Source organism: Caretta caretta, chromosome 10 (assembly GCF_965140235.1).
Source record: "Caretta caretta isolate rCarCar2 chromosome 10, rCarCar1.hap1, whole genome shotgun sequence".
Taxonomy (NCBI): Eukaryota; Metazoa; Chordata; order Testudines; family Cheloniidae; genus Caretta; species Caretta caretta.
In genome coordinates this window covers 29957806-30029894 of record NC_134215.1, presented here as the reverse complement: position 1 = coordinate 30029894, position 72089 = coordinate 29957806, and the positions used below count along the sequence as shown (strand labels likewise).

The following is a 72089-nucleotide window of genomic DNA, read 5'->3' as shown; positions in this document are numbered from 1 at the left end:
CTGCAAAAGGGTCAATGTATATTGAGGCTGATGTCTGAAAAGTGACACTACAGCACATTGCAACTGAAACACAGAGGGTTCAAGAGGAATGAGTGGTGACACCCACTGTCTGCTAAACTCAGGCATTCTTTATTCTATACTAATAAACTCATAACAGGAGCTGCCAAAGCACCATTCTGAACATACTGCAAATATTCTATGGTGAATTGATTTTCTGAAATTAGCTTTGCTCTAATACCGATGCTATGAACAGATGAATTAGACCATGAAGCACAGCCATTTTAGGAAAGAAAAAAAATCCTCCGAATGAGCATTATTTGTACTGTGGAATTAGCTTGTAAATTGAGGGATTTTGTTGCAGAATCACTGCAGTCAACAATCTTTAGTTTTAATATTTGGAGTCACTACTGAGGTATATGGGGCCAGATTGTTGCCTGGTATAAACTAGCTACACTGAAATCAATAGAGTTAAAACTGATTTACATTGCTTGATCATCTGGCCCATGCATGTGCTGAACAGGTCCCAAGGTTTGCATCTCCTCCTTCTCTATGTCAAATAACGGAAATGGAAAGGAAAATTCTTAAGACACATCTGGATTTTTCCTGTCTCTTCATTCTGATGATAGATGGCAGAACAACATGAATCCTATGTTTTGTGCCCTTCTGTGAGGATACTATACTTAATTTACCTTTTTTCTGTCATCTACAAAATAAAAGTAAGGAGACTATGAAAGTGCCCTGACAACTTTTCACTTCAAATCTCAATATCTGATGTGGCAGCTCCTAGGATTTGTTGGAAGAATCTTTAGCCTTAATGATGGTCTCACACTGCAAACTCTTAGAGTCATCTAAGCCCCCCTACTCACAGAGTTCAGGAGCAAACCCATCTTTAGGTCTGTCACAGTGAACTAAGGGTTGATTTAGATCTCTGGGTCTCAGTAGCATATTTCTTAAATACTTTCTGACAAATCAGACTATTCAGCTATGATGGGGCCCATATCCTCTGAATTCTGCTGTGTACTAGATAAACTTTAAATATCTGTAAATATGGGGATATTCTAGATTGTATACCTTATAGTTAATGTTGAGACCCGAGACAAATTTTAGATGCATATTTACTATCAGACATCTTGTAATTATTACTATTCCCAGCAAAGTTAATTGTAAGCATATTTCAGATCAAATTGTGTCCACAGTGTTCAAAGGTGAAGGCTACATTTATATATAACTTTCCCGAGAAATTGCCTAATCCTTACTTTCTGAGTGTTTTGTTGGTCTAGTGAATAATCATGGAAAGTGAATAAATTGTTCACTAAAATAGTGTATTAGTGCCTGCAACAAACATGACTATTCTGAATCTGTCTGGCTGCTGTGCTTTAGCCACAGATAACGGGAACTATTAAATGAAAAAAAAAAGGGTCAACAATTTGGCTTAAATTTCATGAAAACTATAATGGTGAGCCATGGATGACACCTGATAACAGGTCTCCGAACATTACTTAATCATCTTAAAGTTAGAAACATTTGGTTGTTGGTAATGTTGATTCACTCAGTGCTGAGAAGGAGTAGTTTGCACATGTTTCTGTCAGTATTTAAACAGGTTGAAAATATAAATGTGAAGAATTCCAAAATAGCTATACTAAAAGGACCAACCATTGAAATTAGGCTAAATTCACAAACGTCCAGGACATAAGTTTAAACATGTTATCACAAGCAATTGAGCCAATCAAAAACAGAAGCTTATTTTGCCAGTACTCTCTCATATACAAAAGAAAGTTTAGAGACTGAAGAATTTTGCGTAACACAATTTAGTAGCTGTCTGCCTAAGTAGGTACTTCTGGTGTAGATGGTTCTTTATCACAGTAGTAAAATACACCCCTCTGGCCGAAAGCTTGAGAGCTAAGTGTTACCAGGTTCAGACACACGTGCTGATCGTCGGAGCCCGGGGCGGATGGGACCCCAGTAACGAGCGAGTGTTGAGAGAATGCAGAATTAGTCAGCGCTATGCCCAGCTGATGCGGCAACTCATGGTGTTGGATGCCATCAGGTGGTCGAGGAACATCTACAAAGAACACATCACTGGACATCGGCAATACCAGGAGAGATGAGCTGGAGTGCCAATGAAAAGTGAAATCGGAAAGTAACTGAAATACTTCCTTGATGGATTGTATTTTCTAATGGACAACCTACCCTAAATTCTCAATTACTGAGGGACAATCTTCACTCATTGGTATATTTTGCTTTCCACAACCAACTCTCTGTACAACTTTTCATGAGTGATGCACCCGAATACTTGGATGCTAATATCTAAAATGTATTGTTAAATATATTCATCTACATTTGGGTTATTGCTGATTATGCGCGATATGTATCTTATGACTTTTAAAATAAACTTTGTATTTGTGGATAATCTATGAACTATACCCAGATGTACAGACACTCTTTTCCTAACCTGTGTACTATATAATTTTTTAACATTAGCTTTAATACAATTTTTAAATCTGACTGTTTATAGGCCTATGGAGAACTCCACGGGATCAAAGAGGCGACACACACACACGCACACTCTCTCTCTCTCTGCCCTGGTCTACACTGGGGGGGGGGAGGGGGGGGTGATCGATCTAAATTATGCGACTTTAGCTACAAGAATAACATAGCTGAAGTGGACATACTTAGATCGACTTACCGTGGTGTCTTCACCACGGTGAGTCAACTGCTGCTGCTCCCCCGTCGACTCCGTCTGCGCCTCTCGCGGCGCTGGAGTACAGGAATTGACAGGAGAGTGTTGGGGGGGGGTCGATTTTTTGTGTCTAGACTAGACACGATAAATCGATCCCTGCTGTATCGATTGCTGCCCGCCAATTCAGCGGGTAATGAAGACATACCCTAGGTTTAAAAAAGTAAAATAAGGCTATTGAGTTGGCTAGTGTGTGCATGTCACTGCCCTCTATGGAATGAAATCAGAGCTGTTTCACTCATGAATCCAACAGAATCTGTTTCACAATCCCAGGCCTTTCTGTGGTGCAGATTCCTCAGATGCTATAAAAGCAAAGCTGAAAAGAGGAAGAATAGGCAGACTGTCCAAGCAAGCTGCAAAAACATAGTGACCATATATCTTGGTTTCACTGGTACAGTTCTAGTTTTTCCTAAGACATCCAGGTGTGCCAGGCACTTCTTTCAGGTTCTTTCCATTTTTAATTTAATGGGTATTTTTCTTTTTTTAAATACCCATATAACATTTGCTTAAGATATACTTCTATAGTGAGCAGAGTTTGGTCGGCTTTTTCCAGGTACAAACAGTCCAATGCAATGAGTGCTCAGTGTGATCAACAGTGTTTGGAGCGAAGAGAAAAGCTGTTGATGTTGATGACAGTTGTGTAGTGTCTCATGATCAACTCATTCAGAACACTAAATTACTAGAAAAAAATCCTCAACTCAGAGATATGCACACCAATTTACTTTAAGTACTTATGAGCACCTCAGAATCTTTAATGCATTTATGCTTGTAACAGCTCTAGGAGGTAGGGTAGTACTATCACCATTGAGACGCCGAGTGATTTGACTAAGATCACGCAAGAAGTCTGTGGCAAAGCAGGGAATTGAACCCAGGTCTCCCAAATTCTTGAAAAGTGTCCTAATCCCTGGACCATCCTTCCTCTCTGCTAGGACAACAGCTGGGACTAGTGACACCAGCACACCTTAAAAAAACCCAACTTTTGTATGGCTATTTCCCAACTCTAAAAAACAACCCCACAGAGCACAGCAACCAGGAGGGCCAGCTTGCAGTAACAATAGCAACTGAATGCACCTAAAGGGCTTTTGTTCAATGGTTTTCGGCAGCCCCATTATAAAAGCCATTTTAGTGCCCCTACTCACAGAACTGTTTCTGATTTTGAAACCAGGATCACTTTTCAAAGATGACAGGTCTCAAAATCACAGCCCACCAGCTTCACCTCAAGTAGGAGAAAGGAGCTTATTTTGCTGAATGAGATGAGAATTTTTACATCATTTAATTTTCTTTTCCCAACAGTAGCAATAAACCAGGTGGGAGCTGCAGGTCCATCAGGGGGCAGCCCATTTCCAGAACATCGTGATTTGGTGGGGGTTGGTCCTGCTTTGAGCAGGGGATTGGACTAGATGACCTCCGGAGGTCCCTTCCAGCCCTGAGGTTGTACCAGTGGCACGGCAGGCCAGAGGTGGCTTGGCAGAGCGGGCAGCTAAGGTGTCTGCACAGCCGGCAAGCAGGGCTCTGGCTAGCCGGGCTCGCCCCAGCCCTGCACTCTTCACGGGCGAACGCAGTAAGAGGAGTCAGAGAAGGGGGAGGCTGCTGCTGCTGGGGGCCAGGACTGGGCAGCCCCACACAGGGGCGCTGGAAGAGTGTGTAGAGTGGGGGAGCTGAGAGCTATTGAACCAACCTGTAAACCCTGTATACAATGGACACCACTTCAAGTCAGGGGGTGCAGCAGCACCTATGGGCCCCGGATCACCCAGCCCAGGCACCGGGCGGCTCCTGGGGCCAGGACTGGGCTGCCCCAGATCACCAGGCCCGGGCGGCTCCGGGGCCAGGACTGGGTAGCCCTGGACTCCGGGGCCAGGCTGACCCAGCTGCCGCCCGCCCCTCACATGGACCCGCCCCAGGCAGCCCCTCCCCGCGGCCCCTGCCGCCCCCTCTCCGCAGCGAGCGGCCTCTCCCCATCCACTCCCGGGTCGCGGGCTGGTGCCGGGGCGCCCGGCTCCTACTCACCGCCCAGGGGAAGGCGCCGAGCTGCCTGCCGGCCAGGAAGCCGCGCTGGAAGCGGAGCCCCAGGTGCCGGGCTTCCTCCGCCGCGGGATCCATCGCTCCCTAGCCCGGCTCAGCCGGGTCCCGCCGTCCCCTCAGGGCAGGCCGCGTCCCCGGCCTCGGGTGATCGCCTCTTGCCGGGCAGACACCCCCCCCGCTCCCGTCCTGCGGGGGCGGGGAGCGACACGGGCTCCGCTGCGGCCCAGGCCTCGGACCAGGCAGGGGTGGCACCAGTCGCCGCCCCGCCCCCCCCCCCCCCCTCGCTTTGGGGACGATGCGGCCAGTTTCACCAGATCCCTGGGGCGTGGGTGTCCCCAAGGCACGGCCTGGAGCCTGGCTCTGTGTCCCCATTGCAGGGTGCGGGTGTTCCCATGTCAGGCCTGGCGCCTGCGTCCCTGCGTGGCTCTGTGTCCTCGTGTTCCCATGTCAGGCCTGGCGCCTGCGTCCCTGCGTGGCTCTGTGTCCTCGTGTTCCCATGTCAGGCCTGGCGCCTGCGTCCCTGCGTGGCTCTGTGTCCTCGTGTTCCCATGTCAGGCCTGGCGCCTGCGTCCCTGCGTGGCTCTGTGTCCTCGTGTTCCCATGTCAGGCCTGGCGCCTGCGTCCCTGCGTGGCTCTGTGTCCTCGAGTTCCCATGTCAGGCCTGGCGCCTGCGTCCCTGCGTGGCTCTGTGTCCTCGTGTTCCCATGTCAGGCCTGGCGCCTGCGTCCCTGCGTGGCTCTGTGTCCTCGTGTTCCCATGTCAGGCCTGGCGCCTGCGTCCCTGCGTGGCTCTGTGTCCTCGAGTTCCCATGTCAGGCCTGGCGCCTGCGTCCCTGCGTGGCTCTGTGTCCTCGTGTTCCCATGTCAGGCCTGGCGCCTGCGTCCCTGCGTGGCTCTGTGTCCTCGAGTTCCCATGTCAGGCCTGGCGCCTGCGTCCCTGCGTGGCTCTGTGTCCTCGTGTTCCCATGTCAGGCCTGGCGCCTGCGTCCCTGCGTGGCTCTGTGTCCTCGTCTTCCCATGTCAGGCCTGGCGCCTGCGTCCCTGCGTGGCTCTGTGTCCTCGTCTTCCCATGTCAGGCCTGGCGCCTGCGTCCCTGCGTGGCTCTGTGTCCTCGTCTTCCCATGTCACCCGCGTCCCTGCGTGGCTCTGTGTCCTCGTCTTCCCATGTCACCCGCGTCCCTGCGTGGCTCTGTGTCCTCATGTTCCCATGTCACGCGTGACGCCTGTGTCCCTGCGTGGCTCTGTGTCCTCGTGTTCCTTATGTCATGCCTGGTGTCTGCATCCCTGCATGGCTCTCTGTCCTCGTGTTCCCATATCACGTGTGATGCCTAGAGCCTGCATCCCTGTGTGGCTCTGTGTCCTTGTATTCCCATGTCATGTGTGGTGCCTGGAGCCTGCGTGCTTGCTTGGCTCTGTGTCCTCGTGTTCCCATGTCACGCTTGACGCCTGGAGCCTGCGTCCCTGCTTGGCTCTGTGTCCTTGTGTTCTCATATCATGTGTGACGCCTGGAGCCTCCGTCCCTGTGTGGCTATGTGTCTTCATGTTCCCCTGTCATGTGTGACGCCTGGAGCCTGCGTCCCTGCATGGCTCTGTGTCCTCGTGTTCCCATGTCACGCTTGACGCCTGGAGCCTCCGTCCCTGCTTGGCTCTGTGTCCTTGTGTTCTCATATCATGTGTGACGCCTGGAGCCTCCGTCCCTGTGTGGCTCTGTGTCTTCATGTTCCCCTGTCATGTGTGACGCCTGGAGCCTGCGTCTCTGCATGGCTCTGTGTCCTTGTGTTCCTGTCTGACGCCTGGAGCCTGCATCCCTGCGTGGCTCTGTCCTCGTGTTCCCATGTCACACATAATGCTTGGCACCTGCGTCCCTACGTAGCTCTGTGTCCTCCTGTTCCCATGTCATGCATGATGCCTGGGGCCTGGATCCCTGCGTGGCTCTGTGTCTTGTTCCCATGTCACATATCCCAGCGTGGCACCTGCATCCCTGCGTGACTCTGTGGCCTTCTGTTCCCATGTCACACATGATGGCCTGGTGCCTGTGTAACCCACACACCTCCTGGGTGTGGTCTTCTGTCCCATCTAGTGGTGTTCGATCTCGCCTACTGACGACCAGGGTCTGTCGGTGTTCCAAGTGGGGGCTCGTCCTGGATTTCAACCTAGTTTCAGCTAGGGGAAGTATATAACCCACACATCACCTCAGTGTGGTGTTCTGTCCCATCTACTGGCACCAAGATGAGAAAGAGAGAGAGCTAAGGCTGTAGAGCAGACTCAATAACAGCCAGTTGGCTTTTAGCTCATGCAGTAGAGGCTCATGCACTAAGCTCCAGAATCCCGCCCATCAACGACTGGGGTCTGTCGCCATTACACGTGTATTCCTGCATGACTGTATGCTAGTGTTCACATGTCACACTTGATGGCCTGGTGCCTGCATCCCTGCGTGGCTCTGTGTTCTTGTGGCATGGCTTCCGTATTCCCATGTCACAAGTCATGGCCTGGCACCTTCATCCCTGCATGGCTCTGTGTCTTTTTGCACAGCGCCCATGTTCTCATGTCACACATTCATGGCCTGCTGCCTGCATTCCTACATGACTTTATCTGTTTCTGGGATCCCATGTCATGGTATCTACATCACAGGCCAATGCTTATGGCCTCACATCATAATATCTCCACACAGTGAGCGATATCTGGATTCCACATAACAGCATCTGTCACAGCTGAGTGCGTGGAACTCCTGGCAGGAGAGACAAACCTGTCACCTAACACAAGTTAATGAGAGAGAGGGTTTGAGGTTTATTAATTACTGGAAAAATTGGAGAACATTAAATTCAGGACTGTCTAATTATTCTGCAACACACTGGGAACATCTGAGAAAAAGGAGCTCTCCTGTGAATTTGGGGATGACCCATTATGGTACCCCATGGTAACATTCCATACCCAAATTCTGAAGAGGTTCCTGGTGGTTAAATCATGGCTGGGAGTCATTGCGTGGTTGCCCCTATAACTTCAGGCCCAGATCTAGCAGGGAGCTCTGCATGAGGGACCTTTGCTCCTGAGAGGAGCCCCTTTGAAGTCCATGTGAAGCACTTTGCAGGATCAGGCCTTAACGAAGGGACACTCAGGTACAAAATTAATACTTTAATTAGTATAATTAATAGCACCCTTGGTTTCTAAAAATAACATGGATTACTGAAACAAGAACATCGATTAAATAAAACAAAGAAGTAAAAACATCGTTTTCAATTTTCATGCTTTGTTTTTCTTTTTTCAGTACATTTAGCTTGGTCAATGAAAATAGGCTGATCAGTTTAATTCTGTGAAGTCAATTTCTGATCAGTTTTGTTTTCTTGTCTTTGTATGCTTAGTAGGATGCTGTGGTGTCTGGGTTGCAAACGGATGTTATTGCTCTAAATGTAAACTGTTCCCCTTGGAAATTCAACCACAGCTGAAACATTTATGGATATGTTTTGCAAAAATCAGTGCTCGACCATAATATAAATGACATATTTACAGAATTACTTATTGCTATATACAAAAAGAGAGCTTCAGAGTAGCAGAGGGAGAACGATATCAAGAGGGAGAAAGAAGTGTGGAAAAGATGCTATTTGAAAAAGGATGGAATTGGTGAGACAGAGGAAAAGGGCAGTTGTTCCAGCTGGTAAGAAATTAGAGGAGAAGGCTCTTGCATCAATAGGTGCAAGATTCTACATTGAAACAAACAGGATGAAGCTGGTAATCCATCATCGATAACTTCTCTCCATCAGTATGTTCTTTCTTTCTTTCTTACTCCATCCTTGGTTCTGTCCTTTCCTTTCTCTTCCCCTTTGGTCTTTGCTGAACCCTGATCATTTGTACAATAGCCAATTCCCAAATAAGATGAATGGTATTTTTATACTGAGCACTGCTATCTGTGTTATATAAATGCTCACAGGCATTGCCATATGTCATGTCTCACCTCAGAACTGCTTGTTGGGATGAATTTCCAACCCTCAGCACGTTTTGAATAAAAGGAGACAGGAGTTTTGGGAGTTTCTCATATCCTTTGGGGAGAAATTTTCAAGTGACCCAAAAAGAATTGCATCCATAGAATGGACTTCAGGTTAACAGGATTTTTCACAGATGACATCCCATGCTCAGCTTGTCTCTGTATTGTTCAAACTACAACTTTTATCTTAGTTACTGTAAAGAATCTGTAATTGCCAGAATTTTGTCCTAAGAGTCCAGTCCTGCAAATACTTAAGCATGTGCATACATTTATTCACACGAATAGTCTTGTTGAAGTCAGTTAGAATATTCCCATGCATGAAGTTATATATGTACTTCAGTGTTTGCAGGATCAGGGCCTAAGTAATTTTCTAAGATGGAACTGTTTTTGTGGTACTGAATAGTTCTATTTCCTTCCTTTTTTCATTCTTATACATACCAACAAAAAGCTGTCTTTCTGAGTTCTTTAATCAGTCTAATGCTCTTCTAATCATCCTAGATTCCATGTCCTTAATAACATTAAAAGTCTGGATCTGTAGACATAGGAAAAAGAATAGTGGGCTAGTAAATGAAAGCTAATGTGGCAAAAGGAGATAAAGAAGAATACACTTGCATGAAAAGTTTGATTATAGATAAATCCTTTCCCATCATTTTTGTTTTCCTTTCCATCTGAGTTATTTCAGGCAGACATGCAGGGAAAGGGTGGTCGTGGGACCACAGAACAAGACTGTCAGGTGCTCTGATTACCTTTCCTGTCTCTGACAGAGACTTACTGTGTGACATCAGGCAAGTCACATAATCTCTCCATGCCTCTGTTTTCTCAGCTGTAAAATGAGAATTCTATTTTGTTCAGATTCTTGTAACACCCACATCACAGCAGTATCTCTGAATGTTTTCCAGTAGTACATTAAGCAGTATAACTAACATCTGTTCATGTGTGCAGCATTCTGTCTCTCACCTTCTTCCCAGGGGGAAAATTGTGTGTGCAGTGTAGTGTTTAGTTAGTGGAGTTTAGAAAATATATTACACATTCATAGTTTATATTAGCAAAGGCAAGGTCAAAAAAGTATGCCTTGTACTTAGAGTGGAAGGTGGATGAAGTTTGGATAATAGTACCTAGCCCAGGGGTGGGCAAACTTTTTGGTGTGAGGGCCACATCACAGTATGGAAATTGTATGGAGGGTCGGCTGGGGCAGGGGATTGGAGCACACGGGAGGATGAGGGCACCGGCTGGGGGTGTAGACTCTGGGGTGGGGCAGAGGATGAGGAGTTTGGGGTGCAGGAGGGTGCTCTGGGCTGGGATCAAACGGTTTGGAGGGCGGGGGAAGGAGGTTGGGTTGCGGGTGCGGCTCAGGGGTGCAGGATCAAGGCAGTGCTTATCTGAAGTGGCTCCTGGAAATGGTGGCCCGTCCCCCCTCCGGCTTCCACGTGGGGGCAGGGCCACGCCGCTGTGCGCACTGGCCCGTCTGCAGGCACCAACCCTGCAGCTCCCATTGGCCGTGGTGCCCAGCCAATGGGAGCTGCAGAGCTGGTGCTTGGGGTAGGGGCAGCGTGTGGAGCCCCCTGGCTGCCCCTGCTTCCGGGAGTCACGTGGAGCTACTGCATGCATGGAGCGGAACAAGGCAAGGCGCCGACCCCACTCCCCGGCTGGAGTACCAGAGTGGGGAAAGCTCCCAACCTCACTCTCCGGTGGAAGCTCGAGGGCCAGATTAAAAGGTCTGGTGGGCTGGATGCGGCCTGCGGGCCATAGGTTCCCACCCCTGAGCTAGCCCCTGAGGCTCAGTTCATTAATGTTTAGTGTTTTATTTTTAAATTTGAAATCCTTGGATAGTAGAAAGTGCTGTAAAAGTGCAAAGTAATATATTAAAATCCCTCGTTAAAACAAAAACTTCACAAAAGTCAGACAGCTGGTGTGCTGTGACTGCTGCCTGTCATGCTGACCAATATTGACTCATTTTTTCCTTATGCTCCCCCATCTGTCTCCACCAGTTGTCTCTTCTCTTACTTCATTGTAAGCTATTTGGGGGCATGGATCCTTTTTTTTCATTGTATTTGTACAGCACCTAGCACGGGGTGGCCAACCTGTGGCTCTGCAGCCACACGCGGCTCTTCAGAAGTTAATATGCGGCTCCTTGTATAGGCACCAACTCTCGGGCTGGAACTACAGGTGCCAACTTTCCAATGTGCCGGGGGGTGCTCATTGCTCAGCTCCTGGCTCTCCCACAGGCCCTGCCCCTACTCCACCCCTTCCCGCCCCCTCCCCTGAGCCTACCATGTCCTCGCTCCTCCCCCTCCCCCTCCGAACCTCCTGCACGCCACGAAACAGCTGATCAGGAGGTGCAGGGAGGGATGTGCACTGATTGGCCGGCTGCCGGTGGGTGGGAGGCTCTGGGAGCGGGGTCGGGGGGAGCTAATGGGGGGCTGCTGATATATTACTGTGGCTCTTTGGCAATGTACATTGGTAAATTCTGGCTCCTTCTCAGGCTCAGGTTGGCCACCCCTGGACTAGCACAATGAGCCCTGGTATATTACGGGCTGCTAGGCACTACCGAAGAGTATGTAATACTGTGAAACCTACACACGAGCAGCTTGGCTCCCCATCCTAAACATGTTTAAGTATGTAGCTTTATTCATGTGACTAGTCCCAGTGAAGATTTGAGTAGGGAGTTTTGTCCTAAGTTCTGGAAAAGGGAAAGACCTGGTCCATGGTCATCCATTCCTTTCCAGTGAAATTGGCAGAGTCAGTATCCCACAGCAGGGGTTTTCAACCTTTTTCTTTTTGAGCCCTCCTCTCCCCAACATGCTATAAAATCTCCAACGCCCACCTATTGCACAACAAGTGGTTTTCTGCATATAAAAGCCAGGGCCTGAGTTAGGGAGTAGCAAGCAGGGCAATTACCTGGGGCCCCATGCCACAGTGCCCCCACCGTGAAGCTAATCTGCTCAGGCTTTGGCTTCAGCTCGGAGTGGGGGGCTCAAAGCTTCAGGCTTCAGCCCCATGCGGCAGGGCTTCAGCTTTCTGACCTGGGCCCCAGTGAGTATCATGATGGCCCTGCTCGTGGCCCCCCAGGGGGCCCTGGACCCCTGGTTGAGAACCGCTGCCCTATAGCACACCACGCTGGTATTCTTTGCTGGCTTGTCTGACAGCTGTCTCAGGCAAGCTGCCAAAGAAAATCTGGGAATCTGTTCTCCTTATTCTGAAACAGCTGAAATGTAATTTTTTTTCTTTTTACCCAATGGAAAGATAGTAGCAATTTTATTCTGCATGTAGCACTAATAATTTTATTGGGCTTCTATCTAGGAGCATAAGGAGTTGGGAATAAATTCCTATCAGCCAAGTGATTTCAATTTGCACAACACCTCCTCCTCTGCAGGTTATACCAGAGGCCCTTTTGGGCCATTACTTTTTTATTTTTAAAACTCCTCAATTTGCAGGTTAAAAAAAAAAGCAGCTTAATATTTAAAACTCCATCGGCTTTGGTGAATGTTCCCACCTAAAATTTGCTTGTTTTAGTTTTTCATATGAAGGGGAAAGAGGGTATCATCTCATAGTCCATATTGCTCTAGAGATCTGGAGATTTTTTGGTAATTTGTTTCATACTCTGACATTGTACCGAATACATTTCTCAGCTTTACAATATTATTTAGTAGAGAGATGGGTCTTTGTAGGTTTCTCTTGTCTCTGTATAAAAGTAATATTGCTCTAGAATGTAATTTTTAGGAGTGGGGCCCAGAATTTACAATTCCAGGGTAACTTTGCAATAAAAAGTGATTTCCCCCCTTTATTCTATGTTTATAAAGATGTTGTTACAGTGGAGCCATTGGCATTTTATTAGCTTTCTGTTATTTCATAGCATTTTTAATTCCATCTACAGAACTGAGTTATTCTAAGCTTACCTCAGGGTCCCTCTAATGCAAACAAATGAGTCTTTTAAGTAATCATCAATTTCCTCTTGACTAGCCAGTGGAGAGGAATAAAGTTTATAAGATAATGAAAGCAAAGCCTCTGTGACAGGGAGGCTGGAAAGCCGCAGCTCTCAGGACATCCAGGAAGTATTATTTTTTCCCTTTCTGCCCTTTTCTTTTTAATGTCAGTTTTGCCACCTCCAAGCCTCAAAAATCACAAGTCAGGTCTCAAAAATCACGAGTTTTTTAAAATAGTAAATTTTTGGGAGGGGGTAGTTATATATGCCTTCTGTTTTCGGAGCCTTTGGCTGTATTTGGATCAAGTTTTCAAACTTTTCTCTGCAGCCATGAAGAAACTTACTCTTCTTTAAAAATGAAAGGTCTGATTTTGACATAATCACTTGACTCCAGAAGCTGGGGCTTTAAAAAAAATCATGAGACACAGTAAAATCACAGGAGTTGGCAACATTGTTATTCAGAGACAAAACAGAAGGTACACACCTCCTTTCACCTCTCTGTGTTCATCCTTTTATTTCCTTTCCTTTTATAACATATCAGCTCTTTGCTGCTGTCTCCATCAAGAGCTGCCTTTTTCTAGACAGGATTCAAAATGGAGGACTGGTCATTTATGAAAGGGGCTTCTTCTCCAGACATAATTATATGGGTGAGATGGTTGGACTATAATTAGTTTTCCTATTTTATTTTTTGTGTTGTGGGAGCTCCCAAAGGTCCAAGACAGGAACACAGCCTCATGATACTAGGTGGTATAGAAATATATAGGAAAACACAGTCTATACCCCAAAGAATTTGCAATCTAATTGGAAACAGGACACAGGTACTGTAGGTGTAACAAGTAATAGAGTGAAGGTAGAGAGGAAGGATGAGGGTAACAGTGATGATGTCATATGGTTTCTTTGATGAGGTGTACCACAGCCACTAAAGGGTTAACAGCTAAGCTAGCTGCCTCCTCAGCAGTTGCTAATTGCTGGGATAAGAAGGCTTCAGATGGGCCATAGGGGCAGCTGTTAGAGAGATTGAGAGCTACTAAGAGGAGGCTGTCCAGCAGTAGGCTGGTGGGAAGCTGTGCAAGGAGTTAGACTTCCACCGAGAGAAGACTTGAAGATGGACTTCAGGGAAAGGTGCCTGTGGAGAGAGAGAGAGAGAGAGAGAGAGAGGGGAAGCAGTCCAGAGAAGCAGCAAGGGATTGTAAGGAGTGGGTTCTAGCTGGTTAAAAGCAGGGTCCCTGGGCTGGAACCCAGAGCAGTGGACAGGTCTGGGTTCCTCACCACCCCCCAGACCAGGGGATAGGAAAGCTTCCCTGAGGAAGAGTGGGAAAGGAATATAGAACCTGGGCTGGGCCTAGTGACCTAATGCAGGCCAATTGGCCTTTGGTACTTGTACTCTTATCCCTTCTGGGGTAGTAGTAAATGACCTGGCCAGAGGGATGGAGTTGTGAAAAGAGGCTGATTATTGCAGGCCAAGCAACTGTCTGGTGTGGTTAACTGAGATGGGACTGCTGTCATGCCTGGCCATGAGGAGGTGCGCTGGTCAATAAGTGACTGCGGCAGTTACATAAGCTGTCTGAGGCTACGGCTTCACCACTCCCAGCTCATGTAGACACAATGGTGCTAGCTCAATGAAAATAGCAGTGTAGCTGTGGAAGCACGAGCAGCGGTGGCATGGGCTAGCTGTGCTAAGTATGTACCTGCAGGGTTCAGGCAGGTTTTACTGGGCATGGCTAGCTCCTGCGACTGTTCTTTGCTGCTCATCACTATCAATTTTAACGTGCTAGGTTGGTGTGAGTTAGTGCAGGTATGTCTGCCCAAGCAGGGAATCACCTCCCTTGCTCACAGGGCCCTACCGAATTCATGGTCCCCTTTGGTCAATATCATGGTCATAGGATTTTAAAAATGGCAAATGTCATGATTTCAGCTATTGAAATCTGGTATTTCACAGTGTTGTAACTGTAGGGGGCCTGACCCAAAAGAGGATTGTGGGGGTGTCGCAAGTTTATTGTAGGAGGATTGCAGTATTGCCACTCTTACTTCTGTGCTGCTGCTGATGGCAGCACTGCCTTCAGAGCTGGGCTGCCATAGCGTGGTGGCTGCTGCCCTGGCACCCAGCTCTGAAAGCAGCAGCACAAAAGTAAGAGTGGCACTACCATGCCATGCCATCATTACTTCTGTATGACTGCTGGCAGCGGCGCTGCCTTCAGAGCTGGGCGCCTGGCCAGCAGCCACTGCTCTCTGACCACCCAGCTCTGAAGGCAATGCAGAAACAAGGGTGGCAATACTGCAACCCCACCTCCTACAATAACCTTGTGACTCCCCCACCTCCTCTTTTTGGGTTAGGACCCCCAGTTTGGGGAAATGCTGGTCTCCCCTTTGAAATCTGTATAATACAGGGTAAAAGTGCACAAAAGACCAGATTTCACAGGGAGAGGCCAGATTTTGTGGTCGGTGACACATTTTTCACAGCTGTGATTTTGGTAGGCCCTACTCATAGTGCACACACAGCCAAAGTGTGTGACCTGATTGTGTGTTTAATTCAGTAGGTGTTTTCTTATATAACAGCATTCTGTTTCCTGCTGTGCTGCTCAACCTCCCTATCATAGCTAGCTGAGTTCTCTTTAGCATTCCAGCAGAAGTTGGCCTTGAGAGAGGATTTGAAGGAGGAGGGGGTAGTGGCCATGGGGATTGCCTCAGAGAGGAGGCAGCATGAAAGAATGTGTTGAGGTATTGTGGGAGAAGCAGACAAATGTGCATTCAAGGGGGAATTGCTGGTGAAGCAGAACAGAAATGGGCAGGGGTGATGTGCATAGGGATAAAAAGATAGGGGGCGGGGGAAGAGTTGTGAAGGGCCTTGAAGGAAAGGACAAGAAACTTAACTTTGGGTCTATTTATATATGTCAACTCATTGAGCCATCAGTCTGGTTTAGTTCTGGACCAGCTGTAGAGACCCAGAACGCTTGCATGAGGCTGGTCAAAGACTTGTCTTCATCCATCTACACATAGAACAGTAAGGTAAACAGATTGTATATCGGTTGTATTATTCATTTACACTTGCTGTTTAAAGGCACTCTTCATATGTAAAACTCAGCTGAGCACTATGTGTTACACTCTGAATGATGATGGAAATTGTCCTGTTCTTTACCACCTCTTGTCTTCCCTCACAAAAGACACTGGGACACCCCTTACCTGTGCCTTATGAATACCTGCCATCTTTCTAATGCAGTTTCCTGGCCCTCTTGGAGCAGGTTTTTGTCAGCTTTGTTTCCTTTCTTGAGGAATGAATTTGTAGAGAATCTGAGTGAGTGCACAGTACAATCTGTTACAATGGCATTCTTTCAAAAAATCACAAGAAGTGGCAACTTGATTCTCCCTACGTGAATGCCATAAGACCTGTTTGGCGCACAGATTCTCTGCATAGAAAAAAGGATTCCAAGTGAAGCATTTGAGATCTATTTCAGAGAAACAGATCTTTATGCTAGGCAGTTTCACAGGCTCCTGCTGTTTTTAGCACCCTTCATGTGGCTTGTACTAAGAGCTGCACTGTTAATAGATAACCAGTCTTTTCATTAGTCATTCAAATGTACCCACTTCTGAGGTAAAACATGAGCACTGTTTAAACAATACACAACACTGCATGCTAGTGTACGACAGGAAGTGAAGAAGAAAATTTGCAGAGGGAACTTTAGTAGACAAGATGTAATAACTCAGTTGAAATTTGTTCATCATATTACTTTTTGGTATGGCCTGGGATGTCAGTGAGTTTAAATCAAAACTGAAAGATGGCACCTCGTACTACACAGTGACTGTAACATGGCCGAGGTATTTAGTTCAGCAAGAAATACTGACTCACCATCACAACTTCCTGTATAACCCTGGATTTTTCTTGGAGAGGTCCCTGAGTGTTTATCAAACCCAGCATTGCTTGTTTTATGACATGTAATGGGATGGCAGTCCAAGGAGGCATGACTGCAGGGGTGTTGAATGTTTTTGTTCAAATTTACATTGTACAGCTATAAACACTTCAACAGTGATGTTTAGACAATTCGAGAACACCCAGCTGAATCTAGGTACTCTAATAAACCTTTGGGCAAACTTGGTGGAGATAGAGGATAAATGGTCCAGTGGCCTTCTGGAGTTTGTACATTCATGTCATGAGGGTGTTAATACTGAAGCCAACTACTTGTGGTCAATTGACTGTCTGGTCAGTTGTCCTTAGAACTGAAATGGTCAGAATGCTGCTAGGTGAAAATGACCAATGTAACCTTGCAACAGAGTATACTGCATGTGGGTGGCAAACGTAAAATTGGTGCATGGAATGTTTGAACATTGTCCAAAACAGCTAAGTGAAGGTCTGAAACTGGCCATTATGTCACTTTAGTTCATGCTTAATTTGCAGATATCTTTTGGGAGGAAAAAGGAGAGAGAAGGCAAAAAGGGCTGTCTAGTCTAAGGATGCAGACCAAATACAGGATTCACAGGAGGAGTAAGATCATGCTAACTGGGGGTGTTTAGGATTTTGTTTCTCAAAGATCTGTAACTCTCTAGTGCTTTCAAGAATAAAAGTGACTAGTTAAGGAATTCCTTGGCTAAGCCTGTATTCCTTATTTCCATGCCATGTTGTCCCTGAAAGGACAGTAGCTGAGATTTCTCACAGCACAGTGATGCACTAAGGGAATATAAATAAGCAAATGGGGGGGGGGGGGGGGTTGAGAAGGCTAAGGCACTAATTCTGGAGTTTAAGGCGGCTGCGGAGCCCCACATCCCAAGGAAGGGTGGCAGACATGAGATCAGCACCTTGGAGTGTGCCTTAGAAACCCAGAGCTAGGAACAGTGACCTGACTCTGCCCAGAACCGGTTGGTTTAGGAGCGTGTGAGATCCAGCATTTGGGGCCACTTGCAACGGATTGTCCAGAGTGGGGGACAAGCCTTGTAACAGGAATGGCAATATACATACATACACACACACACATGCTCACTCACTTTCATTGTACAGCTTTTTGTTGCACATGCTGATGCTCTCTTGTTTGTAAAATGATAACGTGTTACTATCCTCGCTGTTTTGAGACCAAGGATTTTTTTAGGACCTGTATTGTAATGTATCAAGCCAAAAGTTTAAAAAACACAAAACATGTAAAATGATCATTTCATTTAGCTTTATTCCAGTTTCTGGTAGCAGACATGGCAAACAGAACCAGAAAGAACAAGATGCAGACTTGATTTTTTCAAATGCTATATGTATTCTCTCAAAATGAAAATGGTTCACAATGTTGTTGATGATAAAGGTGGGTTGTTCTTTGCTTTGTGATGATTCTTCTTTTGCCTGTAGGTGGGGTGAGAAAATACTTGTTAAATAGATTGGAAGCTTTTGTTCATTAAGTTACAATAAATACTGCAAAAAACATTTGGGGCAGAATTCTCCTCTCTAAGCTGTGCCACAGGTCTGTATTGCATATGATATACTCCTACTTACAGATCTCCCACTGCTGTCACTTGGAACTAATATGTAATAGAGGTATACACAGTGGTGTTAAGTTTTCATAGGCCATAAAATGCAAACCTCCAGACTGAGATTTTCAAAGCAAACTAAGGAGATTTAGACACCCAACAATTTCCATTAATTTCAGTGGGAACCATTTGGACTTTGCGCATCTCAGGCTCTGTCTATAATGACCTATTTTAGATTAAAGAGAGAACAGAAGTCAAGTCTCCAAGAGAGCATTGTGTGTGTGTGTGCGTCGCGTCCATTACAGTCTGCAGCAACTCTGAGGACAATATGTCAGCTGAAATCTATACACAGGGATTGTTCTTACAAATGTAAAGGTGTGGAATGTAGGAAATGAGACAGATTTATAATTACACATCACACAAACAAATCTCACTAAGTGGCCTTCTACTAATCTGGGCACTTTTCCACTTGCATTGAAAAAGGGTCATATCTTTCCTATTCTCAACAAATATGAATAACAGATGTTGTGATAGCGGCAAAGAGTCCTGTGGCACCTTATAGACTTACAGACATATTGGAGCATAAGCTTTTGTGGGTGAATACCCACTTTGTCAACTATTACTAATACCTAGAACCAGCTTACGTGGCTGTTCTTCCTGTCATCCTGGGTAGCTTCCATGAATGTCAAAGACTATTACCCTTCACTTCTAAATCTAGTTAAAGCACTGCTCTCACCATGACTACAGCTATCAGAGGTGATTAAATTATGCTCATTTTGGAGGTTTAGACTCTCACGGTAGGTAAGATGTTTCTGAGGAGTCGAGTGGTTTCACATTTCACACTCGACAAAACCAGAGGAAAACACGTGCTCAGACTAAAAAAGAAGCCTTGCCAACTGTATTTTGAGTGAGTGCATTTCACCAGTGTTGCTACAGATTACTGCTGCTTATAACAGATGGTTCAAGCCATTTCCAGTGTCTTGTACCCAGAGACAGATGATATAGCTGACAAAACATCTGGTATGTTACAGTTAATTAGAAACTGAAAATGCTTTTTGTGTGTGTGTGTGGGGGGGGGGGGACGGGACGGAACACCTATTTATTTCAAGTTATAGATATAGATTTTGTATATGTCATTTTGCATTACACTTAATGGGTTTCCTTCATCCAAACATTTTGAGCTCAATACCTTGAGCATACAAAAACCGAATCGAGATGTTTCCTATACATGCACAGTCCAACTTTCAAACGCAGGAAAGTAGGAATAGGCCTATTGGCTCAAACAGACACCCCATCTAGCTCAGTGTTTTTCTCTGACAATGGCCAGTACAAGATGCTTCAGAGAAAGGTGCAAGGCATCCTATAAGGAACAAATATGGAAAAACCTGTCCTTAGGGAAATTTCTCCCTAACCCTAGATGGTTATTCCCTGAACATGGCTTATTAGACATTTATGTGAATAATATTCTTTTGAATCCTGCAAAGTATATAATTTTAATGGTACCTCAAAGCAGTGAGTTCCACAGGTTATTTTATGGATCGGTAAAAATGGTATTTCTTCTATTCTATTTTAAATTTTGGTGCTGTTCTAAATTTCATAAGCCATTCCCTTACTCTAATATTATTGGGAGATCCTGTTGACCTTTTCCTATGTTTTCTATACTGCTCATTATTTTAGATTTCTCTATCTTGTTGCTTTTTGTAGGCATCAGTGTTACTGCAATACACATTGCTATGTCAGGCTCAACTCTTACAACAGACTTATTCTGAGGTGAATTGTTCCCTGAACTTGATGCAGAATCTGTTTTTATTTATTTTTTAACCTGTCATGGAACTGGTTTAGAGTAAACTGCAGTTTACATTTCACGAAACCCTGGGCGTTCAGAGGACAGAAGGCAGCAGTGCCTCCTTCATATGTGCATGAACAGGAGTATGTATTATGAGTTACATTCTCCTCCTTAATGTTCAACCACAGCACGAATTGCAAGCACTTTTTTTTTTTTTATCTTGAGCTGATCTCTTTCTAAACAATGGAGACGTTAAACCTTCCCTGCTCCCACCCGTCCCCCAGTGGGGAAAGGGTGGAGGGAAGAAGGATTTTTATAATGTAACTTTATTTAACGTTCTTTCCAGCTCTAATTTTTCACAGAACTTTATGGGTACAGTGATGGCACTGCTGTGGTGCTGTTGCTGATTGTTTAAGAGTAAAAGATGAGACAGGTTGCTCTTGTAGCCAAAATATTTGGCATGGTCCTTTTTGTGTGGACCCTGAGCACAAGGGGCAGGGCCCCCTTGAAGGCAGTGAGACTCTTTCTGTTGACTTCAGTGGGCACTGGATCAGGAACATAATGCTGACCTGAAGTGCTGTCTAGTTTAGCATTCTGTATGAGTGGAAGTGATTCACATGGTTGAAGAGGATGCTGTAAATGTGGAGAGGGATATGATTGCTGGTAGCACAGGAAAAGAACCAGACGTTGTCGTTCTCTTTCCTGTTTAAATCTACTTAATACGTGTGTTTCCTGGGGAAAATTTTGCAGGAAATTAAGTTATTGTGCTAAGTGCGATCTCATTCTGATGAAGGGGTTGGGTGTGATCCACAACTGCTAGCTAATTGACCCACAGCACGATCAGCATGGCTTTGAAATGGGCTCCTCTCACTGAGGCGCTTGCTCTGACAATCTGCCTTCCTGTTGGTAGTATGCTGTCCAGAAAAAACACTATTCAGTATATCAGTTGTCCAGGTTTCATCTCATCGCCTCTCTATCTTTGACTCCAGTGGGTTTGGCTTTTTGCTGCTGCACAAGAATAATACTTATAAAACCAAGATAATAACTGCTGTACTGGGTCAGACCACCTGGTCCATCTAGCCCAGCATCCTGTATTCGAACAGTGGCCAGCACCAAATACTACAGAGGGAGTGAATAGAGCAGGCAATCCATTGAGTGATCCATCCCCTTTCATCCACTCCCAGCTTCTGGCAAACAGGGGCTAAAGACACCCAGAGCATGGGGTTGCATCCCTTGGCTAATAGCCATTGATAGACGTATCCTCCGTGAACTTATTTAGTTCATTTTAAAAACCCCTTTATAGTTTTGACCTTCTCAACATCCTCTGGTAACAAGTTCCACAGGTTGCTGTGCATTGTGTGAAGAAGTATTTCCTTTTGTTTTAAACCTGCTGCCTAATCATTTAATTGGGGTGACCCATGGCTCTTGTGTTATGAGAAGGAGTAAATAACACTTCCTTATTCACTTTCTCCACACCAGTCATGGTTTTCTAGATCTCTATCATATTTCCCCCCCCCCCTTAGTTATCTCTTTTCCAAGCTGAAAAGTCCTAGTCTTTTTTAATCTCTCCTCCTATGGAATCTGCTCCATACCCCTAATCATTTTTGTTGTCCTTCTCTGTAGCTTTTCCAATTCTAATATCTTTTTTTGTGACCAGAAAGGCATGCAGTATTAAAGGTGTGGGCATGCCATGGACTTAGACAGAAAATATCATCATGCCTCTGTATATCTATCCCTTTCCTAATGGTTCCTAACATTCTATTAGCGTTTTTGACTGCTGTTGCACACTGAGCAGATGTTTTCAGAGAACTATCCACAGTGACTCCTAGATCTTTCTTGAGTGCTAACAGCTAATTTAGACCCCATCATTTTGTGAGTATAGTTGAGATTACATTTTCAATATGCACTACTTTGCATTTATCAACACTGAATTCCATCTGGTATTTTGTTCCCCGCTCATTCAGTTTTGTTAGATCCCTTTGTAACTCTTTGCAGTCAGCTTTGGACTTAACTATCTTGAGTAACTTTGTACGGTCTGTGAACTTGGTCACCTCCCTGTTCACCCCTTTTTCCAGATCACTTATGAATGTGTGCAACCACACTGGTCTCAGTGTTGTATGACAATTGCATGTTCCCATCACTTTGTGATGCAGTATTATGTACTGATCCAATATCAGATGAAGTCACAGGGTCTGGAAAGATTCTCATTGACATCAATGGATCTGACTCACAATGACACTGCAGAGGCTGAAATAAATTCAAGACCCTAAGGATACATCTACATTGCAAAGAAAAACCCATGGCACAAGTCTCAGAGCCTGGCTTAATTGACTTGGGCTCACGGGGCTCAGGCTGCAGGGCTAAAAATAGCACTGTAGATGTTCCTGCTCATGCTTGAGACTGGGCTCTGAGATCCTCCCCTCTGTGCTGGGCTTCAGGACCTGAGCCCCAAGCTGAGGCCAGCCGTCTCTGCTGCTATTTTTAGCCCGATGAGCCAAGTCAGTTGACCTGAGCTCTGAGACTCAGTGCTGTGGGTTTTTCTTTGAGGTGTAGACCTACTCTCAAGGGCCTGGTTTCCAGAGGTTATAAGCCCTTCCATTTCACACTGACTTCAGTTGGTGGTATAAGAATTCAGCACTTCGAAAATCCAGCCTGAATAGTCTTGCAATCCAAAGCTGGATGTGGAAAACACCTGTGAAATTTGAGGTGGTTACACCATTTGGAAGTATGAGCCTGAGTAGCCCCTGGACCCAGGTATTGTGACTTTCTAGCAGGCCCCAATGTAATACAGTTAAATGGGTAACTTTTTCCTATTTACTTGCCCTGAATCGGACCCCTCTGTACTATAGTTAATGCTACTGCAGTCCCCTTTTAAATAACTAAAGAAATATAAAACAAAATTAAAATTCCTTGACATCTTCTATATTGTCACAAGAAAAATGGTCCTCATAATTGCTGGCTGAGAGAATCCTAAATAATGAAGCATTCCACAGATGCATGCTGTTTACTAGAATGTTTCCATTGAATGTAATAATGCTCACATATATATTTCATCCAGAATAATCAATGTGTGTGTGAAATACGACTAAATTATGACTGGAAAATGATTGAGCCAATGTTTTATTGAGATTTCAAAGAGTGGAAATGCAATTTTTGGTGTCTTGTATATTTTAAAGGCGTGAATAAAACATGATTTGCAATGAACAACTTGGTGCTTCCGAAAATAAATCTCATATTTGCTGATTCTTTTTTTTTTCCAAGTGCAACAGCCTTGCATTCCATTCCTTAGCACAGATAAATATTAATTAATATCAGTAAGGGACCTGCGGCCCTGATATTCTATGATTCTAATGCAAAAAGGAAACTTCTTTATTCTTTCCCTCTTAAGCTTCCATAGTATAGCCTTTTTTCCTCAAAGCTACTTTATGACAGCAATAATAGTCTATCTTGTTCTCGTTTGATAGGAGACTGTGCCATAAATCCCTAAGCTTTCATTACTGATTGATTAATATTTATCTGTGCTAAAGAATGGAATGCAATGTTGGTAAAAAGGAGGAATTTTCTTTCTTTCTGAGCCTCACTTAGTCTCAGACAATGTTCTATGAAAAGCTCATCATGCCAATGTATATTGCTGTCCCTCCTCCAGAACATGTGCAAAATGATCATCTGACCAGAAGATAACTTTCTAACTGGATATTCGCCTTTAATTACAGTTGCATTTGCTGCTGTAGAACTCGTACCCGTAAAGGGTCAAGTTCCAGTCTTAAGCTTCTGTAACTCTGGCCTCAGTGGAGTTATTCCTGATTGCCAGGAGTGAGAGAGAGAATCGGGCCCAAAGAGGCAGACTGCTTTGTTTTGTGGGGAGACAAATAGGGGCTTGTTTACACGGTCACATAATATGCTTTACAAGGGTATAATTTCTATAACCTATTGCATGTTAATTGGTCCCTGTCGACCCCGCTGGTTCGCCGTAAGTTCTCTAGTGTGCCTTACCATAGTGCTATTTCAAATACATTACATAGCACCAGCAGGGTCGACACAGATCAATTAGCACACAAAACATTAGCGTGCTTCGGTAATGAACTCTGTGACGGTGGGAAGTGACTTACCCTACTGTGCCGACAAGCCCCAAGAGAGTAGAGCCTGATTCTCCACTGTCCTGCACCTTGTGTAGCCATTTCCCACTGTGTGAAGTGGGTATGAAACGCTACTGAATCAGAACAGTAGCGTTGCGTACCAGCTTCACGCTAGTGTCAATGGCTCCACAAGGTGCAAGAGATGGAGAGTCAGGTCTACTGCATGGCACCTGGTTCTGAGGCTCAACGCTACAAGTTAAGGCACGGGCTTCAGGCACAAGAGCATCTGGCTGATCTGGGCCTGTGTAGCGCTCGTGTCAATAATGCCGCTCTGCACTGCTGCAGCACCTTTCACAAATGCATCTTAAAAGTCATCTGAGGCCGAATAAATAAAGGTTTGTGACATCCTCTTTATTACTGGTGCTCACGTGCGGGGAAGGCAGGGACAGCGGACTAGACTTTCAGGGCGCAGGGTAGGCTTGTAGGGCTTTCCCTACTGTTAGAGGGTAACGGATTGCCCAGTGGTCAGGGTGCTGACCTGAGACTTGGAGACCTGGATTCAATTCTTTGCTTCACCACCCACAGCTTTCCTGTGTGACCGTGGGCAAGTCACCTGGTTTTGTTTTTTTTTGGTTTTTGTTTTTGCCCCTGTTTGCCATTTGTAAAATGGGGATGCCCATTACTATACTGAGTACCTTGTATAGTAGCTATTGGTAACCATTTTTACTGATGGGAATGCTGAGTGCAAAGTTAAATGGCCTATTCAGGGTCCTAGACTCTGTGTCAGCCCCAAGATTTATTTCTCCTTTTGTCTGTGTATGTACATGGTCCCAAGCATTGTAATATCTGAGCCTCAAACCCGTAATTCCCATCTCCCTCCTTCCAATGCTTTCCCCTGGTGTAACTATCCAAGCCCTAAAGAAAACTTTACTTACCTCTTCTTTCGCTGGATGGCAGTGTAAGTCACCGATGTGATGAATATTAGCACAAGCATCACTGCTATGGCACTTAAAATGAAAGCAGCAAGCAGGATGTTTGACTCTGGCTGTGAGGTATCAATGAGCATTTTCTGTGTAATTGCTAGAGATCCATTATTGGGCTGTGGATTGATGCCCAGGAGTTTGCACATCAGTGGATAAATGTGGATACTGTCAAAGGGCTCAGCTAAGTAATTCTCTTTGAAATCAGGACCAAAAGCTCTGAATATTGTCTTCATGTCCATATCCTCATTGTCAAATCCATGATCTCCTTTGTTAACATAGAATATAAACCTCTGGGGGAAAAAAACAACCAACAATCAAGTTTAGCTTTATCTAGTGCCTTTCATCCCAAAGGCACCCTCAAATTTAACTTCTCATACACCAGTCACTAGTCGTATCTGAAGATGCTTCTGGGGTGAAATACAACTGCTGTATAATAGCACACGCCAATACAAACAAATGAGGCAGTGAAGGAAAATACAGTATCCTGCTGAAACAGCAAGGGAATTGTCTTCCACCTCCCTCAATTTCAGTAAGAAATGTGTGAAGAAAAGCATTAGATTCAAGAATATGCTTTGGTGTTTGCTAATTGATGCATTAGGTTGGCGTAACACTGAGCTTTGACAATTTGAGCTCATGCGTCTCTTTTAGATTTTTCAGATAATACCTCAAAAGTACATCCACTTTTTGTTTTGTTAAAATATGGAGCCAAAATGTCATCGTAACTCTGACAATGGTCAATACACCTGATTCCCCTCTGGATGCTGAGGCCAGATTTTGCCTTGATTTATGCAGCAGGGCAAGGAAGCAAGGAGCACCTTATGCTCCCTTGTGCTGGTTACCCAGGTTATGGGAAGGACAGCTGTCTCGATGGGGCTGCTATGTAGCTTCTACCCAGCTGTGGGAGTGGGTAGAGCCTTTGCTCCTGTCCCCACAATGCACTGGCTTGCATAGCTATGCTGGTACAATGGGGAAAATATTCTGTAGCGGGTATAGGCTATCTGCAGGGGAAGTATCTGCACAGCTGGGGACCTCGGAGGCAAATTGTGACTCTGAAAGTCGCAATCTGCTTCCTGAAGTGCTCCTGGAGCAACACAATAATGCTCTGCTTCTCGCTGGAGGCTCCTGGGAAAGCCCCAGATGAGCGAACTTGTTTTTATATTAGAGGATTGTGATAATGCAGGACATGTAATTGCCAAAAATGACAGTAGTGTGAGTATGATTCCACCAAAGCTTTGCACTCTGTTACTGGATTTATAGCTTTAGCCTGATTCCATTTATCATGACATGCAGAAAGGGTGACTTCCTAGAAAAATCTTAGGAAAAGAAGGTTTGCATTGTTAAAATACTTGCAGTGATCCATTGTAGAAAGTAGGTATTGCTCCAAAAATGTAATAGTGCAATTTACCAGAACCGTAATGCACAAAGATAACAACCCGTGTTAAATAGTCTAATCCAAATCTCCCGTCTGATTTAAATTCGAACAATGAGCAATTGGCAAACCTTAGGAGCTGCCTCACTGGCCACTGTACATCCCTGTTGCTCCATAAAGTAGCTGCAGGCTCATTATTTTGGCTCAGATTAAGCTGACCAAAACTTCTGAGGACAAAACTGGAAGTTATAGTATAGACTACTGAGCGTTTGCCTACCACTTATAGGACAAGCTCTATAGCTTTTTATCTCCCCCAGATCTGTCATGTAACTATCAGCCTAACAGAGGGGAAAAATACTCTTTCCATCAATATGGGCAAATGGATACTCTTTGCATAGAGGTATCCATGTGGGGAAGAAAATGACAGTGTTTTTGCACAGCGACTGAAGGAATCTCTAGTTTAGCAACAGGGAAGAGCTGATCCCTTAGTATGTTTTCTAGAATCAGAGCGGGGATATTACTTTCTAGAATTCTGAGGATGATTTTTCAAAGTTCAATGGAAACAAATTACTCACAACTAGTAATCTGGGGCCCAGAGCTGAACACAGTGTCGCACCAGAATCCTTACACTTGCCTATATTTTGAGATTCAGCTTTCTTACTCTTCGAGGTGTATGATAGAAGACATGGCATTCAGATGCCAAAACTTATTAAAATGAAGATGGAAAGATGAACTGAACATATCATTCTTACTGGCCTTCCTAGAATAAAATGTTGGCTGAATATAAACTTTACTGGAACTCATTTATGGCCTGATCTGAAGCCCACTGAAATCAATGGTGGGATCTTGGAATTGTGTGGGTTTTTGTTTCTTTTTTTAAACCCTTCAGACTCCCTTTTCACCCTGTTTCTCTAAGTGAGCACCTTGAAAGACCAGGCACTTTAATTCCCCCAAATGGCTTAATGTTTTGATTGTCCATAAGGTTCCATTGGTCAGAGGTTTTAAGGCAAGTGAATTGTTCCAAATTCCAAACCAGAGTCCTCAAAGTCTGATAAAACTCAAAGATTCATTAAGTAAAATGGGTGGGGCTCCTATGGCTTCATGGCAAAGCTCAGGTGGCACGCTCGGAAAGGTCGTAAGTCTATTTTTTTTAATATGGGCTCCATAGTTTCATAGATTTCAAGGGACCATTTGATCATCTAGTCTGACCTCTGTACAACACAGACCAGGGTATTTAACTCAGTGACTCCTGTATTGAGCCCAATTACTTGGGTTTTTACTCCCACATGTCTTCCACAAAGGCACCCAGTCTTGATTGACTGGAAGACATCAAGAGACGGAAAATCTATCTCCTCCCTTGGTAGCAATGAAAATGTTCTGTTGGTGTAATTGCTATTTTCCTGCAATTAACAGGGTAAAATAGCATGTACATATTTATTTCTGTAGTAGTTGCTTTTAGGATCCGTCATGGATCAGCAGCCAATTGCACTAAGCACTATGTTAACAAAAAAGAAGTCCCTGCCCCAAAAAGCTACAATCAGTACCATAGGCTAATATGTCCTTATTCAGGATGTGGTAAAAATACATGTTTTATCAACCGGCACTGGAAATTGCTTAATTTATTATGGAGCAAAACCAACACCGATTACAACTTGTGGAAAAATACTGTAAAGTGACTTGTCTGTGGAATCTTCTAAAGGTTACTCTATGGCTGCCAAGAAACCTGATTGTTGTATTAGATTCAGTAATGAACTTACCCCATTAACACTATAACCAGGGTCACCATAAACCAGGATTGGTAAAACACGTTCATTTTTCGCGTAGTGGAAGTGTTCAGGAAACTCTTCTTTTTTATACACCTTTAGATGAGGATGAGCATTCTTAAGTGCCTGATATAGTTCCTCTTCTTTCCCTGGTTTTGGGGTTATCATCCCAAAGCCTCCATAGTCCAGTATGTCAAACTTGGTCAAGTTGCTGAATTTGATATATTTGGACAGTAAGATCTCCTCTACTTCAGGTTTCTTCTTTACTGTGGTCATACCGTGATCAGATGTAATGATGACATTCAGCTTATCCTTCAGGCTATGTTTCTCAATAGCTTCTACAAGGTAGCCAATGGTCCTATCAACCTGTCGAATTATCATCTTCCTGTCTTCTGTTTCAGGGCCCTTTCTGTGCCCCACTTGATCGGGTTCTCCATAGTAGAGTGTGACAAAATCAAAGTTCTCTTTGGTAAACCAGCTCATAACCATGTCGATATTTTCTCTCCACTCTGTCTCATTGCTGTCAGGATGATCAAATGACTCTACTAGAGTTCTGTCGACCGCCTGCCCCTTGTAAGTGGCACCACCGCCAGGATAATGGAATGAGGCTGTTTTTTTCCCCTGAAAAATTGAAAAATGGAAGGTGATATTTGTACTATATTAATAACAGGGCAAAATCTATAACGTCAATTACTTTTGACAGCTGCGTACCACACCTATGTATTAAACAGATCTCAAAACATGAGAGCTAAGTGTAGTGTATGATCAGCATATAAAATTTCAAGAGAAGGCTGATGAACATAGCTCTTAGGATGAATACAAAGCATATATCTTAAAAATAACATTTAACATAATTTGATGGCATATGTGAAATAAACTCGCAGTCTCATCTTAGTTCTTAAGGGATGATAGATTGGATGTATATATCCACTCTCAGCCCTACTTCCTCTCGAGTTGTCTCCCCAGATCCTCCCCAAAATATCACTGCTACAGATACCATTGGCATGTTGGTGGTAGACTCCCTATGAAAAGGTAGTTACATGGAAAACCAACTACCTACTCTCTCACTCCCTTTATCCAGAGTTACCCCATCCAAAAAAGGATTGAAGCATGTTGGCTGTGCATTGTGAAAGCAGGTCATGCTGCAATGAGGAAGATTTCAGGCTGTACAGCTGGAGCCATATTGACTGAAAAAATGTTATGGTATGAAATACATCTTTAGTGAATTCTGTGCACATCTGGATGGTAGAATATTAGTGTATGCAATTCAAGGAAATTAGAAATACTGAAGAACAAAACAAGAAGGGAGAGTGAGAATTTGGATTGGGTTGTGCAGGAACATCGACACAGGCAGAGTGAGACTGGGAGTTGAGAATTATAATTAGGAAAAGGCCTAAACTGCTGACTTTGGATCTGAATCCAGATCCATCTTGGCGTTTATGCCAAGTTCAGAGAGATTTAATCCAGGATTACCTGTTTGCCCTTCTATAATAAGCCTGCGTCACGCAACTGGATCCAGGAAGGTCAACCCCAAATATTCAGCATTCATGAGCCAGGCCTCCCAAAATCATGGGACTAATAAAAATCATAAGTAATGTTGGGTTCTTTTCATTTGTCTTGTGGTTCTGAAGCAATTGGTATTCATGTTTTCCAGCTTTCCTCTGCCACTTTGAGGGCTAGAAATTGAATCTTTAATGAAAACAGAGATCATCATGAAATAACATGATTCCAGAAGATGAGGCTTTAAGGAAAGCCCAGGATAACATGAGAGACACAACACTGTGAATATGAACTTTGGTTGGTGGCCTGTCTGAAACCATATTATATATTCTTCCTTTCTCCTTCCACAGCCTTAAGGCATAGCGTGTCCATGTTTTTTGCCACTTATTTGGGGCTTGTGCTGGTCTGTTCAGGCTTGAGTGTCATGTTGATGAATTTGACTTCTCTCTCTATTCTGCATAATATTTCTCTAGGTTACTTACTTTTTTCTTTTTCCAAATGGTGTCCATATTATCACTTGCTATGGAAGTCACGTTGGTGGCATTCTTAAAGTCTGTCTTAAATATGGCCACTATAATCATCTTACCATATTGGGTGCTTTAGGTAGGTTTGTTCTACTTAGAATTTCTGTGGCAAGAAACTCTTTCCAATGGACTCTGAACACCTTCCGCAGGCATTTAGTTAGAAATTGATAAGATCAACTCATTCCGACTGTTCATTTCTGTGACTCTGCTCCACAAAATTTTGAATTTTTGTGACCATACCAATTTTTCCAAATCTTTTCAAGTTTATTATATGGCACCATGGATTATTTGTATTGATGCTGTTGGTGGGCATTCTGCTTTATAGACATCTAAGACATGTTTCCCCCCACTCAAGGAGCTTACAATATAAATGGGCAGAATACAGACAAAAGAAGGAGGAAGGGAAGTATAAACAAGCAAAGGGATTGTGTGGTATATTTGGCCACTGTCTGATTAGCTCATGTCATTGGATTTCTTTTTTATGTTTAAATTACAGTGTGAGATAAATTTAAATGATTATAAGGTAAGGCATGTGAGCAGGGATGGGTTCTGAGAGGTGAAGGTGCTTTCTGTACATAGTGTTTACTTATCTCCAGTAAACATGGCCCCTCACCTGAAGGGGCATGCAATTTAATCTGAGGAGATGCATTATACAAATGTAAAGGGTGAGTCCTGCTCTAAAACTCCCTGACTTTAAACTCCCACTGTCATAAATATAAAGGGAAGGGTAATCACCTTTAAAATCCCCCTGGCCAGAGGAAAAATCCTTTCACCTGTAAAGGGTTAAGAAGCTAAAGGTAACCTCGCTGGCCCCTGACCAAAATGACCAATGAGGAGACAAGATACTTTCAAAAGCTGGGAGGAGGGAGAAAAACAAAGGGTCTGTGTCTGTCTGTGTGATGCTTTTGCTGGGGACAGAACAGGAATGGAGTCTTAGAATTTAGTAAGTAATCTAGCTAGAGATGCGTTAGATTATGATTTCTTTAAACGGCTGAGAAAATAGCTGTGCTGAATAGAATGAATATTCCTGTCTGTGTGTCTTTTTTGTAACTTAAGGTTTTGCCTAGAGGGATTCTCTATGTTTTGAATCTAATTTCCCGGTAAGGTATTTACCATCCTGATTTTACAGAGGTGATTCTTTTTTACTTCTATTAAAAGTCTTCTTGTAAGAAAACTGAATGCTTTTTCATTGTTCTCAGATCCAAGGGTTTGGGTCTGTGGTCACCTATGCAAATTGGTGAGGATTTTTACCAAACCTTCCCCAGGAAATGGGGTGCAAGGGTTGGGAGGATTTTGGGGTGGAAAGACGTTTCCAAACAATGTTTTCTCAGGAACCCAGATAAAGTTTGGTGGTGGCAGTGGAAGTCCAAGGGCAGAGGGTAAAATAGTTTGTACCTTGGGGAAGTTTTAACCTAAGCTGGTAAAAGTAAGCTTAGGAGGTTTTCATGCAAGTCCCCACATCTGTACCCTAGAGTTCAGAGTGGGGAAGGAACCGTGACACCCACTCATGCCACTGAAATCAGTGGCGAGTCACATTGACTTCAATGAGGTAAGATCAGGAGCAGAGTCAACAGCGATCTGCAATGAAGGGCTAAGTGAAAGAAGGGGGTGTTAAGGAGGGATTGGAAGGTGGAGAGGCAGACGCGTGGCACATGGGAAGTGGTGGGGTGGGGGTAGGGAAACCTTCAGGTCACCACCTGCCTGTTGCTGGAAGAGAAGTGGGGGCCAACCTCTTGTGCTGGGATCAGCACATTGTCAGCATTTCATTTATTATCCATTGGGCTATTGTCCAAATAAGCTGGAGGCCTCAGAGCTATTAGGGTCCCACTCACTGATGGGTTCTGTGTGCATTATAGTGAGTTTCAGCACTTTAAAAATGCTTTACAGAGCGTAACTAATTAATCACATGAGCAGTTGATCAATACATGGTATTATCTCAAATTTACACACCAGGCAGAGACATTAAATGTCAAGATCATGACCAAGAACTAGGATTAAAATGCAAGTGAGTCTCTTGCCTTTCAATTAGTCTAAGTCCACTGGCCCATGCTGCCTCACAAGCTAGTGAACTACTCCTCCTTTTAGCCTGTTTCATGTACTGCATGCTGGATAACAACATGAAAGACTCTACGCTTGTAAAACTCAACTGGCTCTTTATTAACAGAACTATTTAAAGAGCTGCTGCAACTGCAGCTTCCATTCTAGCCATGTGCACACAGACTTACTTCCTTGTACCTCTTCCAAACTCTTCTTCTGTAACCTGTGCTCCTTCCTTCTAATTCCATGCAGTTTACCACATAGCCAGGGGTCACAATGGCTGCTCAGCAGGGAAGCCTGCTCACCTCAGGCAACTGGCTGGAAGCAGCTTGCAGCATCCCTGGCTTCTTTTTTGAATTGGTTTGAGGCTCAAGCAGAATTCAAGAGACCTTGGGGTCATATGTTTCACACACTGAAAAGTCTGTCATGGACCACAGTTAGGGAAGAGAGTTGTAAGGAACTATGGCTTCTGGAAAAGTCATAGTCAAAAATTTGTATCCCTTGCAATTAGTTTACCATCCCAAGGTACTCTTCTTTGTAAGTAAAAGGGCCAGAAACGTACTGCCCCCATATTCTCCATGTAGTTACTCCAGTTGTTACCTGTGTAACTTCTTGAAATCACTAGTGATATAGTAACGTAAAATGGAGCTACACACTAGAAAATCAGGCTCACTGGTTTGTTATGATAATTGAGATTAGCCACGATATTTCTAAGCCCCAAAAATCAGGGGATGAGAAGAGGTGGAAAATATGGCTTTAATTATGCAGAAAATATCAACTGAAGAGGGAACAAAAAGCAAGCAGCACATATTAAATAAGAATTTTATCAAAATTGCACTGCCAGAGGGCTCAGATTTCATTTTTACACATGGCACATGAAGTACATTTTCATTGTTATGTAAATAAAGACCTTTGATCCCTGCAATTTATCTGACACATTTCACTGTGCTTCAGATTTAATTAGTTGCTTGGAGGTCACCATTGGCCTGGTAATTCCCTAGTTGATTTTAAAGAACCCTGACCCAAAATGTGAAATAGGCTTTTGTTTCTGCCACTCTCTGATTCACAGTCTTGTACAAACTCTCAGATTATACTGGAGAGAAGTCACACAAGACCTTGTACTTATTCCATTGAGCATGTTCATAATGCGATATTCTGATATAATTAACATCCTGGAAAGCTGCTGAAATTAAATTCTTTTAAAGAAAGAAACATGTCTATTTTAAAGTGTTTTTCTATTAAATGCAGTGTTAATCCCTCATTTTTGAGGTGTAGCCTATAGGTACAGGTACATAAGTCATAGGTATGGATTAAGGTAGTAATACAAAGGCTTACATGTATCGAGCCTGTAAAGACAATATCTTAACCACACTAATGAAGGTATAAGCCCCAAAAAGCCTTTGCATACGCAGCTAACCAATGATACCTTAAGATCTAGGGTTACTCCTGGTTAGCTGAATATGCTAAGGCTTTTGGGGGCCTATGCCTTAGTTAGGGCTTGTCTACACTTACTGTGTCACTGTAGTGCATACTGAAGATGTTACCGATGCCAATGGGAGAGCTTCTCCTGTTGGCGTAAGTACTCTACCTCTCCGAGGGGCTCCAACTATGTCGATGGGAGAAGCCATCCCATTGACAAAGCGCTGTATACACCAGGAGTTAAGTTAGTATAACTGTGTTGTTCAGGGGTGTGGATTTTCCACACCCATAAGCAATGTAGTTGTAGCACCATAAGTTTGTCATGTAGACCAAGGCTCAGTTTGGCTAAGCTATTGTCTTTACAGCTCAACACCTGTGTGCCATTGCATTACTGCCTTAATCCATATCTCTGGCTTACCTGTAGGCTATTTTGGATTAGACTAGCACATCATAAGCCACCTATGAAGTTAATTCTCACTGGGCAGGAGGAACAGCATGTCTAAATTGTTGAGCTATGACAGAACATTCTTTCTGCTATTGGAAGAGGAGGAACAGTTCCCTGAATGTTTGCCAATGGCCTGCCACTCATCTGGAAAGTGGGTTTGATCTTTTCAGGCCTGATCCAAAGTGCATTGAAGTCAGGGGAAAGGATTTTATGGTCAGAAGACCGTGATCAGTTAGTCTGATCTCCTGCACCTACACAGGCAATAGAATTTTACCCAGTGATTCCTGAACTGAGTCCATCCATTTGTGGTTAAGTTAGAGAATATCTTTGAGAAAAAGATCATACGAGAAGACTTCAGATGATGGATAATCCACTGTATCCCTTGGTAAACTGCTCCAATTACCTTCATTGTGGAAAAATGTACATTTTAGTCCCATTTTGAAATTTGCTGATCTAAGCTTTTCAGCCTTTGGATCTTGTCTGTTATTTTAAAGAGACTTCTAGTATCAGAGACCATATGAACTAGAAAATGTCTATTAAGCCCATGAGGAAATGTAAAATTTTGTGATGTACAGAACCTTACAGAACTGCTATAATAGGGTATTGGTTTTCTGTGGGATCATTGATTTATAACCTTATCCCCACTTCGTCTTTTTAGCAGTGGGGAGAAAGGCAGAGGGCTTATAGCAATCTTGAGACAGGACTGGTAGTGGCACAACTGAAAGAAAATGATCGCAGATCAAATTTTTCTCATTTACACTCCTGTGGAGTAGCTGCAGTTCTATGGATGTACCTGAGTTTGGATCTGTGAGTAGGCCCATAGGCCTCCTGCAGGAGGCCTCATGGTCCTGCCACACCCATCCCAGAAAAGGAACAGTGCAGCTAAGTCCTCCAAGTGGCCTAGAGAGGCTGCAAAGGGCTAGCCAACCAGAGAGGCTACAGGGAGCAGCCAATCAGGACCCAGGAGGGCCATATAAAAAGGAGATGTAGAGCTGGAGACAGACAGCTCCTTGCTGGAGCCAGAGGAGTGCATATGGTGCTCCTGGCTGGCCAAAAGGAACTGCAGCACCATGGACAGCTCATTGCCAGTAGGGACCAGGGCAGTGAGGAAGAGCTCCTGGCTGCCTCAACATAAAGAGCTTGGTGAAGTAGATTTAAAGCTAACAAAGACCTATCTGCATACTGTCTTACCTATGCTTTGCATTCCCCTAGGTAGGCATGACTTAATCTGGGTGTCCCCTGTTCTCTCTGGGCACTGAGTTACAGCTTGCTTGCTGCAGAGCCTGGCTCTCAAGTTAACCTCTCTTGCATGCTGACTCTGTGTCCTTCTAGGCTTCCAGCTGAGCTGACCACCTTCCCCTTTCCCTTCAGCCAAGGGCACCCTTTTAACCCCTCAGGTTCTTTTGATTTCAGCCTGAGGCTGGTAAGAGAAAAACCTCCTATTTTGGATGGTTCTCCCCCGCCGTCCCCAATTGATGGCCCAGCCATTTTAAACTCTTTTGAAGCAGGTACCTGAGAGGCTGCCATTGTTTTACCTTTCCTGGATTCCTTAACAACTCCCCTTTACAGCCTCCTTTGATTGAATTCTATGCATTTGGCCAGGCAACAATGCAAATTTGAATAGGGGAAAAACCAAGTTAAACACGATATTCCTAAAAACAACATACAGGCACTTTCTCTGTTAGTCACAGGCTTTGAGAACTGAATCTGTGCCTGTCTGGCAGCATATGACAGTACACAGAACTACCACTAAGCTCCCACCAGACTAGCTTAACTAGCCTCCAAAATCAGCCCCCTTGACACCAGTTTCATTGAACCATGTCAGAGACAGAGAAAGAGGGAGTATGGACTGAGGAATAAAATGTTAATAAAAAGGGGTCACCTGGGATTCTCCACTATGAGGATGGAGAGCCAGGTTTAGTTACTGTTCCCAAGCATAGAAGACTGTTTAGCAGTTAGAGCAGGAGCTGGCAATCAGGACTCCTGGGCTCTGTCACTGTGACCTTGAACAGGTTACTCAACATGCCCAGTGACTGAGTTTCTGTGGTCAAAACATTGAGATTTTGAGGGTAGGTGGTATGAAAGAGGCCGCAATGAGGAGTCATTTATCTCTCAGGGCTTTTGTAGATTCTCTTTCCTTCTCCTACACAGAAGTTAGGGGGGGGAAATCTACCCCTGTAAATAATTTATAGTATTTTGATTTAATTAAATGACTTTCAAACTAGCACTTACTTTTTTTCTCCATTGACTTTAATTATAGATTATTCGCCTGAGGCTCATAAATCTGAAAAAAATTGTTTCTGGTGACATTCTTTTCTACATCATTTAGGATTATCGAAAGGTCAAAAATAACTTCAAAGTTAATGTTACGACGGGAAACACCAGAGAAGGCAGAAGACACATCCTAGTTCGTAATATCGTTAATGAAAGAATATTACAGAAATAATAGCAGAAAGTATGATCAATACAGTACCAGCTCCAAAACCAGATTCCAGGAGGCTGTATGTCCTGTTTAGGACCAGAAAAATCAACTGAGGAAGCAATGGGTAAAATACTTTGGCTGAAACTTTTTTCACTGAAAAATGCAGATTTGGGTTGGCCATAATGTTCTGCGAATTTGTGACAAATTCAGTGAATTTATTTCACTCTCCTCCCCACCCAAATTTTAAACCAATCAAAATGTTTTGTTTTGACATTGACAGAATGAAAATTTTTTTTTAAAATTCAAAATAAATTTGTTTCAAAACTTACTTAAATGTTATTTTAAAAAAACACAAACAAAAATGAAACAAAATATTTCACTTGACCTTAAATGATCTCCCCCATCCCAACTTTTTGATTTGTCTAAAAATTTGAAAAATCCTTGTTTTAGGTCAGCCCAAAACAAATTTCCTCCCAATTATTTGTCTTTTCAGATCAGCCAGGAACCAAAAAATCAGTCATGCACACAGCTCTTCTTCAAGTTGCTTATACTGGCTTCAAGAATTTGGAAGTTGTTGTTCTATAATCATGTTTAAAGGCCCTGAGATGGGTGACCCCACTGTGCTGGGCACTGTATACCCACACAAAGAGACAGTCTCTGCCTAAAGAGCTCACAGTCTAAAAAGATATGACAGGAGAAAAGGGTGGGAGGGGAAATAGAAGCACAGAGAGAGGAAGTAACTTGCCCCTGGTCACAGCAGAGATGGGGATAGAACTCAGGTGTCCTGACTCCCATTTACTTCTCTGTCCAGCATGCCAGTGTTTCTCAGCTTGTCCATCCTTTTATCCAAAATCAAAGATTTTCACAATCTTCCCCCCTTCACATTTATAATAAAAGTACGACTGAACAATGTTGCAATGCTAATTCATTTGTGTGTTTTTGTTTTTAGAAGCTGACATAGAATAGCTGACTTTGAAGGATAGAAGGATGTAGGGAGTAGGGGAGTGAGATTTTTCTTTGCTTTTTATGGTAATGCAATTTCAACACCTCATGACCCACCTGGTTGCTTTTTGTGACACCTGTGGGGGTCTTGAGCCACTGGTTGAGAACCACTGTCCTAGATCTCACTACCTCCCAACTTGCCTTAGAGTGGATGATAATCATGTGACTAACTGGCTTCATATACTTCTTGTGTGAATGTTTTGAATGCGAGTCTCTGCAGCCTAAGAGGCTGAAATGATGATGTGGCCAAATGCTTTTAGGGGAATTCCTCACATCCCTAATTCCAACTAACAGTTTAATAAAACACTATGAAAATATCCTGTTCAAACAAGTGGGTATTTACTGTTCTTTCCCCCATTTTATTAACGTAATCAACTTTATTAGCAGCAATCAATTTACAATATTGTTGGTTTTATTGGGACCATTATTTTCTGTTCCAGCTGCATTCGTTTATTACAATGATCACAGCTATTACTGTTATGCTTATTAATCTTGAAAATGCTTGCGCTTACAGCGTGATGACTTTTTGTAGTCTGTTTCCCCAGTATAAGGAGTTTGGGACTCTGTGCTCCTTTTGCACTTTCCTTTGCACTCTGTTTTCAGTACAAAATCCATTGATTGAACCTTGAACACCAGTTTGGGCTTTATTACTGTTCCACGTTAGTGTCAAATTAGCATCAACTCTCTTGCTGTGTAAGGGTGAATTTCTTTGTTTAAAGATGAAAAAAAAAAAGCTACATTTCCCATGGGAAACAGAATGATCAGAACAGAAATATCAGAGGTAATGTCATTCAAGCAAGGCCATATAAGGGCATTCTAGAGAGTCATCCTCCTTCAATATTATGGTTCAATGCTCTAGATCCTCATTCTACCATTCCATTGATTTTTTCCCCCACCCCCCTCAGCCTTTTCAACATACCTCCAGGGAAATAAATCTTTACTCAAATTTCCCTTTTAAAGTCTGTTAACAGTGGATCGATTTTATTAATTTTTTAAATCTTGTTTATTACTCTAAAACCTAATATCGATGAGTTGACATTTGTCAACATTTAATTTAATTACCAACAGTCCAGACATGCACAGATGGTTTAATATTTTAAAACAACAGTGGCCTGTAAAAGTTCTTTGTATTCATCTTGGCACTAACTTAGGCTAAAATAGGGATGAGGGACTTTGATCTGGGAACCTCAAATTGTTCTGTGGACACTAATGAAATAAGATTCCAAAGATCCCTGTGAACAGATGAGTCTTAACCATATGCCATTTACAAATTGGGAAACTGAGGCACAGGATGTGTAAATGACCTCTGTATGTGTGTGTTGCTCTCTTGTGCCTTATTGCATTCAGCTTGTGTACAGTCTCTGGGCAGAGACCATCTCTCATCACGCTATTGTATGCCACCTAGCACGTTATTGGATGCTCAAACCCTCCCTGCCCACCCCCATTCCTCCCAATTCAAAATTTGCCCAAGGTCAGCCAGTGTGTCAGTGGAGAGGAGAGAATGCAGCACAGAAATACTGACTGCCAATCCCAGATTCTAATCACTAGAAAATTTTGTTCATTGCTGACATTTATTAGACCAGACTTCAGCAGGGAGCTAGGTGACTAAGGGGATCAGTAATGGCATATTAAATCTTTTGCCTCAAGGTTAAAAGTCTAAAGTCAGCCAAGACTGGTAGTGGCCAAAGGTTGTTTGTACTTCACCTCTGCTTTTGCATCCTCCCACCTCCAATGGGGATCCCACCAGATTGGGAGGAGAGGCGGGCTCTGTCACCTTGGAAGAACAAATTTACATATATGCTGCAGACTTGTATGTATTTATTTACATTTACACACACTGAGAAGTGCAGTCCACACATTCTAGCAGCTCTTGATAATTCCCTGCCATTGGAGGGCCCTGGAGTGCTGGTGGCCCCTTAGTCTTATTTGTTGCATCCCTGATTAGTCGTCTTAGTTCTGAAATGCTTTGATCTAACTCAAGTCTTCCTGTAGGGGTATGTGGGTGAAACTTAATGACCCGTGACATACAGGAGACCTGACTAGATGATCTGATCTCTTTTGGCCCTTAAACTCTGTGAAACTTTAAACTACCAATGTCAAAACTTCATTGACACTAAACCTCGGCCATCCTCTCCTCTGTAAATCCCAACCACCAAGCCAGGCGAATTGAAACTTAAACCATCTTCTTCTTCCAATAATTAATCATCCTTGCAATCCTCCCCACTTCTCAAATTCTTGGGGAAAACTGATGGACTTCATCTTAAATCGTAAAACCATTCAATCCGGACTATTTCAGCCCAAGGCAGGAGGAGTGAATTCCACAGAGGACCAATAGGGCTCCAGGTAGATCTTCAAGCTAAACAGTATGGTATGGGGGAGTGTCACAGAGTGACTGGCCTCTTTAAGAGCACTGGGTGGGGGTGGGGGGGATCCACATCTGTGCCATAATCAATTAGCTGCTTCCTAGCCCAAAGGGGAAGGGCTAAGGGGGTCAGGTGATAGCTTAATGGACATCTGGGCTTCATAAAAGGGCTGAGTGAGAGCAGTTTGGAGAGGAGCCTCAGGGAGTGGGTAGGCAGGCTCCTGTGAAAGCCCTGAGCCCTGTTTGCAATTTGTCCTGTGTCCAGAACAAGGAAGGACACCAGGAACAGTACCCAGCAGGGGCTGAGGACAGAACTCCAAGGGAATGAGCTTGGGTGCTTGGTGCACTATCCTAAAGCCAGAAAGACTCTCAAAAGTGGCTAGGAACAGGGCCCAGAGTAGCTCCTGAAGGGCAGTAGAAGCTTTTTGTTTGTTGTGACTTCTTAGTTGGACTCTTGCTGGAAGGGATTATGTTTTGTATGTGACTTGACCGGAGAGCTAAGCCAAATCTCCAGCACAGACCAGTGTCTTAGAGAGCTGAGGAGACCCACAAGGGGGCGGGGGAGCAGAAAACTGAGGCAGAGATCACTGATCATGCTACATGTGGCCAGAAGTGGGTGGTACAGGGCAGCCAGGCTCTCTGACAGGGAGGTTGACAGGTGTTCTCTCAGTAAGGAAGGTTCTAAGTCATTTAATTCTCTCCTGCTTTCAATCCAGCACCATTCATAAAGAATGGAAGAACAGAGCTTGACATTAATTTGTTTAGAAATTTTACTGGGTCCCCCTTTCCCAAGGCTCCCACTAAACCTGACACCAACAAGAACAGTTTACAAAGACCAGCCAAATCAATGCACGGTGTATTGAAACTCACTAGGAATGCTGGAAGGAGCAGGCTCCAAAGTGAAGTCCCTACAGTGACAACATCTAACAGCTGGTCATAGAAAGTTTCAGCTCTGTGACTGACCGAGAGACCCAGTGTGATTCTTACTTCATGATCAGAAATAGAGAGAGGCAATCTCTTGGCTCAACGGATGCCAGGCCACTGGCATTCCTGCCGATCCCCCATACTGAATATCAGTGCAATCTACTTGCCTTAATTCTCAACCATTTCTATCAAGAATACTTCTTAGGCCTTGATTCACCAAAGTACTTAAGCATGTGCTTTAACTTTAACCATTCTCTCTGCAATGAGGAGAGAGAAGAGTGAACAGTGTTAGAGTTGAAAAGGACCTTGAAGGTGAGGACAAGAAGCCTGGACTTAAACAGAAATCTGTTTAGCCACATTAAATCCTGGTATATTTATTGAAAAGATGAATCCCTTTTCTGAATACATTTCTTGGTTCAGGAGTCCCCAAACCTCTCATTTTTGGTTAGGCTATGCTGAGGGATCTTGTGGCATTTGTGAATTGGTGCCCCAATGGGACTCTTTCACAAAAGGCGGTTAGGTGATTCAACCATTGCTCTGATTACCTCCACCGAAAGCATACCAAATATCCTGCATTGTGAAAGAATGTTGGCAAAATCACCTTGATAGAAAGAAAACATTTTAGCTTTACTAAAGGTTAATTCATCAATCTCCACAAAACTTGCCATAATGGACCAAGGAGTGCAATGGATTTCTTGATGGTGAATTCTGTCCAAGACCATGTTCCAGGCGGCCCATGCAAGTAAAATTTTGATGAATGGAGTTCTAATGTTGAGTGAGTTGGCCTGCAGCAATCAGGTGGCTGTAACTGTAAGCCAGAGTGCTTTGGTTTGTGGAAGAATGCTTGCAGTCTGCTATAGGGTAACTGTGGAGTTAAGAACTGGATGCATCAATTTAACATTTGTCTGCCAGATGAGTGAGTCATCAATTCAGATGTCTGTCGTGTTCTTCATTACATGAGCTTGCTGAACAATCACTTATAAACTCAGAGGAAAGGGAGGGCACAAAAAAAAGCTCAGATTATGAGTGATGGGGGTGGAGAGGAACAAATACGCAAGTGTAATTGGCAATCAAACCCAAGGAATCAGACACAAATTGCAAACACCAGAGGAACTACAGCCCAAAATCCTATAATATGCACCCCCAGTGTAAGATAAAGATCTTTAGGGCCATATTATTAAAGCCTAGCACAAAACAAGTGCCTGTCAAAATGCATGTGGTGCACTATGCTGTACAAACTCACTGTTGCAAACACAGGTACCTATTAGCTGGTAATTCCATACACCAATAGATAAGCAGGCTGTTATCCTGTTTGCATATGCAAATACGGCTTTTGCAAGGGCAAAGGCTACATGTACATTGTAATGTTCCTTTGTCCTTTTGGTTTTGTATCCTATGAGGATGTTGAGCCTGATTCAAACCCCACTGAAGTCAACGGAAGAACTCCCAATGACTTCGCTGGCCATATAGATTTCTTTGGATATGCCACCAGTACTTAGCCGTGATGTGTGAAATAAGTCACTGATCTAGCCACTGCTTAGCAAACATAGCTTCAGTGTTGCTTGATGTAGTACTGTACATGTTCCATTCAAGCAAAGGGATTAAGTTACTAAAATGCAAACCTAAGCGCAGGTATCATTACATAGCGTCAAGACTTTCTATGGTACCTGGTTCTGAGCTGTGATCCATAATGGCAATACCCCATTGTCCCACCACTCTGTCTTGTTTTGGGTTGCCTTATGAGAATACTTCCTCAGGGTCTCTGGGTTAAACATCAGATTGTGAATCACTCCATGATCTTCAATCCAGCGACCTGGCATGCAAAAGAGGATGAGAGAAGAGATAAACATGGAGAATGTCTCTGAAAGGAAATAAATAAGGATGTCACATAGGTGTGATGTTGCAGATCGTGGAAACACACTGCAGTCATTGAACAAGCTCTTTCCAGATAAATGGCTTCAACTGTTCCAGCTAACTGGGAAGAAGTATAAGGAAAAGAGAGGGCATGGGTAGACCTCCCTGGAACAGAATGGTTTACCACTATTGCAAAAAATCACAAAAATCACAAAGATGAAGCTAGCAATGAATGGCTTGAATTTCCAAAGGGTCAAATCTTCATTGTATTGAATTTCGTGGAAGAACTGCCCATTGATGTAAATAAAGCAGGATGTGGCCTAAAGAATTATAGCTAGTTAAGGCAAGACTATCGCACTGTATTTTAATAATTCTATTGTTTTACTAATTTTATTTTTACCACAGTTTTGTTAAAAGCCCATCTGCAGCCCTTTTCATTCTCACTGAAGGGGTTGGTGAATGGGATGTCAGAGGGGGATCTAGATGTTTGGTGGTTTGATGTATCCGTGTAAACCTGCCTAGATCTGATGAGCTGGGTAAGGAAGAAAGAGTGAGTAAAATCTGGTCCTTTTTTCACATATTAATTCTTCATCAAATAAACGATTTCATGAATAACTGTTTTACATTATTTGATCAGCTCAATAGCTGGTAAAATTCTGTATCTCAAGTAATAGTGCTGGATTTGTCATGCTTTTTCATTATTTTGCTGGCCCTACTATGATGCTCCATCTGTCCTCAAGAAGTAGTAATGATGCATATTAACAAACGGAAATCCTCCATCAGAGGTTCTGATGCTGTGATGGGAATATTAGAAATCAAACCTTTGGTAACTCAAACCAGATTGAATTGTGTTCTTCCTTTTATAAACTCCCATTGGGATACAAATCCCTTTTCCTTGGAGTTTGAATTGTGCTAGATAAGAGGAAGTGCTGAGCTCTCTGAATAAATGCTTTGGGCCTGGAGAGCACTCCTGGTTCCCTGGGGAGAGCGTATGATTTGGACTACACATCCACATATGGGAGTAAGACGTGAACCCCCAGTTACACTTTTCAGGGACTGCCCAGATACTGAGTCCAGATGGATAGGTGTGAGGGGATGGGTGGAGCAGGAGGGCTTACAGGCCATTTACTCCCTTTGCAGAAGAGGCGGGTGGGTCAAGGAATGGATAGAGTCTTGGGTCCATCCCTTGCTTGCTGGGCAGCATTGCTGAGTCAATGTGGTAGGGGGTGGAGTGTTAGTAATTTACTGCTCATATAGGACAGCAGTACCTTGCTACACACCTCCCCCACCCACCTCTCTCTGAAGAGCAAGAGAGACCTGTAGCCCCCTGAGCCCCAAATCCCTGGTATGCTCCTGGGCTGATGCAGCTACATGGCTCCCTTTTATTGTGAGCTATGTCCTTGTGACAAACTCTACTCTTCAATACATTTTTATAGGATTTATCATGTTGATAAACAGAGTAAGAGAGCTGATCATCATATGACTTCCATTTAATCCTGGTTACAGATGAATGAACATCAGTGGCTAGATTCATGAGCCTGTTTCACGTGACAAGCTCTGCTGGCAACACAGACTGTGAGGAAAGCACAAGCAAATGCATAATTCACTCTGTTCCAAATAGCTACTCTTCATGCTTTGCCTTGCCACTCTGAGTGTATGGAGAAGTGCAGTTAACCTGGCATTGCACAGGACTAGATGATTTTATGCAATTCACCAGGATTTCTAGTTACATATTATTAAAGTAGGCGTGAACCAGTTTTCCTGGCCTGTGAGGTTTTTAAGATTTGAAAATTTTCCCATCCCAAAATGGGATAAAATGTTAATCTTGAAAATTTTTGTGAACTGAGAATCTGTTTTGGTTTTCTGTTTTCCCTTCAAGTCAAGTCAATTGAGAGAATGTGTTTCAATAATATTTGATATGTTTGTTTTGATTTTGACACTTAAATCTTTCTTTTTAGTGTAAATTAACAAGCTTAGAAAAGTCATTCTGAATTGAAAAATGTAAGTTCTAAAAAGTCAGAATGGGATGTTTTGACAGTTTTGAAACTTTATTCAAAAATGTTTCGAACAGGAATATTGATCAAATCTAACTCTTCCTTTTGAACAGCTGCAATGAATTGACATCTCCCAATATAAAAGTTTTGTCGGCAAAATGTTTTGTTTTGGGTCACTTTGATGTTGAATTTGATTAATAGAAAATGTCCATTTTGGCCAAACTTTTCTAGTTTCTTGACTAAACAAACTGCACAAAACAAACCTACCCCCAAGAAGTTATTCAGTCTTCAGTTAAAAAACAATTTTTTAAACCAATTTTTTTACTGAAAACTGATATATTGTTTATCAAATTGTTTTAGAAAACTAAATATTTTTAATAAAACAAATATTTTTGGAAACGTCTTATGAAAAATAATAGGCATTTTTTGACAAGCTCGATGCACCTGTTTCAGTACTCTGCTGGCAAAGGCCCCTGCTTCTGGAAGTGGTTATATGCCTGTGACCAGTTCTTATCTCTAGTGTCAAGGAGTTCCATTGTCTAGGCCAGCTCCTGTGAAAGTCCCAAACCCTGCAATCCCCTTTCAGTCAATAGTTTCACAGTTCCAATAGCTGTTGTGGGAGATCATGGTTGTGGACAGAGAGAAGATTTTTCCAGTTCACTAGGGCCAGTCTCATGGATGGCTTTGACTATCAGGACAAAGACTTGAACTGGACTCTCTCCATGGGGAGCCAGTGCAGTGATCAGTGCACCAGCATCCTGTGGAGATCTTTGTAGCAAACCAGATAGGCTGCTAATGGGTTTTCTGCCAGTTAGAGCTTTTCTCAGAGGCTTGTTTTCATTCCTATGGGTACCGAAATGCAAGTCTGGAGGAGGATGAATCACTGTGGCCAGGTCTGTGCCTGAGAGGATGGAGCACAACCTTTGGGCTCTTCGTAGACGGAAGAGAGTATCTTTTCTGCTGCCATGGTTATCCACTACCACTGAGGAGTTCCAAAGGACCCCATGGCTGGGGATCAATGTTAAACTGGAGAGCAGAGGCCTTTAATAATGGGACATGTTATGGAGGATGAACATTTTATTCCTCTCAACTTTTTGTTGCAACAAAAAGTTAATACTGTCTCAGTGAATAAGGGCACATGTACCGTCAAAGGAAGCTTTGTGTCCAAACTACTGAATTAATGGACTCGTAGGGGTACATTCTGCCCTAAATCACTCCACTTAACTTCAGTGGTTGTAAATCAGGGCAGAATTTGGCTCATAACCTTTCATGAACACCCAGTTCTTTGAACGCTCCTTTCATGGTGTAGCAAGTAAAGCAGATTTGGTGAAGGTGGCTTCTTTGTCATGCTGTGGAGTATTTATAAAACACCAAGAAGATTCATGAACTCAGGTGCTCAAGTTTGGCTGTCACCCTAATTGCCCGTCAAACCAAAATGCTAATGGAAAATGCTAATGAGTATTTACAGTTAGGGAAATTGTGACAAGGCTGTTTGCTCTAAACATATTTAAATATTCATGTTTCCAAATTTAAATATATTCCAGCCCCTTTGAAAAATGTGAGACCTTTGCAAAAGATTCAGAGATTCTATGGCCTTTCAGATCATCTTGTCCAGCAGTTCTCCCACTTCATTGCACCAAGACCCCCTTCGGGCAACAAAGATTACTACATGACCCCAAGAAGGAGGACTGAAGCCTGAGCCCGCCCGAGCCCCCTGGCCTGGGCAGGGGGGTGGGGGAGAAGCCAAAGCCTGAGGGCTTCCATCCCCAATTGGGGTGGGAGGGTGAGCTGTAACCTGAGCCCCACCGCCCAGGCCTGAAGCCTTTGAGCTTCGGCCTCAGTCCCAGGCAGTGCATCTCTAGGTTCAGCTTCAGCCCTGCGTGGTGGGGCTCAGGCTTCAGCCCTGGGCCTGAGCAAGTCGAATGCCAGCCCTGGTGACCCCATTAAAAAAGGGTTGCAACCCACTTTGAGGTCCTGACCCACAGTTTGAGAATTGCTGATCTAGTCTGACTTCCTGCATAACACAGAGCAGAGAATTTAATCTATGAATTCTTGCCTTTAGCCTATAATTTCTAGCTGAGCTAGATCATGTATTTTAGAAGAAGATACAATATTGCTTTTGAGGCTACAAGTCACACAGTTGAGGTTTATGAAACCGTTATCAGCACTGTAATCTGGCAGATGGGCCAGCACAACTCTCTCCTACTGGATGCTTTGAAATGAGGCCCCAGCTCTTCCAGGCTAGCCTGGTGTTAACGTTCTAAGAAATATTGAGAAGGGAGTTGCTACTGCCTCTCAGCAGTGTCCATTCTGTATCAGTGAGGCCCATAGCAACGGAGAACTAAGACCGAAGCCTTTAGTCCACTGTGTTTAACTAGAACCTTGTGAACAAGACTCCCTGGAGTTGTTTGTAAGGCACCTGCGGTGGCGAGCGAGGGAGGCGAGAAATTACGTAGGAGAAGCTCCATTACTCTTGCCAAATTCCAACTTGGGAGACTGGATTCTGTCTGACTATAACTGTATCAGTTGTGTATCTCCAGCATGGAGCTAGCTGCTTTATGATAAGGTCTGAAGTTGAGGAGCTTCTGGTCTAAACAGGAAGAAAGGAACAAAGAAGAGGCTGTGAAAATGCAGTGTGAATGAATAGCGTAGCGACGCTTGGTTGAGTTGTTGGCAAAGATTGAAGTTGGAACCTCTAGCATAGATCTTCACCCTCTAAGCAAAAGGACTTGAATCCATTAGCTGGAAGCAATGTCTGGGACCTGTCCTCTGTGGGTCAGCCCCAGGGAGAAACAAAGATATAATTGGACAATGTGTTACAGGAGTAAAAACGAGCATTCATCATTCACACTGCAGGATTTTTTTTGCTTATTATGTTTTTCCTTTGGGTGTTGCATTTATTCTATCTGAGTCCCCAATGCAGTGTCAGCGGGATATGGTTGTGACTGCTATGGCAACTTTCTGTAATATTGTTGGGAGATCTCACTGTATGAAGTTTATGTATTCTTGCCTGCTAGGGTGTATATGTAATTCCATGGGGGAGGGTGACCACAGCCCTCCAGGAACTAAGAACAGTGAGGGGTGACTAGGCTAATTCACTCAGATAGTAACTCTCCAGAGTGATACCTCCCCCTGGGGAGATCAGCATATACTGGTTCCAATTGGATTCTTCAGAGATCAACAGAGAAAGGACTTTTGGATAAACAGTTTAAACTGATTCTGGGCCTTTCTTCTGATCCATCAAATAGACAGGACCTTCTCTCCCACGGCAACCCAATCCTTGTGGAGGAGTTGGAAGGACTTGACCTACTGGAGCACCATAAGACTGATGTATGACCTCTGCTGAGATTTTAACTTGTGTATAGGCACTCTCATTGTTCGTTTGGTTGTCTGTAATGCTTTCACTTTAAGAATAAGTGTGCTTGGTTAGAGCTGTATGGTAATTCCTCTGAGGCTATATCAACAGAACTGCCAGCTGTTAGGAGAGCACAAAGCAGGCCTGCTGAGGCAGTCTGACTTGCTGGTGAATTCACAGTATAGCTGGGAACTGTGCAGCCTGGAAATACCTTGGCCAAGAGGGAGAGAGATGCATGTCTCTGCCCAAGTCAGGTGACTGCTGGGGAGCCAGAAACCTGACAGTGGGTGCCCTTGCCGGACCACAAGGGGTAAATAAAGGTGTAGTTCCCTTGAACAGTGAAACAGGTATTTTTATTCATTCCTTATTCTAACCTGTTCTGTAGTGTTGCTGTGTGCAGATAAACTGCTCCTGTGCTTCATCCCAGGGTGGTTATATTTCAGTGAGGGGCAAAGCGATTCCTATGCCCCCTACGTACCGCTCTCGCACGATCAGTTACATTCATAAAAGCTCTTTGGTTTGCAAGATGTTGTGTTAACAATGACCTTACATGTATAGACAGTAAGCCTAAATCGCTTTTATTCTTGCTTGAACAAGATTTGTCAACAGAACTGGGGAGCACTTTCATCCCATCCTGACTGACTGGGTGTAGATATTGGAATAAGGGAAAACAGGGCAAAGTATAAGCTGCAGCACTTAATGGGAAAGGTAGCTCAAGGAACAAGCTAGGTGAACCAGAAATCAGCGACAAGCCATTTAACTATTCCAATTTCATCTGGGCATCCTGAGTTTAGGTAACAGGGAGTTTGCTGTTCCATGCTCTCAGAACTGTCAGGCTGTAATATTTTGGGTTTTTTTTATAGATTTGTTTGCTGTCTTGAAAATATACGGTGGGCATCTATATCTGTGGGTAATTATATCAGACACCTGCCAAATCGTATTTGCTTGTGTAATGCTGCATTTCAACAGAGATCAGGAGACAGGTCTGTTCCTGCCTAGTTTTTCTGTTAAGAGGGAAAAAAAGGAGGAGAACGGGGCAGGGAGGGAGGCAAAGCAATTCTCTAATTTTCCATCTTGTATGTGGAAATTAGTCATCCTAGAGCTAGGCCATTTTGATGGATGGAGGGCCTGATCCTGTGAGGTGCTGAGGGCCTCCTGTGTGTTGTTGGGAGCACTCCGTTCCCATAGATCTCAGTGCCATCTTGCAGGATGCACTCAGCAGCTGGCAGGATGGGGCTATGAGTTTCTGAAATACTCACTACAAGGTAAAGATCTGACCTAGACTTTCCAAAAGAGAGTAAGATATGAAAGACAAGAGAACTCTTTCCCCCTTCACTCCCCAAGGCTTCCATTGACATTGTCTTGTTTAGAAGACAGTCCTATTAAAAGGATAATAAGCAGTGCATTGTGCAGCAATTAGCTCGGATGGTGGATTTATTTAGGGCCAGATTCAACTGGACTATTCTTGGATTAAGGGATTACTCCGTGTGAGTAAGGGTGGTAGAATGTGGTTCTTATTGTGGCAATGTAAAGAGGACATAGTGTAAATGAGAATTAGTCTCTCCATCATTAAACTGATACTGTTGTGTTGCAGTGAGACATCAAGAGATGTGAGTCAGACCAGTAGAACCCAGTAGACTACATACTAAAATCTATGATAAATGAGGATATTCTGAACATCTGAGTAAGCATTCAATTCCAACATCCACTCAGTGACAAAGAAACAGTTTTACATCTTCTTTCAAGCATCTGTGTCCTTCATCCTTCCAACTTCCAGCAATGCAATGAACTAGAAGACTCAAAACATACAGATGATGAGCTAATTCTTCAGAGAGAGTGCAGCCCAAGTGGCATGGCAAAAGGATCTCACATCAAAGTACTGTAAACATGTACTTGAGAATCCAATCATTGAAAGTGCAGGCAAATCATAAAATATTAACAGCTCAAGATAAAAGAGCACAACTGCCTCCCAAACAAATAATGTGCTATACAAAATCTGTACACCTGGAACCAAAATCTCTGACTCCACACTCAGTCACAAAGGAAATGGGGAAACCACAAAAGGAAAAGCTAGCCACAGCTGCTGTTGTGGATCCCGTGGCTTCCAGGCTATGGCACATCAAACTCAACTCTGAGCTGCTGCTTCTTCTCTGTTGCTTCTCCTTTTATTGGATGCAGGGTGACTGGGGAACTGTCTATCAGCTTATCCTGCCCAAAGAACAAAATTGTATCCCCATGGTCTAGTGGGTTAATGGACAAGGTAGCTGTCAAGAAGTTACTGTAGCACTTTTTTGGGGTACATCTACACTTCAAACACTACAACGGTGTAACTGCAGTGTTTAATGTAGACACTACCTACGTTGATGAGAGGGGTTCGCCCATTGACATTGGGAATTCACCTCCCTGAGAGGCAGTAGCTAGAATTCTTCCATAGATCTAGTGCTGTCTATACTGGGGGTTAGGTCCATATAGCTACATCCTTTGTGGTGAGGATTCTTTACACCCCTGAGAGTTGTAGCTATACTGGTATAAGTAAAGTCCTAGTGTAGACTGGGCCTTACTGTGATGCAGCTACTTAGAATAAGCGAGTAGCACATCAGCGAAATTCTCAGTCTGTATTAAACTGAGAGGCATCATTAACAGCATTGAGAATGGAGGAGTAGTATAATAATGATACACAATGGGCTTAGAAATGCGAGCAGGAAAGAATAAAAGGACATTCAGTTTCGGAAAAATACAGCCTAATGTATGTGTAGAAAAATACTCCGAAACAAAGAGTTCAATGGGAGGAGGAAAGCTGCAAGGCAGTAATGCTAAAGCAGATCTAGACAGATGACTACGTATGAGTTTGCAATGTGATAGGCCAAGCTGCTAGTGACCTGAGATCCTGATCCTATGAGCTGCTGAGGGGCTCCTGCAAGGTGCTGAGCACTCTCTAATCCCAGTGAAGATAACAAGAGTTCAGGGCATTCTGAACCTTACAAGATGAAGCTCTCACTGGGTGTCTTGTTACAGGCTGTGTCCACACCAGCAAATGTAGTGTCTGCTCTTCAGTATTGGTGCAAGACTAGACAGAGCTCGGGTATTTACAGCATCATGTCCTGGCAGGACTACGTAACCTGACAGTAGAAACACCTGTCTGATCTACACTTGTGCTGGCATTGTGCTGTTGCCCAGTGCAGCTGCATCAATTCTGAAAACAGGCACTAAGGTCTGATTTGTGCAAGTTGTCTTCAGTGGGGCTCTGCACAGGCACAGAAGCTGACATGTGCGAGTGTGAGGATGCACAGAACGAAGACCTTAGCTAGGACCCCAAATAACAGATAAGAATGAAAATGTACATCTAGATAAAGAGCAAGGGAACAATACATTGACTGAAGTCTTATGGGCTCCCACCTCAAGTACTGTCCTGGAAGGACATGACTATCCCATAAGAGCAGCCCTATTCTAAAGGAAGCAGAGAATCCATTTCTAAAATAGCCAAGTGTCAAAATATCTCCTGCCCACAGTTAATCCAGAGTTGGAGAAATGTAAAGATGCTCTGTTATCATAACAGCTGATAGATATCAAATTGTCCTTTGAAAGAAATAACCAGGGCCAGCCCTAGGTGTCGTGTGGCCCAAGGTGGAAAACGTTTTCAGCCCCCCAACCCAAAAGACATAAACAACAAAACAATCCCTCCCCCTTCCAAAATGGAAACTTGGTGCTCCTAAACGTGATAAGGTGTTGGTGCTCAGGGTGGCTCCCCTGATCATCTACCCCTACGGAGGCCTCTGGTAACATTTGCTAAGGATGGCTGATGCGCAGAGAAAGAAGCATGTTTCTCTCTGCCCACTCATCCATCTACTGGATGACTTGGAAGAGTTATCCTTTCAAGTAGATGGGAACAGACAGTCACAACTGAATTCCATCTGGCCATTGGGTATGCTGTCTATATGAATGTTGACATTTGGCAGTCCTTTTGCATAGCCTGCTGTAAAGATTGGGTCACTTTGGTTTCTGGTTCCTATCACTGCTACGTTAGCTCTCGTTTTCTGTCCATTTTCCTTTCTTTAATTTGGGTGGTGGTGGTGGGGTTGTGCTGATCAACCACTGTCAGACTTTGCTTGGGGTGCCATTAGGGGAAAACAGCATTTGTCCTGAAAGGCTTTAGTTAATTGTTCACTATGCTACAATGCAGGGAAATGCAGCCCCATTTAATGCTGTGTGAGAGTAGAACCAAGAGGCCCCAACAGAGATCAGTGACCAGCACAAGGTCACGTGGCAAGACAGAGTTGGGAATAGAACTCAGCTCTCCTGGCTCCCAGTCCTCTGTCCTGACCACTAGCTGACCCTGCCTCCTCTCAGACTCGTCCTCCCTTTCAAATAATGACTGCTTCCAAATATCTGTATCCTTCATGTGGGGGACGAATCCTGCCTTTTGAGCCAAATAGTGCTAGAGTCAAACTGGTGTGAATGACTGCCCAAGGTGCAGGACAATGGAGAGCCAAATGCAGTGTCTATCAGCCTGGTTTCGGGTGGGGAAGCCCCAGACTAGTGCAGGAAAGGTGTGGGTCAGAGAAGAACAATGCGGAAGATTGTGGAGAAAGTTACATGGCTCTGGACTGTCTCCAAGGCACATGTGTGCCTGTGGCTATGGAAAATGCAGTGGATGGCTCCATAAATCTTGCTCACCTTCTCTCCTTGCTTCCACAGTGCCCCTGGTATGCAGACAGCCATGAGAGTAGCCTTACATCAGCAGGGCTGAAGAGTCAGGGAGGAGCCCATAAGCCACACTCATTGAACTGTGCTAAGCTGCAGGACCATAGGCAACCAGCCTCAAGCAACCACCAGTGAAAAGCCCCAATCCAAAGCAAAGGAAGTAAGGACCAGGGTGTCACAAAGCAAGATGGCAAAAAAGAGCCGGATAAAGGGAGAAGAGGAAAAGCTGAGAAGAAGCGGGTGAAAGAACCAGTCAGAAAAGGAGAGATGAGAGAAAACAGTCAAGAAAAGAGATGGTGGCAGTTGTGTTGGGGTAAGGAGCAAGGTGATATGAGAGGGTACCCGTACATGAATCCATGGCAAAGGTAAATCTTTTCTGGTGGAACTGACCACTCAGCAGTTTCTAGAGTCTAAAAGAGGCATAAAGCTCCTTGTTTTAGTTCTGGGAACATGTGTGTGAACCCTGAACATCGTTTGCATGTTCTAAAAAGGCCTTGGCTTGCCTTTATTCCTCCTTCGTGAATTGAGATGTAGCATAGTGATGATGGATCACCAGCAGCCTGAGGAGATGCATATCTGGTTGAGTGGTTTTTTGAAAATGTCCCAGTTTTGGGACTTGGTGACTGATTGCTTGTCATTGGCCATTTGCTTCCCCTTGTTTTGTGCTCTCCTACTGTAAAAAGTGTAAAGGCTGCCTTGCTTGCTTGCTTGCTTGCTTTTTGGTGGCTTGAGTCACATATTTCTAGGTTTCTAAAGGAGGGAGCAATGCGTTATTTTCAAGGTTGAACCTGGTACAGACCTTCACTCAGGGACCAGCATTTCTGCACATAGGCTCCTTTCAAACCCATTGCCAAATCTTGTACACTTCTGTTTTGTTTTGCACACAGCTATGATGGTGTTGGTAATACTTAGCCTGCTAGTTACTATCATTGATTCTAGTCAATGAATCTGTTTATATATGCAGTTAATAAGCCACCTTTTTCTACGTACAACCCTGCTCCTTCCAAATCTCATTCTCCGGCTGGGCATGCTCTAGGATTTATTAGCTGTTACGCCAGTTGCCTAGCCAGCAGTGGCTATGTGTGTGCCCTGATGTAAATGCTGCAGCTTGGCCTGTCCTGCTCTACAGAGTTTAACTTGTTCTGCCTAAAGAGGTTTTCAGGGACCCATGCATGCATGTAATTTGCTCATGTGGTTCTTAGATTTTCAGAGATTGGGCTCTGTGGATCCCTTCCCTCTTCAGAATAAAGATTATTATTATTTTATTTTATTATTTCGGTATCACTTGCTGCTCTAGGACTTGATTGCTTCACTACTAGTTCCACTTGAATATGGGGTGCGTTAGGGAGAGGGAATGGCCAGTATTCCTTTGTTCTTCTTTGTGTCAGTGATAGCACATTTTTCATTACAGTCTTCACTTGGCACCTTTTTGATCTTCATTTAATTTCAGGGATTTTTCAGTTGCAATGAGCTGCTCCTGCAGGAGTGTGCTAGCTGAGTGCTTTTTACAGCTCGGTCTACCTAGGATTCTAAAAACCATCTGCTGTGGCTTTAATTGGATTTGCCAGCAGTAGCGTAAAGTTCCCTTGTTGCCGGTGTCTGCTGCAGCTACTGGAGTTTTTGTTTTCACTTGGATTTTTTTTTTTTTTAAATTTGAGGCCCCTCTGACCTACACAGTGTATGTGTGCTATCAGTTGGTCATTCTAGTATGAGGAAGCATTGTCTTCTCCTCTGTGCTAGCCTCCCTGTTGGTCTACACTGACTGAGCTCAGAGCTAGTTGTCTGCTCGCTGATATTTGCTCCATGTTGGAAGAAGTCATTTTGGACAACTTCCAACCCATTTAAACACAGTGGGTTCAAAAATCGGCCATGGAGTGGAACTTCTTAAAGGTGTGAGCTGTGGTTACACTGACCAAACTTAGTGAGGGAACACTGTCTCCAGTTCTCATTTCACCTATCAGTTACATTCATGATAACATTTAAAGCACTTAGGACCCAATCCAAAGTCCACTGCAGTCAGTGAGAGTCAATTAATTTCCAGGGGCTTTGGATCAGGACTTTAGATAGCAAAAGTGATGGGCGCTTTGTAGTTACCCTAAATTAATAAACAGATAAGTAGAGCAAGAAGAAACTGTCAGCCAAGCAGAAATGGGCCACAGCTGCCACAACTGGATTAAGATGTGGATCAAAGTTTCTGGAAAGCCTGGGAGTTTTCAAATTTGGGTTTCTGGTTTGTGCCCAATTACAGGCCCAGCCATGCAGTCTTCGTGGACCCAAATCTCTGATTAACTTCAGTGGGAGATGTGGATGCCCATAAACGACACTGGAACAAAAACTAAAAGCAAAATTCAAGGGTGGAGGTAAGGGTGCAAATTCCCAAGGATGATACCTCAGTAGGGGGCGGATGACCCTACAGTTGCCTCCTGTCCTGCACCTTTCTTTGAGGCACCTGGTGTTGGCCACTGTCTGAGTCAGGATACTGGACTAGGTGGGCCATCAGTCTGAGGCTGACTGACAATGCCTATGTTCCCAAGTTTCTCATGATGTAATGGGAACTAAATGGGCCCAAATTTTTTCTGGCATTATTTCTGCTTGATTCCTTTATTCTTTTATCCTCAGTTTTGTATGCTTTAAAAGTCTCTCTTTGAACATTTGAACCAACTCACTCAAGGAAAAAGTTATTCAACCTTAGTACAACAATAGAAAGCATTTTTCCAGCACAAACTCTATTGATTGTTCTTATTTCTAAACCTTTTTCTTGAAAACAACTGTATGGAAATTTTCAGCACTGTTAGATGGCTTCATGCTGTTTGTAGTGGCTAGCTCCCTACAGTACAAAGCTATTTAATTTCAATGTGTACTAGTAATAATCTGTACGATCATAGAATCTAGGAGCCCTAGGACTCCTACAGGACCCCATTGAACTAGGCATTGTACAAACACAGCAAAAAGACAGCCCAGGCCCAGATGAGCTTACAATCTAAGTTTAAGAAAAGACCCAACAGGTGGATATAGACAGATGGGGGAGTGAAAGAAACCAATGAGACAATGCTGTTTAAATACACAGCACAGACATAGGGTGGGGGGAAAGGGTAGAACACACAAGCAGAGTGAACAGTGTGATGGTAGCAAATGTCATATGAGTTACATTGGCTTTCTTGTGCAGGTGGTTTACTTAGGAGGAGATCAACTAAAGGGGAAGGGAAGATGGGTGAGGGGGATGGCATGGGAGGAGTGAAATTGAGGTGAAGACTGGGAGAGAATTGAAGGGGGAGGGTTGGAGCGGACCACCAATCAGCGCAGGGCTGAGAAAGTTGGAGAACATTGTAGTTTGCACCAGACTGTCTGGCCTTGGTACAGCCATGGGGATGCTATGGTGTGAAGGTTTGCTGTAAATGTGGTATATCCTGACTTTAGTAAGGCTTTTGATACTGTCTCGCTTGACCTTCTCATAAACAAACTAGGGAAATACAACCTAAATGGAGCTACTATAAAGTGGGTGTATAACTGGTTGGAAAACTGTTCCCAGAGAGTAGTTATCAGTGGTTCACAGTCATGCTGGAAGGGCATAACAAGTGAGGTCCTGCAGGGATTGGTTTTGGGTCTGGTTCTGTTCAATATCTTCATCAATGATTTAGATAATGGCATAGAGAGTACACTTACAAAGTTTGTGGACAATACCAAGGTGGGAGGGGTTGCAAGTGCTTTGGAGGACAGGATTATAATTCAAAATGGTCTGGACAAACTTGAGAAATGGTCTGAAGTAAACAGGATGAAATTCAATAAGGACAAATGCAATCAGTGGCACATACACAAAATGGGAAATGACTACCTAAGGAGTACTGCGGGAAGGGATCACAAGCTAAATATGAGTCAACAGCGTAACACTGTTGCAAAAAAACGCAAAGATCATTCTGGGATGTTGTGGTGGGACAGCTGCTCCACACCGGCAGAAGAAAGGTTAAGGCAGCCTTGGGGAGGCTGTGCAGAACCCTGCCAGTCAGAAAGGGTTCACTGGGAGAGCCAATCAAGAGAAGGCTTGCTGGAGCAGCCCATATATAAAGGGCTGCTCAGCAGAGTTAAGGCAGTCTCTCCCTGGAGGGCAAGGACTGTCTGCTGAGGAGCACCAGAGAAGATACTGCAGTGCTGGGCAGGGTAGGGGAACAATAGAGGAGCTCTTTGCTGACCATGGCCAGACTGAGGCCCTGAAGCAAGGGCTGGGAAGGTGCTAGGACTATGGGGGAAGTGCCCCAGGGAAAGTAGGCAGTGGGAATAGGAGGAGGGACAGCAAGAGGCTGCCAGCTATAGGGTCCATGGGCTGGGACCCAGAGTAGTGGGCAGGCCTGGGTGTCCCCCCTTCCCTACCCCATTTGTGAATGAGGCGTGGCCTAAATCCAGACTTCAGTTTGCCCCCAAAACCAGGGGCTAGACTAGAGACTGCAGTTGGCCTCTGAGACAAGTGGAAGGACTGAGGACCACCTGTCAGAGGCAGTGGGCTGGGGCACAGCCAGAGGGCCATGTCCCGAAGAGGATGCCACGGTCCAGGAGTGCCGCAGGTCCTGATGGTGAAGGAAGGTGGAAGTAAAGGCGAGTGAGTAAAAGCACCCTGGTGGTCCAAGAGAGCTAATTCCCAGCAGGAGGCACCACAGCAGTGAGTTGGCACCACTACAGATGTGTCTTGCTTTCAACACTCTTGCTAATAGAAGAAGTCATTCTTCCGTTCTACTCAGTGCTGATTAGGCCTCAGCTGGAGTACTGTGTCCAGTTCTGGGGGCCACATTTCAGGAAAGATGTGGACAAATTGGAGAAAGTCCAGAGAAGAGCAACAAAAATAATTAAAGGTCTGGAAAACATGACCTATGAGGGAAGATTGAAAAAACTGGGTTTGTTTAGTCTGGAGACAAGATAACTGAGAGGGGACATAATAACAGTTTTCAAGTACATAAATGGTTGTTACAGGGAGGAGGGAGAAAAATTGTTCTCCTTAACCTCTGGGGATAGGACAATGGGCTTAAATTGCAGCAAGGGCAGTTTAAATTGGACATTAGGAAAAACTTTCTAACTGTCAGGGTGGTTAAGCACTAGAATAAATTGCCAAGGGAGGTTGTGGACTCTCCATCACTGGAGCATTTTAAGAGCAGGTTAGACAAACACCTGTCAGGGATGGTCTAGATAATACTTAGTCCTGTCATCCGTGCAGGGGACTGGACCAGATGACCTCTCAAGGTCCCTTCCATTCCTATGATACATGGGGACAGCATGGAAGGCTATGCAGGATGGGCATGAAAGGCTGTAATTTACTGGGGTGATAAGAAGGGTCTGATCTTAAGTCTACTGAAATCAGATTATGGAGACTTTTCTCTGAGCTTGGCATCTAGAGATGGGTGAGCAGATCCATTCAGCAGGCTCTAACGTGGAATAAGAAAAAGACACCTGCCTTTCAGTAGCAGTCCTTGGCTATTCCCCTCCCTGCCACACATCTTCCCTCTGAGGTCACAATTTTCAGACACTCGTTGCCACAGCGGCAGAGCTACTAGGAATGACACCTGAACATAGCAGGTGAAGCAGCAGGGAGCGCAGGCAAAGGCAGGAAGTGGGCATTTTGCACCTGTCTACTTATGAAACAAACAAGCCCCCACCTGGAGATCCATGCATCATTTATGGAGACACGTGGGTATCTGAAAGCTTCAAGAGTTTAATCTTGTGCTGCAGAGAGGCAGGGCTGCATGTAAAAAAGGGGTGAACAGAAGAGGGAGAGCAAGAGAACCTAATCCTGTAATAATAAGAGCGATGTTACCTCACTATTCCTGCCTTGAAGCAAGAGAGGATTACTGAAGAGAGGAGTGTCCTGTTAACACAATGGGAGCATACACAAACCCATAATTCCACCTCAGATATATACATTCTCCTCCCTCTCTCTGCCATTTTATACTTTTGCCCTTGAGAGTAGGGGAGGAAGCATATTGCACAGTGTAGAAAGCCATGCTTAGCTCTGAATCCTCTTTCTTTCCACCCCCACAAGCCCTTGGGATCAACATCCTTGCATACCATGCAAAGGCTTGCAAGATGCAAGCCCTGATAGAAACAATCCTACAATGAGACTCTGGAGGGAGTCTTGCAAGCAGCTGCGGATCCTGCCTGGGATGGCTTGATGATCAGCCACTAGGTGCAGCCCTTGTTCTGCCGACACTGCCCAGTGTGTGCATTCTGTGGAAGCAGAAAATCTGAAATTGAGAGGTGGGGGTGGGGAAAGTATATGCTAGAGGGGACAAAATCCCCTCACACTTACTTTTTGCTGAAGTCTGCCTTATATATATAATAATGTTCCCCTCTTCACCTGTCTACTTTCTTGTCTATTCAGCTCAATCTTGAAAGATGTAATTGACAAAATTATAATATCAGGCATGATACTTTTTGATAGCTTTTGTCCAAAACTCTGCTGCAATAGCTTCTTATTTTCAGTTGATTCATTGGGGGAGAAAATATATGCCACTCCATTAGAACTTTCCATTCACACACCATTTACTTGACAGGATTTTCTTAGCATCACAGCATAACTTATCCTTACTGCTATTCAATCATTTTATAATAAAAACTGAGATTGCAAAAAATGTTCATTGTCGTTACTGGTGATGGACCAGTAACTACTTCTCCATGAGGGGGATGGAGGGAGTAAGATCAAGGATATATTATACTTAAAATAAGGCTGACGTGCAGAGAATTGTTTTGCAGTCAGGAGGAGTCTGAATGGAATTCATATAGTAGAGGAGAGTGTCCGATAATACAACGGTCTTGGATCTGTAATCTGTCCCTTTGAATTCACTTCCCCTTCATTTAATTAAATAAATACTTACTTACTGTAATAATGTCCTGGGGAATATCCCTCCAGATTTCTGACTGGGACTTTGGAACAACTGAAGAAGAGACTCCCTGCTTCAGGCCAGAAGCCAACCTCTAATGGATGGGGTTTAGTGAGGAAAAGTTTCCCTAGGGGTAGGTTATCCCACAAACGTTGCTTGCAGGGTTTCTTCCACCTTCCTCTTAAGCAGTTGGTCCAGCTGTACTTGAATCTGATGGGACCTAACTACAAGTGTCTCCAACCCTGCCCCCTTCACTGTTTCCCCCTTGCCCTACAGTCCTCCATTCCCTCCCCATACCTTTTCCCCTCCCACCAGCACCATCCTCGCTCCCTAGCCCATCTGACCCCTGGAGGCCCGCAGAGCCTGGCCTCTGGTAGTGAGGTACCCTAAGCAGGAATGACTCTGGTGGAGCTGCAGGATTCAAGCTCCCAGCAGTGGGACTGGGGTTGATCTGAAGGGGAGTGGTAGCTGTCGTGGTGCTGCCACTGCCCAGGGAGCTGGCAGCACCCCGGGGCTGCTGGCAGGTTGAGCCAGCTGCAGGGATGGTCTGGTGTGGGTGTCCCATCTCCCTTCTGTGCCTCTGCATGGGATGGCGGTGATAGCCCCCCAGGCCCACACACTCTGCTCTGACCCTTGGGCTCACATGGCTGGGTGCTAGATGTTCTGGGAGAGGTGGGGAAGCTGCTTGGCCTTATCCCAAAGAAGGGGCGTCTGAGTGAACCATTGCCGGCCCCCTGGTCTCTGAGGAAGGGTTGGCTTCCCCAGTGAGTGGGGCCCAGCTCATCAGCTCCTGTGGGTCCTGAGCTTCCATGAGGGCAAAAAACACTGATGCTCTGGGCATGGATGCCCCCACCTGAGCCTGCAGTGACCTCCATGTGTCTACCCCTAGCTTCCCAAGCAAAACTAACACTCAACAAGTGTCGGGTTTGGGTGCGGGATGAAAACCGTGCAATATTGGGTCTTGGATCAGGTCTGGATTGGCTGTGGTCTAGTTGGATTCATGTCGGGTTTTGAAATTAGGTCTGAGCAGACCTTTACTAGATATGCCATTGCAGTGATAATTTCTATATTCCAATGACTATCCCCAGTGAATCCATCCCAGATTTTACATTTAGGCCAGTATTGGCTGGAAATGGACTTTGGAAATTTGGTCAGTGCTGCATGGATCAGATGTGATCCAGGAAACCCAGCTTTCATACCCCATACTGAATATCCGTTCCTTAGTTCAAGGTGATCCCCAGTAGTATAGAGCATCACACTTATTACAGAAAATTAGAAATTGATGTTGTTACTATTTTCTCCATTCTCGAAGAAGAAGATTGCATGCATACAGCAAAGATTTCGAAGCACTGCACAAACATTGCATCAATCAAGTAACTTGCCACAAACCAATAAGAGTTTTTGCCTGGATGAGGATTTCAGTATCGGGTACACAGCGAGTCAATGGCAGAGCAGGGAATAGGCGCGAGGAAGCTTAAATCTCATCTAAGCAATAGATTGCACTTTGCCACAGGATGAAAGTAATTTGTATTAAATATAATTAATTGATCACAAATTAATACTAATTAAATCAGTTCCTGGGTGATGTGTTCACTCTGATGATGTTCTCTTTAATGAACATATTTCTATACTTGTGTAAAGTAATTAAAATCTACTAGGTGGTTTTCAAGCATATCTATTCATTTTAAATAATGCTCAGTAAATAACGAACACAGATAAACGGCATGTAATTGGTTACTGAACTTCAAAGCTACAATTAAAACTACTTTGTCATTTTTCTCTTTGCGCCTTTCTGAGCCTCACACCCCTGTGAAAATGTAACCAACAGCATTACTCATCACAGTAACTGATGCTTCCTTGGGGTGAGGTAACTGATAATCTGAGACCTTGACCTGTGAAATTTCATCAATTTCACAATCCGCAGCCTCTATAGAAAGTCCCAAATTTAGTCCAACTGAAGTTTGCGTCTAGTTGGACTTTTGCATGCCTGAATATAAGGGGCAGAATCAGCGTGCTTGTATGACAGCTGCTGGCAATGTAAACCCCAGCATGGGGCTGTAGCAACAGAGAACCCCTTTAGTGGTTGGGGAGAGGCTGTAGTTCTACAAAGCAGCCATAACCTCACCTCCACTGCAGGTGGCATAGGATGAGAAGGGGACAAAGCCACGGTGGCTCATGCTGTCCTTACTTAGTGCATCTCCTTGCCACATATATTGATAGAGCTGGATTTCCCCCCTACCGCCATGAGCTATGTCTGCTCCTCTTTGTGTGGCAGTGATGCCATCTCTGTGTAAAATCACCCTCCTATGGAGTAGGAAGCCAGGTTGGTGCAGACAGCTAACATTTCCCTGAGCCATATTCATTACACCCACTGCTATTGGTCAGGCAGCTTGCCTCCTGTTCACAAAGTTGTTGTTGCTACCCCGACTGGCTTAAAACCTTGTGGGACATTATATTCTTCAGGGAATACAGAGAACAAGTGCTGCAGGAAACAGCCGTGGTGGCTTCTTACAGTAGGTGACACTCTCTCCTCAGAGCTGATACCAAACCAATGCCCCAGGGTGGTGCTGGGGGTGCTACGGCTCCTGTAGCGGCCAACTTTCTGAGGAGATGTTAAGCTGGAGACCTAACCTCCTGTGGTCACTAATTTTCCCATGTCACTTTCGCATCAGAGTAGGAACTCTAATGTCTTGGCCAAATTCCAACGTGGGTTAATTCTATTCTGGTGTCATAAAACTGCCCTGGCAGTTTAGTTGCATCTGGTATCATATTCTTCATTCCCTGTCCTATGAGTTGCGCCTATTGAGAGTTTTATTATATATTATTTGTTCAACATCAGTGATGTGCTCAGTGCTGCAAAATGCCTGCCACGGAGGCGCTGACAACCTGGAGCCCACAGTTGTCTCCATTTCACTGCAGAGGTGACGACAGTTCAGTGGTGGGTGACGAGGTCTCTGCAGGTAACTAGCATATCAACATGTAGAGAGCACTTTGGGCTTTGAAAGTGAGATATACGTTAGTTATGATTATTTGTGTCTCAGGAACAGGCTAATTTGGCCTTTCATAGTAGAAAATAATGACATTATTATGGGCCTTATCCACACAGGAATCACTGTGGATTTGCAATATTGCTCTTTATTATCTAACTCATCAGTGAGAAGTATTGGTCATTAATAACCCCCTCCTCACCATCCTTCACTAGCATCTCTTCTGCACCAAGGCAGATCCCAGCTAATGTCAATGCACAAGGGCCAGCAGTAGCAGAACCTGGTGTAGGATTGGAGCCAAAATACAGTCTCCCTTCAATCTCCTCTTTGTCCTCTCTTTTTACACGTCTGAAGGTTCACTGTAAGCAAATCTGTTAATTAGTAATTGACCCTAAAGAGCAAATTTTATGGTGGTTTACATCAGGAATATCCTCTGGATAAAGGCACTGCCAATATTTTTATTTTTATTATTTTCCAGTCATAGATATTCTTTATCACATTAGGATAAGCCGGGTCATGTTACTGTCTGTTTGCAACACACAGAACAGTGAATTCTGATAAGCTTTCCATCATCATTATTTTATTGCAGAAATACAAGTAACTTATTCATTTAAAAAATTGATAGCTGGACAAAAGTCCAAGGCTTCAGAAACTCTAATATAATATAAAAAGGAAATGTAGATCAACAGGCGCACAAGGCTAAGTATTTTAGTTTTTGGGTGAATTCTTTTCTGTTAAATTTCAGGGCAGTGAGCTGTCTACAACCCTAGACTGCTATGAAAATCTGTAGCCATAGTGAAGGAAGATGATTGTAAATAATAGTAATGAAGAGTATGTCTAAATCCTGTAAACTGATTAGAAAACCTCAGCCTGTGATATTTATGCTGCTTTCTAGAACCTTCAGTTCTCAGTCTTTTCTTCTATTTCTTGGTGCTTGTTAATTTAATAAAGGTACAATTCTGTCCTCCTTTGAGCCCATCCAGTGCCAGCGGAGTTTAATGAGGGCTGTATTACTGAGGGCAGAATTTAGATTGTAATCCGTTTTGGGTCAGAGACTGCTCTTACTATGTGCACAAACAGTACAGCCATGCTTAAATCCAGCCCACAGGTGCAACTAAAATAGAGGTAATAAAAATCACAATTGGGCTTGATGTTTTCAAGTATCACCTTTTGGTGATATTCTGCCACTCAAAATTATCTCTATCAGATAATGCAATGGTCTCTTTTCTACCTCAAAGGTACATGAATGCACTTGGACGTTGACGGAACAGTGGGGCATTGTTTAAGAGAACTGCAGCATTTGGCTTACAAGGGTCACTCTCGGTCAGAAACGATTAGTGTCCCAGGGACTGAATTAGAGAGAGAGAGAATGAAAATGAAGGAGTCGGTTTGTTCTTACATAGAGATAAAGTCCTGCTTCCCTCAGCTGCCAAGTCCTTAAACCTTATGAGTACAAGTGAAATGAACACGTAATTAAAATGTTTAGCTTGTGCTAGAGAATGCTCCAAAAATAAAATTAAAATAAGAAAATCAGCTGATAGATGTTACTAAATGTAGCTGTAGCTTATTCCAGAAGTAAATGCAATTCCTTCACAGTGAAAAATAAGGGAAAATTCCTTCGATTCTGTGGGAATGCCTTCTCTAATGGGCTGTGTGCAGGGGTGGCACTGGGAAGTGCAGTTTTCTAACACAATTAAACATTAAAGCCTTGTTCAATTTTTTTTTAACGAAACCTTACAATGCCCTCAAGCTGTTTATATCTGATCTTCTCACTGCTACGCATAACAGCAGAGAAGAGAACGCAGAGTGCGCTGGCAGAACGGGACCTACCGGTGATGATTGTGAAATGCGATGGGGAAGTCATGGTCACGAAAGGAGGTGTGATGTACTCAGCCTTCACTCCCTGCTTCACCAGGAGATCCATGTTTGGGGTATCGACGTCCTGGTCATAATTCCAACGGAATCCATCAAAAGAAACCAGAAGGAGTTTGTTGGAGCCCTTTTCCTTCTCATTTCTGCCAGCTGGATGGCAGGTGAATGGCTTCAGGAGGATGAGCAGAAGCAAAAGAAAATGAAGGGCCTTCATGCTGGGAGAGCTCACAGCACAGAAATCACATGCCCAGGTTTTTGCTTCTGCTTTTCTTCCTTTCTTATCGGTGGTCGACAAGAGCAAAGTTCAGGCCCGATAAACCTGTTCAAAGCTGTATCCTTGATAGCGTATGGATTTATTAAAGTAAAACCATCTGGGCAAAGGTTTTCTGAAGAGATTAGTGATTCTGAAGTGCCTCAGTTCACGGGGTAGCTGACTAAGTATCTTAAAAAGGGGACTGGTTTTCACAGGATGTGTGTTCAGCACTCTCTGAAAACCAGGCCCTGTAGCAGGGTTGGCCACCTCCTAAGCACCCCTTCATGGCCTGTGGTGGCCCTGTGGTGGCCTGCGTCAGTTTCCCCTCTGTGGTAACCCCAAGGACTTTATGTCAGCCAGGTTCTCTTGATTACATAATACCCTCCTGGGGCCTGTGTATTACAAAACATAGTGGGAGCACTCTGCAACAGAAGTCCCCAAACATAAGCTACCTCTCAGCTTTTGTGCCCCCAGAGGAATACACTCACAAATAGCACAGGGATGTTTTTACAAGCCCTTTGAGAATCTGATCCCTTGTTTTTGCCATTAGATTTGGATTCTCAGATTAACTTTACCTTCCAATAGCTGACTAGCCACAGTAATAATATGCCAAGTGAGTCTTCAGGAGAGCCCAGCCAGGGAGGAAAACCATAGTTCTCAGAAGATGAGAAGGTCAGTAATTAAAGCTGTGGCTGCTCTAGGAAAGGAGAGAGGAAAAAAATGAAACTGCCAGCAATGAATAATGAGAAATCTTTGATGAAATTAGTGATGCAGAACAGATACTTAATACTTCCTTCTTTCCTCCAGAGTCTAAAGTTTTAACTGAAAATGAGTTGGTGAGGGGCAAGTGTGCTGAGAATCTAAGCCCCACAGAACTAGGCACAAGAATCTGGTTAAGCAGAGAGAGAGTGAGTTAAAGGACTTTAGTCAACCTGGCAATGAGACTAATTTTATCATTGCTATTCACCTATATGTTCTCCTGGACAGCTAATGAGCCTGTATTCTTATAAAAAAATCTTAAGGTGGAGATGAACATTTGAAAAAATAATGAGTTTGAAAAAATAATAATTGGGGAGACCATGTTTACCAGCTTCCTTTAATAAACTCACCTGTGTAATGACAGGTTTCCGAGTAGCAGCCATGTTAGTCTGTATTCGCAAAAAGAAAAGGAGTACTTGTGGCACGTTGGAGACGAACAAATTTATTTGAGCATAAGCTTTCGTGAGCTACAGCTCACTTCATCGGATGCATTCAGTGGAAAATACAGTGGGGAGATTTATATACACCGAGAACATGAAACAATGGGTTTTACCATACACACTGTAATGGGAGTAATCACTTAAGCTGAACTATTACCAGCAGGAGAGCGGAGGCCGGGGGGGAGGGGGGGGAACTTTTGTAGTGATAATCAAGGTGGGCCATTTCCAGCAGTTGACAAGAACATCTGAGGAACAGTGTGTTGGGCGGTGGGGGGGGGGGTAAACAAGGGGAAATAGTTTTACTTTGTGTAATGGCCCATCCACTCCCACTCTCTATTCAATCCAAAGTTAATTGTATCCAGTTTGCAAATTAATTCCAATTCAGCAGTCTCTCATTGGAGTCTGTTTTTGAAGTTTTTTTGTTGAAGTATTGCCACTTTTAGGTCTGTAATCGAGTGACCAGAGAGATTGAAGTGTTCTCCGACTGATTTTTGAATGTTATAATTCTTGACATCTGATTTGTGTCCATTTATTCTTTTACGTAGAGACTGTCCAGTTTGACCAATGTACATGGCAGAGGGGCATTGCTGGCACGTGATAGCATATATCACATTGGTAGATGTGCAGGTGAACGAGCCTCTGATATTGTGGCTGATGTGATTAGGCCCTATGATGGTGTCCCCTGAATAGATATTTGGACAGAGTTGGCAACTGGCTTTGTTGCAAGGATAGGTTCCTGGGTTAGTGGTTCTGTTGTGCGGTGTGTGGTTGCTGGTGAGTATTTGCTTCAGGTTGGGGGACTGTCTGTAAGCGAGGACTGGCCTGTCTCCCAAGATCTGTGAGAGTGATGGGTTGTCCTTCAGGATAGGTTGTAGATCCTTGATGATGCGTTGGAGAGGTTTTAGTTGGGGGCTGAAGGTGATGGCTAGTGGCGTTCTGTTATTTTCTTTGTTGGGCCTGTCCTGTAGTAGGTGACTTCTAGGTACTCTTCTAGCTCTGTCAATCTGTTTCTTCACTTCAGCAGGTGGGTATTGTAGTTGTAAGAATGCTTGATAGAGATCTTGTAGGTGTTTGTCTCTGCCTGAGGGGTTGGAGCAAATGCGGTTGTGTCGTAGAGCTTGGCTGTAGACAATGGATCATGTGGTGTGGTTGGATGAAAGCTGGAGGCATGTAGGTAGGAATAGCGGTCAGTAGGTTTCCGGGATAGGGTGGTGTTTATGTGACCATCGTTTATTAGCACTGTAGTGTCCAGGAAGTAGATCTCTTGTGTGGACTGGTCCAGGCTGAGGCTGATGGTGGGATGGAAATTGTTGAAATTGTGGTGGAATTCCTCAAGGGCTTCTTTTCCATGGGTCCAGATGATGAAGATGTCATCAATGTAGCACAAGTAGAGTAGGGGCATTAGGGGACGAGAGGTGAGGAAGCGTTGTTCTAAATCAGCCATAAAAATATTGGCATACTGTGGGGCCATGCGGGTACCCAGAGCAGTGCCGCTGATTTGAAGGTATACATTGTCCCCAAATGTGAAATAGTTATGGGTGAGGACAAAGTCACAAAGTTCAGCCACCAGGTTTGCCGTGATATTATCGGGGATACTGTTCCTGATGGCTTGTAGTCCATCTTTGTGTGGAATGTTGGTGTAGAGGGCTTCTACATCCATAGTGGCCAGGATGGTGTTTTCAGGAAGATCACCGATGGACTGTAGTTTCCTCAGGAAGTCAGTGGTGTCTCGAAGATAGCTGGGAGTGCTGGTAGCGTAGGGCCTGAGGAGGGAGTCTACATAGCCAGACAATGCCTGAGATGATGGGGCGCCCAGGATTTCCAGGTTTATGGTGCTTGGGTAGTGGATAGAATACCCCAGGTCAGGTTTCCAGGGGTGTGTCTGTGTGGATTTGTTCTTGTGCTTTTTCAGGGAGTTTCTTGAGCAAATGCTGTAGTTTCTTTTGGTAACCCTCAGTGGGATCAGAGCGTAATGGCTTGTAGAAAGTGGTGTTGGAGAGCTGCCTAGCAGCCTCTTGTTCATAGTCCAACCTATTCATGATGACGACAGCACCTCCTTTGTCAGCCTTTTTGATTATGATGTCAGAGTTGTTTCTGAGGCTGTGGATGGCATTGTGTTCTGCACGGCTGAGGTTATGGGGCAAGTGATGTTGCTTTTCCACAATTTCAGCCCGTGCACGTTGGTGGAAGCACTCTATGTAGAAGTCCAGTCTGTTGTTTCGACCGTCAGGAGGAGTTCGCCTAGAATCCTTCTTTTTGTAGTCTTGGTAGGAAGCTCTCTGTGGGTTAGTATGTTGTTCAGATGTGTGTTGGAAATATTCCTTGAGACGGAGGCATCGAAAATAGGATTCTAGGTCACCACAGAACTGTATCATGTTCGTGGGGGTGGAGGGACAGAAGGAGAGGCCCCGAGATAGGACAGATTCTTCTGCTGGGCTAAGAGTATAGTTGGATAGATTAACAATATTGCTGGGTGGGTTAAGGGAACCACTGTTGTGGCCCCTTTTGGCATGTAGTAGTTTAGTGTTCTTTTTCTTTTGCAGAGAAGTGAAGTGTGTGTCCACATATCTATTCAGGGGACACCATCATGGAGCCTAATCACATCAGCCACTTGAAGCAGTAGGCTTTTTCAGTCTAAAAATAAGAGCTCAAGCACCATAGCTAAAGGCGGCCCCTATAGTCCTCTCTGGTTTAGAAAGCCTGGAGGGACAAACACACAGTACATCTAGTGGGAAAGGTGCCATGGGAAAGGGGAGCGTATACAGGGAGGAAATGCAGCCAAATGGTATCCTTTCCCCCATTGCACAGAGCTGAATACATATTCACAGAGGTGAATACTGTGATCAATTCCATGTGAATTCTGGTTTGAATTTTTAAACCAATTGGCTTCAGCTGTGAGTGTGTTCCTCTTCATGTTGCTTGCTTCTAATATTCTAGCTAGTGAGCTGGATGACAGGAATGCCTGTAGAACCAGCTCCTTGTCATGAATATTCCCAGAAAGCAAAGTCTGGAGTCATAAGCACATAGAGGAAACCTGAATTTAAGAGTTCTGCTTGTTCAATCAGGGAACAGGAATGCACTATGTGACTTGCATGTCCAGCAAAAAAACAAGCCTGAATTTCAGCTACCATTGAACTGCTTGTATATAATCCTCAAAACAAGAATTATTTCTGGAGGTGATTCAGCAAATTAATTCAAGAAAATTGACGTCTGCTTGTGGGCCAATTGCAAACAACAGCTGTAAAAAGGTTGGATAAAGCATTCATTATGAATTATTCATCTAGCCTTAGTCCCAGCATCTTTTCCAGATCAGCTGTGGGGGACTTCAGTTTTACAATGTCTCAAAATGAAAGTGGGTGGGGGAATTTGGGAGCAGCTGCTCTATGAGGCTTGCCTCTGGGAGAGACTGTCACAGTTAGTACAGCAAATGTGTCTGCGTTAAGTCTCCCTCTCTGTCACACAGGGACATGTTGGCGGGGAATAGATGAAAAGAGTTATGAGAACTAATACCAGCCTGGCATGTTGATTAGCCACGACGGCATTAATGGGGAAGGGGCTTGAATGGGATGGGAAAGGGACCCTGCAAGAATGGCGGGGGAACCATCGGTTTGGTAGAAATTTTCCCATGCATCCCCAGCCTCTGCTATGCCCCTGCTCCCTACTGTAGTGGTACCAGCCTCTCTCTCTCTCTGAGCAAAGTGGAGATGGGAAACCCAGAGCCAAATGTGAGTAGAAAGACCATGGGTCCATAGCTGCTGTTGAAATGGTCTATTAATTGAAAAAGGGTAAGTTGGAGTAAAGAATCATGCAGCCTCAATCTAATGGGCTTCAATTTCCAGTGAATGCATGACATTGGGCATGAGGGGGCAGAGAAATTCCATGCCCATTGTATCCAAATGAGTTCTGCATTCTGAAATTGCTTTCAAGTATTTGTCAACATTAGCCCTCCGCCTCAACTGAAATAGGACTGTTGAAACATCACTGTCAGGCAGAATGCAGAACATGCCATGCTTTGTTGACAGGACAGAGGTGGCACAAAAGAGTAAAATGAAGCATCACCATGGGTTATGAATAATTCTCACAATTAAGGGCTGGACTCTCTTAGCTAAATCAGAGATGTGTTTGGAATAATATTGTTTGGAAGAAACCTAAGCAGGGTGACACAAACCCAGCTGCAATTTAGGAAAGGCTTCTCCTGTGCCTTTTTTCAAAGGCTGCTATTTCTAGCCATGATATTCAGCTTGTGGCTTTTTGGGGCCCCTCATTATGGCATCCATGGACCTGACTGGAGTTTATGATGCTCTGGGGTGAGATTCTGTACTGTGCACACAATACTGGGCCAGCAGAAAACTCTCAGCCCTGAGGAAGGAGAAGCTAAGGTGATTTTAAGCTACTTTGGAGCCCTCCCGCTCCTAGGCCGGTCCAGCGGTGTGAGAGGCCCTGGTGTAACATAGCCCTGGCTACCTGTCTACATCACAACAGCCTTCTGGGGCTGCACTCTGGGCCACAGTATTGCCTGGAATCTTTCGCAGTATTTGTACTGCAGCCCTGCCCTCAGCCTGCTCCTCCTGGCCTTAGTCCTGCCCCTGATGTGCCCTCTACACCAGGGCTTATGAGGTGGTCCTTGGGAGGGGGGCAACCTTATGGCTGTTTTCCACAGTGCCAGCTGAAAATTACACTTCTAGGGCCAGTGTAGACATATCTAAATTATGTCAGTGGATGAAAGTGATCCAAGTTCATTCCCCATCCTTCTAAGCAGCCAGGAAGTTGGGGTGCATAGGGGAAAGAAGCAGAAGAAGGGTAAACAGAGAGGAAAAGGACAGTATCTATTGACTTCAGTGGGCTTTAGATCAAGCCTTAAATGCAAATGTCGCATTACCATTTTTATTGTGGGTGCTGCATCGCAATAGGGTGATGTTGATGTGACATCACAATTCAAACATGGCAATGTAACTTCAAGAGTCTTGCACCGGCATTATTTTGTGGCTCTCTGTAATTTCCTTTGCAAGGTCTCCAGCTCTTCAGGGTTGCTCATAGTTTGCATGGAAGATAGAATAATCTTTTAAGTTGGCATTGCCATGTCAAATAACTGAGAATAGATATTCTATATCTCAGTAACCTTTTGTTTAAAAAAAAATCCAGTGGAATTTTTTCTGGCAGTTTCCTCCAATATGACAGCAATATTGTCACAAGTTTGGGATGATTGCTGTAGGATACTGTAGTGTCTCTAATAAGAGTGCTAAACATTAATAAAAAGGTAAAGGGAATAATTTCTGTTTATCTTGAGAAGTTGTCTTGAGTATCTGCAAACAGAAGTCATGTATGTAACAGCACATATCTCAAGTGCTAAGGAAGTGCTGAGTCTGACAATGCAGTAAAAATTGGAGTCATTTTTCTTGACAGTCCAGTGTCTATTTACAACCTGTTAATTAAAATATCAATATGCAAATATCAATAATATGGCTATAGATAAGGAAAGGATAGTTATTTATTTAGATTTATAAAAGTGAAACAAGAACAGCTCAACTAATGCTCTGGGTGCCCTTGATAATTTTTTAAAAATATACTAAAATACCTGGACCCATCCATAGGTGCTGGAACTAAGAGTGCAGGGGGTGCTGCAGCACCCCCGACTTGAAGTGGTTTCCATTATATACAGGATTTACAGTTTGGTTCAAAGTCTCACAGCACCCCCAGTATACAAATTGTTCCAGCAACCCTGTGCCTCCAGATCAACTCAATACAGTAACTATTCTATGTTATATAGGTTCTTGTACTGTGCTCATCACTATAGTAACAACAACAACCCCTTAAAGTGGTTTTCTGTTCCTGAACATGGGGCTGTCGCCAGTGCTGCTGGGGATCAGGCCAGAGCACTGCTGCTAAGGTGGATCCCCAGCTGCTCATCTCTAGTTGATTAAAAAATGTTGGCCAAGGTTTTCTGCTGCAGCTCGTCACCAGTGAGTGCTGTGAGGAGGGGAGTGGCTGTCTTGGAATTGGGTACAGCTCCTGGACCCTTAGGTTGGCTTTTTGCAGGCCTTAGCAAAGTTTAGAGCAGCTGAAGGCTGTGTGCTGAGTCCTACCAGCTGTTAATAGCTCCCACAAAGCCATCTGGGGACAGCCGCAGGCAATACATTTCATCAGCACTCACTCCTCTCTGTCCACTATATGCCCCCTACACAGGTTTATGAGCCAGTTATAGTGGCTCTCCACCATCAGGCAATTCCCTGCTCCAAAGAACGTATAAAGTTAGTTAATAAGACGCAAGAGATGGATGAAATAAATGGGTGAGGATATGGGAGGA

At 44.1% G+C, this 72089-nt stretch overlaps 2 protein-coding genes across 2 annotated transcripts in view; both read right to left on the bottom strand.

Moving 5' to 3' along the window:
• EEF2KMT (eukaryotic elongation factor 2 lysine methyltransferase) overlaps nucleotides 1-5021 on the bottom strand; it is a 14713-nt gene extending 9692 nt beyond the window's left edge. The window contains exon 1 of the mRNA XM_048866390.2: nucleotides 4745-5021. Coding sequence (XP_048722347.2) covers nucleotides 4745-4837 — 93 coding nt within the window. The 5' untranslated portion in view covers nucleotides 4838-5021. The remainder of the gene's footprint in view (nucleotides 1-4744) is intronic.
• A 12891-nt stretch (nucleotides 5022-17912) lies between these two features.
• On the bottom strand, nucleotides 17913-65728 carry LOC125644047 (ectonucleotide pyrophosphatase/phosphodiesterase family member 7-like). The gene is made up of 6 exons (XM_075133318.1): nucleotides 65696-65728; nucleotides 64292-64502; nucleotides 42378-42523; nucleotides 28070-28696; nucleotides 24896-25233; nucleotides 17913-17973 (listed from the first exon to the last, which is right to left on the bottom strand). The coding sequence occupies exons 1-6, from the start codon at nucleotides 65726-65728 to the stop codon at nucleotides 17913-17915; spliced, it is 1416 nt and encodes a 471-aa protein (XP_074989419.1).
• Nucleotides 65729-72089: the final 6361 nt, after the last annotated feature.

Excerpts from the sequence above, each read along its gene's own strand:
- LOC125644047 (XM_075133318.1), bottom strand. The coding sequence starts at position 65,728 with ATGGCTGCTACTCGGAAACCTGTCATTACACAG. Across the intron at positions 25,234-28,069 it reads CTGGTTATAGTGTTAATGGG|AGGTTTATATTCTATGTTAA; the intron begins GTAAGTTCATTA and ends TTTTTCCCCCAG. Across the intron at positions 17,974-24,895 it reads GCCATCCAGCGAAAGAAGAG|GCAAAAGAAGAATCATCACA; the intron begins GTAAGTAAAGTT and ends CCCCACCTACAG.